Source organism: Xenopus laevis, chromosome 7S (assembly GCF_017654675.1).
Source record: "Xenopus laevis strain J_2021 chromosome 7S, Xenopus_laevis_v10.1, whole genome shotgun sequence".
In the NCBI taxonomy this organism is placed as follows: domain Eukaryota; kingdom Metazoa; phylum Chordata; class Amphibia; order Anura; family Pipidae; genus Xenopus; species Xenopus laevis.
Window position 1 is genome coordinate 91,407,497 of NC_054384.1, and position 60,948 is coordinate 91,468,444.

General features: G+C 40.1%; 1 protein-coding gene across 12 annotated transcripts; it reads left to right on the forward strand.

Moving 5' to 3' along the window:
- The first annotated feature begins 8,714 nt into the window (after nt 1-8,714).
- epn1.S (epsin 1 S homeolog) lies at nt 8,715-59,142 on the forward strand. 12 transcript variants are annotated; one of them, XM_018226859.2, is made up of 12 exons: nt 8,715-9,017; nt 15,560-15,927; nt 32,997-33,455; nt 35,396-35,645; nt 43,489-43,613; nt 47,530-47,601; nt 51,713-51,799; nt 52,212-52,518; nt 54,023-54,184; nt 55,378-55,479; nt 57,225-57,458; nt 57,895-59,142. In XM_018226859.2, exons 3-12 carry the CDS (start codon nt 33,228-33,230, stop codon nt 58,269-58,271), a joined length of 1,944 nt encoding a protein of 647 aa, XP_018082348.1. In that variant the 5' UTR covers nt 8,715-9,017; nt 15,560-15,927; nt 32,997-33,227; the 3' UTR covers nt 58,272-59,142.
- The last annotated feature ends 1,806 nt before the right edge of the window (nt 59,143-60,948 follow it).

Here is a 60,948-nt window from a genome sequence, read left to right on the forward strand (position 1 = left end):
AGACTTGGAGATACGGAGATCCAAATTGCAGTAAGAAAATCCAGAAAACCCCATGTCCCAAGCATTCTGAATAGCAGGTCCCATACCTTTAAAACATACTGTTTGCAATGTAGCTATAATCTGTTTCCTAAAACAAAATTATTTTACATCATAAAACCCTGTGTTCAGTAACTCATCATTTGTCTTCTGCTTTTCCCTGTCAACTTCTTTCTCTTAATTTTGATCAAAAATAAAACCTTTTTTAAAAAAGAGAGCTATCAGGTAACGGAAGGCTGTTCAGAATGCTACAGAATCATTTAAAAAATGATATATACAGTATATATGTATGGCATCCACTATCTGGAAACACATTATTCATAAAACTCTGAATTACAGGAAGGCCATCTCCCTTAGACCCCATTTTAATCAAAAAATTCACATTTTTAATAAAAATAATTTGTAATAAAAGAGTTACCTTGTAGTTCATCCCAACTAAAATATAATTAATCCTTATTGGAAGCAAAACAATCGTGTTGCGTTAATTAATTAATTTGTAGTCGAACTAAGGTATGGAGATCCAAATCAGTGGCGGAACTACTGGGGATGCAGGGGGTACCACTGCACCAGGGTCTGGCAGCGGTTCGCAGGTCCGGGAATCCTCCTCAATCTCCGCTTCTGGAGGGGGGTGGGGGGCCCGGATGCAGTGTCGGACTGGCCCACCGGGATACCAGGAAAAGTCCCGATGGGCCCAGTTGTCAGTGGGCCTTTGTGCTGCTAAACATTTGGCATGTTGCATGGTCATTCCCTATTTCTATGAGAAAAAGAGGCTAAATAGATGGAATAATCAATTGTAGTACGTAAAGAAAAGAGACTAGAAGCATAGAGGTTGAGTGAGGAGAGGAAGAATAATAGTACTGAGAGTGAGCCCCTGGTCTATGGTTATTTGGTTGGCCCCTGGTCTAAGGTTTTTGGGTGGGCCCCTGGTGTCCCAGTCCGACACTGCCCGGATGCATAGCCTGTACCCAGGACCTGCACTTGCTAGTTCTGTTACTGATCCAAATAGACCTCTTATCAAGATAACCCCAGGTCCTAATCATTCTGGACACACACTCACACATAATATATATAAACATATAACAATAGAATTACTATTATTAATCATTGTCATTCTTACCTTCTCATTGCTTCTGAAATAGATATGTGCCCTCTTGTGAGGTACAAGACCATTTATCTGAGTTTTATTTGCATAATCTATAGACTATTCAATATTGTTTAATCTGCAGCACCTCCAAACAAATCCCTAGGGGCAGAGACACGCTGCTATTTTGGGAGATTAGTTGCCCAGAGACAAATCTCTTCTTCTTTGACGACTAATCTCCCTGAACTGCCATCCCGCCGGCGATTTACATTCTAGCCGGCGGGAAGGCAGTTAGGGGAGACAGGTCCGGACTGAGAATTAAAATAGGCCCTGGCATTTCAGGTACACAGAGGCCCAATCAGCCCACACAGAGGCCCAAACAGCTCCCACCAGCCCACTAAATACTGACTTTCTATGGGACTTTATAGCAGCCCTTCTGGCATTTGCCAGAACCCACAGATTGCCAGTCCGGGCCTGAGGGGAGATAAATCGCCCTAAGAAGAAGAAGGGATTTGTCGATGGACAACTAATCTCCCAAAATAGCAGCGTGTGTCTCTGCCCTAATGGCTTGAAATTATATTCAAATAATTTTTTTTCTTTGTTTATTGTTGTTTTTTAAGTGCAATGAGCTGTGCCTTGCCTTCACTCATAGTAGTGCTGGAACAGAGCCTAGGGACTCATTAATAAAGCCAGTGCAGCAGAAAAAGGCATTTATGTTGACATTTTATGATCCCAGGCTGCTATTATGGCATAAGGCTAGGACCTATGTACTCATGCGTGTAAATTTTTTTTTACAATGTTACCATAATTAAGCACAATATTCCAATCCCAAGAGTGTTACCCATTGTTCGGCTCTTCAAGGTTCAAGGATAGGCAACTCCCAATAAAAATCCCTCCAGCTGACACTGGCTCTCCCAGTATATGTGCACCAGTGATTAATTGGATATGTTTAAGGGATCATAGGTATCATTCTGGAGAGCCAATTCTTGTTAAACAGTAGTCGCTTTATTCAGAAATGCATACTGTGCAATTCTGAATAAAGTGACTACTGTTGAACAAGAATTGGCTCTCCAGAATGATACCTATGATTTGTGAACCCTACACTATTTGATAACGAAGGATCACTTTATCCACAAAGTAGATATGTTTAAGGGAGGAACTCCACCGGCGATTTTGCCGTGATCCAGTGGCGTAACTAGGGAGGAAGCAGACCCCGCAGCTGCGGGGGGGCCCGGGAGGAGAGGGGGCCCGGCTGAAATTGATGTCCTCCTGACCTCCTGGCTGATGAATGCAGCCAGGCCAGCATCGCATCGATCTGTCCGTGTCCGTCAGACTCAGACGTGACTGTGACATGATGACATATTCCGTCGGATCCGTCCCCAGTCCTCCTCACTGCCACTGGCCGGGCCCTACCTCCTCCAGGCATACTCCATACTATGTTCTTCCTTCCGGCTTCCGCCCTCCCTGCTCCGTACTGCGCCGCTAAGCCGCATGTTACTTCCGCCCTCTCTCTGCTCGTCTGACGTCTGCGTCTAGCCAGGCCCTCCCTCTTCCTCTGTGTAATCGCGTGTGCCGTGTGGACGCAGTGCGCACGTTGGGAGTCGGACGGTGCAGGTGAGGCAGGGAGAGGCCCGTCTGGCTGCCTGTGTGTGTAGTGACTCACTGTCTGTCTGCAGAGTCGACCTAAAATCAATGTGTGGGAACTGGGAAAGGAATACGAATGATGCTGCAGGGACAGGGGGGTCAAACGTTTTGAGGGGATTTGAAAGTGTGAAAACTACAGATGGGGGACAGGAGGAGAGAATTGGGGAATGGAAAATTGTAAACAAAAAAAAATTTAAATAAATCATAAGGAAAGAACTAAGAAGAGACCAGATAGAACACAAAAGGGGAGCAGTATAAAAAGTGCTATAAGATATTTTAACAGAAAAGGAACTGAGATTAAACAGGTAAAGGGGTTTTATAGAAAGGGAGAGAAAATCATTATTATCATTAATAACTGGTTTCCTATTAATAAAATTGGGATCATATCACTGGCCTTCATATATATTTATCTTTATTCCCTATTAATAACAAGTCCAGGATAAGTTGGGGGGCCCATAATTTTTCTTTTGCAGGGGGGCCCTGTTACTTCTAGTTACGCCACTGGCGTGATCTGACGCCCTGCACAAAAACGCAGTCTGGTGTGCCGGAAATAAGGTAAGCTACAGGAACGTCGGATGGTGTCGCACCGTTGTTTCGATGTGACACGACTGTCAGATGCTGCACGCGGCGTCTACATCCGACAGTCGTGTCGCATCAGATGAACGCTGAGACTTCATCCGACATTTCCATCTCTTACCTAATTTCCGTCACATCCGACTTCATCCTTTCTAGTACGAGAGCCCATGATTTCAGTTCTTATGGGCATATTGATCAAAATGTATGCGTGACCATGAAAAAAAAAAAATCACAGTTGTGAAAACAAATTCTCTCTTAACTGTGACCAACACAATCACGATTTTACAGATGAGGTATTTACTATTGCAAAACCGTGTTGCGTTACTCCATCCATTATCAGGTTGGAAAATCACTGCCTTATAAATTGTGGAAAATAGAAACTTGATTGTCAACTTGCTAAATATACACTTACCAATAAATTTTATGGCATTCCAGCCAGTTTTGCAATCAGTTTTGATTCTTGATCTTCATGGATCTACTTGATAAACCTTGAGCAAATTGCAGCAAAAACAAGATTGTGATCTGACCCTCTGTCTCATACCTACTGACTTGTTTTTAAAGAAAAGGACATTACAAGAGAAAGTTTAACTGACCCAAAGAGCTACATTTATGGGATCCGTTCTCTGGAAACCCCTTATCCAGAAAGCTCTGAATTACAGAAAGCCCGTTTCCCATAGACTCAACTTTATCCAAATAATCCAGGTTTTTAAAAATGATAATAAAAAATAATGATCTTGTACTTGATCCAAAACTAAGATAAACCCAGCCTATTGGGTTTATTTAATGTTTACATGATTTTCTACTAGGCTTAGGGTGTGAAGATCCACATTACGGAAAGATGCATTATCCGGAAATCCCCAGGTCCTGAGCATTCTGGATACAGGTCCCATAAATGTATTGCAATTGCCATGCTTTTGGTGCTGGTGATTGGGTACTCATTAATTTCATAATTATCAGCTTCCCAGCATAATACTGACCTTATGATTGATCTTGTCTTGTATAAGGGGAGTATTCCACCAACTAACCTTAATAAACATATTTCTGGAGTGCATTCGCCTGGAAAGGCAAAACATTCTTGTATTTTCTTGTTTCTTCTAAACAGCCTTGGACTTTACTATTTCTCTCCAGCATCTAATTATTTACAAACATTCCCACATTCGTATAAAACAACCTTGCAATATTGGTATATTGCATCTAGGACACGGTAGGGAGTGACCCATTTGTAGGGGGTGATATACAGTATTTTGTTTGAATAACTTTAAAATGGACAAGTTAATTCCTAATCAAAATAAGATATTTACAAATAGCGGCCCATATATTACTAGTCTCATTTTAGTCGTTTTAGAAGGGGTTTTTTTTGTAAAAAAAATACAAATAAATTCTTTCTCTAAAACATTGATCCCCAACCAGTGGCTAGTGATCAATATGTTGCTCACCAACCCCTTGGATGTTGCTCCCAGTGGCTTGGAGGCAAGTTTTGCTTATATAAAACCAAATGTACTGCCAAAGAGAAACTATTGTAGGCTGCCAGTCCACATAGGGGTCAATCACAGCCCTTATTTTGGCATCCCCAGGGACTTTTTTCATGCTTGTGTTGTTCCCATGGGTAAAAATGGTTGGGGTCCCCTGCTCTAAAACCACGAATGACATGAAAATTATTAAAAGATCAGAATATAAAAAGCTCAAATGAAAAATAAAGCTGAAATACCAAAAAATGCAAATACCTTGAAAACACAAATTTTTCGGGCAATTACTAGTGGAAAAAACCCCCCAGAAAACCTTTAATAAGTCCAAATTGGTCCATAGGATCAGTACAACTCCAACTGACTTCTATGGGACCTTCCACTGCTTTTTACATGATACGGGATAAATAGGCCTCCGCGTCTTCCGTAGGGTAATATTTTATGCCCTCTAGAGAGGTAAGTAAGGTACATTTTACCTTTGTGTTTTTCACTTATGTAGATACACTGCTCCCTGCCCTTCTTGCCTTGTGTATGCACTTATAGGCACAGGGTGGATTTTGTTGTGGAAATACATTCACTAGCATTTTTTCCCCCCCAACTATCTTGATTTTTGTGAAAATGCCCAAAGGCAGACAGGATTCCGATTAGCGCACCCTTGAGCATGAAATAGATTTTGGCCCTGAAGGGCTGTAATAATTGACCCATCAAGCAGTGTTGCTTAAAAAACAAACTTTGTTTCTAATGAACCACAGCTTTCAGCCTTGACATTTCAGCATCATTGCAGCCTTTTTTGACAATGCGTTCTGTCACTCAGTATTATTCATGAAACACGAATCGTAAAATCCGTACCCATCTGGCATGCCGTGTTTGGTAGGCATAGCAACCCAAGCTTTACAATAGCCGCACAGTCTGTGGGTGCCCTAGAAAAATGTCTACACAAGCGCTAGTGCATTGTGATTTTTTGTTGCTCTTTTCTAATAAGAAGGGAGTATCGTCTGCAAAGAACAAAGATTTTGCAAGAATGTGAGCCCTGAATATGTGAGGAATCACAGCTATAGTATGCAGGTTCTGGTGCATGTTTTAAAGGAGAATTAAACCCTTAGAATGAATATGGCTAAAAATGCCATGTTTTATACTGTTTACTAAACTCATTGCACCAGCCTAAAGTTTCAGCTTGTCAATAGCAGCAATGATCCAGGACTTCAAACTTGTCACAGGGGGTCACCATCTTGGAAAGTGTCTGTGACACTCACATGCTCAGTGGGCTCTGAGCAGCTGTTGAGAAGCTAAGCTTAGGGGTCCTCACTAATTATCCAGCAGAAAATGAGGTTTGTCTGTAATATAAGATGATGCAAACAAGGGAAAGTTGTGCTCACCAATAATTTTTAAAACCATTAGGCGGTGGTGCAATGAGGCTGTGACCACAAAATACTTATAGACACATACAAGAGTCCTCTGCACTCAACCCATTATCAATATATTTAAGACAGAGACATTTTGTGCATACTGCTACTGAAAATGTCTTACCCTTTAAACAGGGATTGTTTGTCCATATATTGCAATATATTTAAGCTGGCCAACTACGTCATCCCATATCTGGCCAGTCCTACACTCAAATTGCATTGGATTCATTAAGAATTCTATTGCTTCATTATACATTTTACACAGGGACTAAGTTTTACCTGCAACTTAACTTGCTGCTTTCAAAGTAAAACTCCCAAACTTGGCTGCCCTTTTATTAGACACCAGTGGGATCACCTGACTATAGTTGGGAAGGGTGGGAGCTACAACATGGAGCTGGTCGCTGCTCCTGTATAACTATAACAAACAAGGGAAATGTGTTCACCAATAATTTTTAAAACCATTAGGCGGGGGTGCAATGTGGCTGTGACCACAAAATACATATATATATATATATATATATATATATATATATATATATATATAAGCTGATGCTACAGGGCTGATTATTAAATTCTGATGCTAATTGCACTGGTTTCTGTGCTGCCATGTAATAATTATCTGTATTAATTACTAATCAGCCTTATATTGTGACATTTCTATTCTATATGTACTGTATATTGTGAGTGGGTCCCTAAACTCAGTAAGTGACAGCAGCACAGAGTATGTGCAGTGAATCAGCAGAAAAGAAGATGGGGAGCTACTGGGGCATCTTTGACGACACAGATCTTTACTGGTAAAGGGCTGTGGTTGCCTTGGGCTGGTACAGAAGCCCAAAACATAATGTACATTTCTGCCCTACTTCTTTTTATTAGGCTTTAGTGCTCTTTTAATGTTCACCCTGACAACACATGCTGAAATTTGCTGTGCAAAAATGTTGCCACTTTTTCATGCATCTTGGGTATGTACAGGGCCGGATTTACATAGCAGGCGCCCCTAGGGCCGATGACTTTCATCTCTGAATCCCCTTCTATTTTCAGCATAGGGTCTGCAGTATTGGGGATCGGTGCACAGGGGAAAAAAACGATTGTATCTCCTGTGAATCCCCAGTACTTCCGAACCAATGCAGGTGTGGTTGGGTGGCATGCCGCCCTGGTTTAGACGATTCGGTTCGTATGATTTTCGGACCGTGTGTGGAGAGTCCCGAAATTTTTCGCCCCACAGAGATCGGTCGTTTGGTAGATCGGACAGGTTAAAAGATTTGTTGGCTGCTGATCATATCTCTGCATGTTTTGCCGATCTGACGATATCAGTGGGAGACTGTCACCAGGCAGAACATCGTCTGATCTGTTCTTAACTACTTTATTTGATCGGAATGGTTAGTGGCAGGTCGGGAGATGGGGAAGTCCAATCGTTCGAGGATTTGAATGATCAGATCTTTGCAACTATGGCCAGCTTTACCCTGACAGGGGAGGGGTCCAGTGTTAAGGCCAGTTAGGGACATATTGGGAATGACTATTTGCTCTACAAGATACTCCAGAAAGCCCAGTTTGAAGGTCAGTTTGGGTGAATAAATATTTGCTGCCCTAGATATTTCAATAATGATCTGTAGCTGTTCTATTTAACACTTCATTCTCAATGGAATAATTATGTTCACTCAGGTTTCTACAATAAAAATCCATTTGGACAGCCCTGCCAGGCCCGGATTTGTGGAAGGGCCACCTAGGCCCAGGTCTAGGGCAGCAGGATTTTAGGGGGCGGCATGCTGCCCAACCACACCCACATTGGTTCAAAAACACTGCCCCAGTCCCCCCTGGAGGGGACTGGGGCAGCGGATGGCAGTGGGCCTACGGGCACCCACTGTGTAAATCCCTGCTCTATTCTATTGCTGACAAGAGCAAGACAGTGCACATGCTGCGTCTACTCTAAACTAACGCCGAGGGTAGGACTACACGGACGTTTTTGGCGCAATCCGAGAAAACGCATGCGACAGAAATAAGGTAAGAGATAGAATTGTCGCGTTTATCTGATGCGACACAACTGTCAGATGCAGACGCTGCAGTAGTGTCGCGGCAGATCAACGCACATTTCTATCTCTTACCTTATTTCCGTCGCATGCGATTTGTCGCAGCGCGTCGGCTCGCTCAGAAAAAGTCCGCGTAGTCCTACCCTGAAACGCACATGGAGTAAAACGCAACTCAGAACGCTCATGAGCACAACCAGACAGAATGTAAGAGAATAAATTCGTGAATTCGTTTAAGCGCGCGTTAAAAAGCCAGAAAATACGTCTGTATAAGCGTTTTCCCATAAGGGCCCTATAATTCTAGGGGCTCTTGGCAGCCGCACACATTCATTCTAAACCGGCCCAACACTGAGCAAGGGAGAGCTGCAGCAGTTTTTCTTCCCCCGGTTCTGGCGAACAATGAACACTGTCAATAAAGCTTTGTTATAGGAAGAAGGCGAGGCCGCCCGTGATGTCACGCTGAGGGCGGAAGCAGCGACATCTTGTCTTCAAGCTGCCAGTAATTGCCCCCACCCCTTTCCATCACTTAGTTTTTCCGGGGTGAAAGGGCGCGGGCTCCGGGGCGGCTCCTCCTCCTCCTCCTTCTGCTTCTGCTGCTGCCGCCGCTACTGTCCCTGTCTATTAGCCGTGCGGCTGAGACATCAAGAGTGAGGCCCAGGACGGGCAGGAGCGGCTTGGCAAGGAACCCCCACAACTTCCTGCTGGAGTAGCGCCTAGCGGAGCGCTCAGGATTGGCCCGGCTCCTATTCTGTCCTAGCGGAGAGGCGAGGCAGCGTTGGATACAAGGGGAGAGGTAGGGGACAGCGCTGTGCGAGCCCATGAACAGAGACCGTTAGAATGAGCCTGTGTGCGCAAACTAGCGCCTTATTCTATTGCCATAGTCGCAGTGTGGGGGAAACACTCCGCTTTCTGACATTCCGATGATCCTTCTGTGAATGTCACGAGCTCCTGCCGCTCCATCCCCTGCCCGGCAACCAGCCTGCCTTCACTTTCATTATTCAGCTGCACAACCCAACAAATACATCCTTCCACTTCTCATTTATTTATTATTGACTCAGAATTAGTTGCACATTTATTTATTCTCCCATCAACCTCCTGATTCCTGTATGTCCCTGTTTATCAGCCTTCTGATTCCAGTATGTCCCTGTTTATCAGCATCCTGATTAGTGTATGTCCCTGTTTATCAGCCTCCTGATTCCTGTATGTCCCTGTTTATCAGCCTACTGATTCCTGTATGTCCCTGTTTATCAGCCTACTGATTCCTGTATGTCCCTGTTTATCAGCCTCCTGATTCCTGTATGTCCCTGTTTATCAGCCTCCTCATTCCTGTATGTCCCGGTTTATCAGCCTTCTGATTCCAGTATGTCCCGGTTTATCAGCCTCCTGATTCCTGTATGTCCCTGTGCATGTTTATTAGCCTCCTGACCGTTCCCCTCCCCTCAGGCTGGACAGAACATCACAGGGGCATCTGGGGGTACAAAGGATCAAGTGTAGATGGAGCAGTTGTTAGAGATGTGCATGAAATACACTGGTGCTGTCTGGTCTCCTGCTTTTGCTAAAACTCTTTCTGTAGGTTGCCATGGCTGGTGCTGGCAGTTGTAGCTTCAAGCTCAGGCTAAGGGTTGGAACCACAGATTGATGTATTGTATTTCTCCATTCATTTGGGCACCTCCACAATGCTGCATTCCCTGGGGCCACCCCTCCCTTTTTACAGAAGATGCTCCCTAGTGTGTATGATGATGGAGGATCCACGGACAGACAAAATAAATAATGCAGGTTCTGTGCTTATGGGTTATCTGTAGAGAAAAGAGTTGCTCAATAGAAAGTGATAAAGCTTTATGTAGAGTGAAATGGCTTTAGCCTTGTTCTCTTGCTCTCTTCTCACTCCACTCCCTGGACAAAACAAAGGCAACATACTGATTAGTATAAACAAATTGTATTGTAACTGTGGAATTCAGGGCCGTGGCTTAAGTTGCATTAAAAGTCCAAGTGTTATCTGACTGCAAGTAATTTAAGTTGATAGGGGCAGGTTGATCATTCATAGGGTGTAATGTACACAGGGACTGGGAAATAAGTTACATATACAGTAATACCATATGGCATGTTGGTGGTAGCCACCAGCTGGGGCAAGTTAGACTTCTCCCTTTTGCTACAGTCCTGAAATCCCTTCTGTGCTGTATCCCACCCTGCACTGCTGCGCTCCATGTGCTTATTCACCTCCCACTGGATGCCTGCAAATGAGCTCACTGCTGTACCGGCCTGCAGACTCCGCTCTCAGCATTGCATTGCTCAGCAGAAAACTGAGACAAGCACTTGGCAGCTGGAGCTGCTGGTTCGATACTTGTGGTTTTACTACAGCTCAGTCTTGCTCAGAATGGGATGACTATATTAGGAATTGTTATACAGGTATGGGATCCGTTATCTGGAAACTCATTATCCAGAAACCCCTGAATTACGGAAAGGCCATCTCCCTTTGTCTCCATTTAATCAAAATAATTCAAATTTTTAAAAATGATTTCCTTTTTCTCTGTGATAATAAAACTGTACCTTGCACTTGATCCAAACTCAGATATAATTAATCCATATTGGAAGCAAAGCCAGTCCATTGGGTTTATTGAATATTTACATTATTTTCTCGTAGACTTGAGGCATGAAGATCTAAATCACGGAAAAATCCCTTATCCAGAAAGCCCCAGGTCCCAAGCAGTCTGGATAACAGGTCCCATACCTGTTATAAAATATATACAGTATGATGGTACATAGGCTGCTTTATCCGTTCTTGCCTTGTGTATATTCATTATGCTTTCCTATAACTTCTTTCTCTCTCTCCTTAACCTTTAAACAACAGGGATTGTTTGTCCATATATTGCAAAATATTTAAGCTGGCCAACTACGTCAAAGTCATCCCATATCTGGCCAGTCCTACGCTCAAATTGCATCTGATTCATTAAGAATTCTATTGGTTCATTATACACTTTACACAGGGACTAAGTTTTACCTGCAAATTACTTGCTGCTTTCAAAGTAAAACTCCCAAACTTGGCTGCCCTTTGGGATTACCTGACTATAGCTGGGAAGGGTGGGAGTTACAACATGGAACTGGTCACTGCTCCTGTATAACTATAACAAACAAGGGAAAGTTGTGCTCACCACTAATTTTTATAACTATTAGGGGGTGGTGCAATGAGGGTGTGATCACAAAATACATATAGACAAATATAAGAGTCCTCTGCACTCAACCCATTATCAATATATTTAAGACATTGAGACATTTTGTGCATACTGCTACTGAAAAATGCCTTACCCTTTAAACAGGGATTGTTTGTCCATATATTGCACTCCAACTTCTGTTTGTGGGTGCTGGGTCAAATTCAAATGTATAATTCTTATAGATGGACCCGCACTCCAAATTCATGTGAAAAAAAGGTTTTTATTTGTTCATCAATACATCACTCGTGCATCCACAAGTGATGTATTGATGAACAAATAAAAACCTTTTTTTCACATGAATTTGGAGTGCGGGTCCATCTATAAGAAATATATATATATATATATATATATATATATATATATATATATATATATATATATATATATATATATATTTGCTTTACAAGGGGTTTTTACAGAGCTGTGAATCAGTGGTACAGGCTGATACATTAGATAGCTTTAAGAAGGGGTTGGATGGTGTTTAGCAAGTGAGGGAATACAGGGTTATGGGAGATAGTTCATAGTACAAGTTGATCCAGGGACTGGTCTGATTGACATCTTGGAGTCAGGAAGGAATTTTTTTTCCACTCTGAGGCAAATTGTAGGAGCTTCAAATTATGTTTGCCTTCCTCTGGATCAACTAGCAGTTAGGCAGGTTATATATAGACTTAAAGGGTTGAACTTGATGGATGTGTGTCTTTTTTTCAACCTAACTTACTATGTTACTATGTGGTGTTGTGACTGTATAGCTAGGAGACAACGTGTTGGCCTTATTAAACACAGCAACATCTATCTCCAGCATGGTTCTCTAAAGGCAAACTATAGCAGAAGGCAGATTTCAAACGAGCCAGGAATCAAGCAACACATACTAGTCACTAAGGGAACCCTGGGGTGCTGACATCTGTTGCCATATGGCCAGCTCTGGGCAGAACGCTATACAGTGACCTAAACAGCATTATTAGTCATTTGCTTTTGGCACACCTGCACCCCTGTCAGTTACCAGCAGTCTGACTGAACCATTTGGGCTTGACCAAAGTCTAAAGTCTTGTTGCCACTGTAATACTGTAATACACAGCAAAGTTTGATTCGCTTAGTTATGCTTGGATTTAAATATGTTAATATTCAGCATTAGATTTTGGCCAAATATTTGTGCAGAATATTTTACTGGGTTGACCCTCATTTGAAAGCTGCAAAGAGTCAGAAGAAGGAAAAGACCAATTGAAAAGATGCTTAGAATTAGCCATTCTATAACATATGAAAAGTTTACTTAAAGGAACAGTTCAGTATAAAAACTGGATAAATAGATAGGTTGTGCAAAATAAAAGATGTTTCTAATATAGTTAGTTAGCCAAAAATGTAATGTATAAAGGCTGGAGTGACTGGATGTCTAACATAATAGCCATAACACAACTTCCTGCTTTTCAGCTCTATAACTCTGAGCTAGTCAGTGACTTGAAGGGGGGCCACATGGGACATAAATGATCAGTGAGTTTGCAATTAATCCTCAGCATTCAGCTCAGATTCAGAAGCAACAGTTATAACCCATGTGCCCCCCTCAATTCACTGATTGGCTACTGCCAGGTAACCAATCAGTGGAAACCAAGCGAGCTGAAAAGCAGGAAGTAGAGTTCTGGCTATTATGTTAGAAATCCAGTCACTCCAGCCTTTATACATTACATTTTTGCCTAACTAAATATATTAGAAACATTTTTATTTTGCACCTATCAATTTACCCAGTTTTTATTTTTATACTGAACCACCCCTTTATTATGAAAAGTAGTGGGATGTGTTTGATGAAGCCTTTATTGACTTTTGGGTTTTGCTTACAAACTCTTATCAATATTTGGTCTTAAGTTTAAATTTTTGCTGAAGTCAGGGTGACTTTTCCAGCAGCAAGTAAACCGATTAGCAGAAATTGTGACTAATTGGTTTTGGTCATTGCACAGAAGTTGTCATTAATGTGATTTACATGTGAATGCAACTCGCTGGCCTTTAGTTTAAAACTGGCGAATCTTGTAAGAGGCAGCTCAATAAAGCTTCAGTCTGTGAGTGTAGAAGTGCCATGAACCCATGAAGCAATACTTTCATTAATACTGTTGCAGCACTAGTGTTTGTGGAGTCAGGCGATGTTTATTGAAAGCAAAGAGCATTACAATGGATAGGTCAGATACTCTGTTTTTTGTCAGCATTTATTACTGTTTGCAAATATGTTGCTTGCTCCATCATGCTTTGTTGTTGGTAGCGATGGTGATCTACTAGGGTGACGGCAAAATGGAGTGTAGCTAATCCGTTTGGCTTTGTCCATTAGTGTCTTGTGTTATGTCTTTGAGCAAACAAAATGATGGACTTTCTCTGCCAGGTTATTGGAAAACTCATCCTGGAACTGGGACTCTACTGGAACTAGGGATGCACCGAATCCACTATTTTGGATTCGGCCGAACCCCCGAATCCTTCGTGAAAGATTCGGCCGAATCCGAACCCTAATTTGCAATGCAGATTAGGGGTTGAAAGGGGAAAATATTTTTTACTTCCTTGTTTTGTGACAAAAAGTCACGTGGTTTCCCTCCCCGCCCCTAATTTGCATATGCAAATTAGGATTCGGTTCGGCCGGGCAGAAGGATTCGGCCGAATCCGAATCCTGCTGAAAAAGGCCGAATCCTGGCCGAACCCCGAACCGAATCCTGGATTCGGTGCATCCCTAACTGGAACTGTATTAGCTTTACTCTGCCTTCAGTGAATTAGCCAATGATTCTCTATGCTGGAATGTTGGGATCAGGCTGAGTTGTGATAAGGAACCTAGCAGATCTAGCTCACAACATAACAATGCATTTCTTAACGAAACAGAAAAAGATAGTTAGCCTTTTTGTCTTGGAATATTTTATTTGAGCACAGTGCAATATGCACATGAACTTTTTGGCATTCTTCTCTTTTAATGCAGGGATTTGTTCGGGTACCCAGATTAAGTCTAGGAATCAATACTGGACCCAAAGAAGGCAGACTACAACCTACTCAACTCCTACTGGATTAGTAGGCTTGTCATTTTTTGACTGGTTCTTGCTTTGAACCTCCTAGTTAAGGAGGTGCTGCAGTGCTAAATGTACCGGTAAACAGAAATTTTTTAGAGAATCTTTCAGGAGGGCTTCATTATACAAATGTGTTTTTTTTGGCACTCATCCACATGACTACACCTCAGGCTATCTTGTTCTCTCCTCCTAAACCTAATTTATAGGAACAGATCAAGGCCACCTGTAAGCACTTCTCATAGCAGAGACCATCTTGGAGGTAGAGGGTTTAAACAATTTATATCTCCTTATATGTGATGTTGTGAGTTATTGGCATCTGAAAGTGCTGACTCCTGCTTTGGAGTGGCCAATAAAAATATCTGGTTGTTGATTTGCCCCTTTACTGTGCCCCCCATCAGCCAAACTAGATGCATTACAGTCTTATAGGGATTATATTTTATCATTAGGGGTAGGTGCAGATCTGTGGTGGGACAATTTAGGACCCTCTTGGTGCCATTTCTCTTAAATATATTTAGTGTTGCTGAAACGTTACATTATCAAGCAGTACTTTACCATTTGAACCTGGCATGCCAAAAGCCATGTGCTTCATTTATTGTGGTTGCTATATGAATTATTGCTGCTCTGGTCTTTGGCAACCACATGCAAGTGCTGGTTACTCCCACGGTATCAAAAACTTGGACACCAGAGGGATACTGTCATCTCTTGGCCAAAATGTCTGGGTGTGCTTTATGAAGATGATATTGAAGCAGCATTTAGCTATGCTTACTGAAAGCTGATCTCAAATATGTAGCAGACAAGAAGTACAGCTGCAGGGGTCAGTTTGTGTGCTTTGCTGTATCTGCTTAGGGTTGACACAATGTCACACATGGTAGTTATGTACCACTGTTGGGGGAAACATCATGCGCATATAGCTCTAAAGCTGCCTCCTCAAAATGAATGTTATTTACTAGTTACAGGGCTTAGATGGGACTTACCTGAAGCCAGTGTTTAGTAACCCCCCCCATGATAAAAACATTCTGCTAATTTGTGGGTCGACCATTAGAAGCTATTTTAAAGGCCAAATTGGTTATGTTAAAACTAATCAATTAATTTCTTCTCTTTAGGTTTCCAGTTGGGTATAAGGCTTTCTTGGGACATCAACAGCAGACACTATCTGACCTTCACAACGGCATCATCTTAAGTTCTTCTTCTTCTTCTTCTTAATCATCTTCTGTAGACAACTTTATGGACCACTTTAAAGGCTTGAATTTTATGTACGATTGCTCAGATTGATTTCGGCTTTCGTGTTGATTGGGGACCACTGAGCTTTGTGGATTATTATTATTATAAACCTTTGCTGGTGTGAAGAGGTTCACAGACTTCCTTATATGTGATGTTAATTTGACCATTGTGGGATAAGGGTTGTCTAAGTGGAAATACAGAATGCTGACGGTCTTCTCTAGATCATGAGCCACATGCCTGCTCTGTGAAGGTAAGTGCTAACTGCTTAGTATGCCACATCCTTATATGTAAAAAGCATTAAAGAATAAATATCTCAACAATTACTCTAAATGGTACCCAAAATATCATGCCATTCTCCCTGCATTCAGTCCTATTCCCTTTTGAAATCCCCAGCAGCTGAATTGCAGCTCTTTTAGCATATCACTACTTCACAGTCAAAGAGAGCGAAGGAGCATTCAGAAAAGAGAAAGGGGTGGAGCTTCATGCTAGTAAAGGAAGCATCTGAAAGAGCTGCAGTAGAACTGCTTGTGATTAAGAAACAAATAAGGCTGACTGCAGGGTTCATGGTATGGCAGCTTTATGTTCCTGGGACAAAGTAATTTGTGTATCTATGGTATTTTGAGTGAAAATGTTTTTAACACCTGAATGTGTCATTTATCTAGGTTATGGAAATGCATATTTAATGTAAAACACATTACCGCTGCCTTATTAAAGCACGGAGCATTAAGTGCTGCATTTTTAAGTAGCCCTAATGCACCCAATAGATTAACACTGTAATTTCCTGAATAGCATATGAAGCCTGTTAGTGTTAGCTTACTATGGAGCTAGCGGGGTCAGCGTTTTGCATCCTTTAAAACCATTTTTGGGCTACTTGAAATAGTGACTGTTGAAATTGTGAAGGTATTGTCCTTTTTATTTATGATTTCACTTGCCACCATTGCCACCACCTCCATAGACTTCATGACATGCTTTATGGCCTGCTAGGCCACATACCCTTTCAGATTTTTGTACTAATCACAATAGTGGGGCTGAGGGAGTCGATGAAGGTTGTGGCCAGGCAAGCCTGCAAGTACAGCACTACTAGCTGCAAGCCTGCAAGTACAGCACTACTAGCTGCAAGCCTGCAAGTACAGCACTACTAGCTGCAAGCCTGCAAGTACAGCACTACTAGCTGCAAGCCTGCAAGTACAGCACTACTAGCTGCAAGCCTGCAAGTATAGCACTACTAGCTGCAAGCCTGCAAGTACAGCACCTACTAGCTGCAAGCCTGCAAGTACAGCACTACTAGCTGCAAGCCTGCCAAGTACAGCACTACTAGCTGCAAGCCTGCAAGTACAGCACTACTAGCTGCAAGCCTGCAAGTACAGCACTACTAGCTGCAAGCCTGCAAGTACAGCACTACTAGCTGCAAGCCTGCAAGTACAGCACTACTAGCTGCAAGCCTGCAGTACAGCACTACTAGCTGCAAGCCTGCAAGTACAGCACTACTAGCTGCAAGCCTGCAAGTACAGCACTACTAGCTGCAAGCCTGCAAGTACAGCACTACTAGCTGCAAGCCTGCAAGTACAGCATTACTAGCTGCAAGCCTGCAAGTACAGCACTACTAGAGGCAATAGTAGAAGTGTAAAACAAATGAGCAGCACCTTCAGGGAAGCTAGTTAGTAAAAGCTAGTTTATAATTCAGCCCTCTGATAAGCGATGTGAAGTAATGTTAAATAAATATAAATGATAAATATATATCATAACTTCTGTAATAAAACAAATACAGGTACGGGATCCGTTATCCGGAAAACCATCATCCAGAAAGCTCAAAGTTATGGAATGGCCGTCTCAGACTCCATTTTATCCAAATAATCCAAATGATTTTCTTTTTCTCTGTAATAATAAAACCGTACCCTGTACTTGATCCAAACTAAGATATAATTAATCCTTATTGGAAGCCTATTAGGGTTATTTAAAGTCTACATGAGATTCTAGCAGATTTAAGGAATAAAGACTTAAATTACAGAAAGATCCATTATCCGGAAAACGCAAGGTCCCGAGCAATCTGGATAGCGGGTCCTATCCCTGTTCTTAATATCTCTAAGGATATTTATTACAGCTTTTTTGTTCAACACTAAGCAATGTTTATAAGGATGTATATTACAGCTTGTACGAGTATGGGATTAGTCAGTGAATCACTCCGGTTGCTGGAGTTATAAAAGAATAAAAAAAAAATTGATGATCTGATTTAAGTTACATTTATTCATTTGCGGAAGTGCCTGCTGGAAGGTCTACTGCCTTGTTTTCTAATCAGTGAGGCATGTCCCCACCCACTTGTCCCTTGAGGTCTATGCAGCTAAGAACAGGGGTGCACAGCAGGATATGCTAAAAAGGGACCAACATTACATCAAGTTTTATAGACATTTCTCAACTGTTGCATCTGTGTGTCTCAACGCAAGGCCTATGGTTACACTCTGTATTACCTACAGCACTGAGCCATATAAGGGTTAGAGATGCACCCACTGGTTTCTCATTTGTGGTTGGTGTAGTGGATTGCACACACTTAGCCCCCCCCTATCTCCCCCCCCCATTTTGCCTTTGGTTAAATATATATTTAAGAGATATAATCTGCCATATTCTCTTTGGTGGGTTGTTTTGTCAGTTTTATTCTATTGGGTAATCTGAGCAGTGACTGCTTGGGGGACAATGGGACCCATTTATTTCTAGACCCAGTAGCCTGATTTCCTCCTCTTTTCTCTTAAATGCTTTCCATTCTTTTATGATTTTTCCCTTCTTTTGTTCTACTGTTTTGTCCCCAATTTAAAGGGGACCTGTCACTCCCAAGAAATTTTTACAAATTCTTTTCTGTCATGTTAGTTGAGCAAAATAAACTTTACTCACACTATATTTATTATTTAAATCTTGTTTCCTTCAGTCTTGGAATTCACAATCATAGTAAGCATGCAGGTGCCATTTTGTGGAAAAGGCAAGTTGTGTATCACCCCAAAATCTTGTGTATGCGCCAGAATGAGGGACCTAATGCCCATGTATGGTACCCTACACAATTATATAGTGTGAAGAGGGAAGGGGAATGTAAGGAGGGCAGTGACATCTAAGAAAAACTGATTGGAAAGTGAAATTAAGTGACTGCCCTGCCTCTATGCCTGAGGCAGAGAGGAGGGGCAGGCAATATATGATTGACAGCTGAAAATTTTAAATGAGTTTATAAAAGCTATGGATCTTTTAAAGAAAAAAAGAATTTTGGTTTCAATTTTCATTTGCAACGGACTTTCATTTTACAGCTTTTTATGACTGGGAGATAGGTCCACTTTAATTTCTCAAAAAAAAATAAATGTACATTATACTGCAAATCTCAGTTTGTTACATACATTGAGGGCATGCATCTAGTCTTCAGCTGTACATTACTGTAAATAATTTCTCCCCCTATCATCTAATTGATCACCCCCACAGCAACTGTAGCCATTATTTGTGTCTGTGTTCAGAATAACACTGGATGGGATCATTATGAAATGATTTCCTGATTAACACAAGCTTTGTAGGCCATGTAAATTTACACCAGTTACTTGTGTCTACAATGTCCCAAGATTCCTCTTGTGATTTAGGTGTGGTCACTATAAAAAACAGACTTGGAACTTTTCAGGCATAGTGTTCTTCCAACCCTACTGTATTAAGTATCTATTACGATCTGTAACTGCATCTGACTCTTACTTCTATATCCGATTCAGGAAGCTGCAATTCACTTTTTGGTAATTGGATATTGAACATTTGATTTTGAAGATCACGTTTTAGTGCTGAACATTTGTTCAACTGGTGATCCTGAAAGGGCCATAATTACGAAATGCTAGTCGCTGCTATCCTTTCTATTAATTCATATAAGTTTTAGTTTCCAAAAAGGGGAATTCCATAAAAATGTATGTATTTAATATTTTTTTAAATAATCCCGTTTTTAGATTTTTTTTGTAAACATAATAAAGGCAATATAATATATTGCACCAGGTTTGATAATCTGTAGTGACCAGTCAGCATTTAACATATGCTGGGTTTTTCATCTGGACCTGCTGCAAATTTTGTGACTGATTTCAGTACCCACAATGTATCAAGACCAGCAATATGGGTGAATCTAAGAAAGAAAAGTTGACAGGGAACTAGGAACTATAGAAAGAATGTTGGGGAAACCTACACTCTCTTTAGCAACCTTGCGAGCTAAAATAATGTACATCGCAGCAAACGAAAAACTTACGCATTTGCTTAATGAAGACATGGAAGCTTTCGATGCGATTTGGCTACCCTGGCTGGCCCACGAACATGATCCACAATTATTATTGGCTCTGCACGTCTAACTCCAACTAGGGGGGAACCCTCACTACATTGGCACGACTCAACGTATTGAAGGATGCAACTTCTAAGTCACCCTCGCCTTGGATGTATGATGGACACTTTCACTTATGGACTCTCTTTTCTGAATGCAGGACCTGCAGCCAAACTGCTTGTGTTTTTCTCCTACTGTATATCTACAGACTTTTTACTTTACTCCCCTTCCCTTCACCCTTCTTTTTCTTTTCCCCCCTTCCCATTCCTCCTATTTTCATACTATATATACCCACATATGTGATGTTGCATATATGAAAATGCTTAATAAAACTTTCAGTTTTAAAAAAAAAAAAGAATGTTGGGCAGCCGACAGCCCTCCAAATATTATTTAATATTATATTATAATTTTATTTAAAAATATTATTTAATGATGACTATCGGAAGCATGGAGGGACCCTAGACTTAACAGTTCAAGGACATCTGGAGGACTGTAGTTTTTCCCATCATGTTGTTATTAATATAGGAGCCTGCAAAGTTCCAAATGGCAGATTGCACAAGTGCCAAAAAAGAAGCAATCACCCTCTGTGCCATTGCCTTAAAGGAAAACTATACCCCAAAATGAATACTTGAGCAACAGATAGTTTATATCAAATTAAAGGGGAACTTTGATAAAATTTGATAAAGAGGCCTACATAACACAGAAACCCCTAATATTGGTTTCTTCAAAAAGTATGAATAAATGCCATTTTCTATGCTGGAATCCAGCAGTTTAACAGTTCTTCTTTTTCTGCATCATTTGAAATCCTGGCAGGGAAGGAGGGACTAAACACTGATGTTACAAATTGTAACAACTTCTCCACAGTTTACAGACAGCATGCAGGAATACATAACCCACAATGCATTGCACTGTGGTGTTCTTTTCATTATTGAAATCACGTGTGCAGGGAATTGTGGGATTTGGAGGACAGATAGCTGCTGATACAAAGTAACAGAAGTCAGCCAGCTCAGCTAAGTAGTCAGACAGATGAGCAGGGGGCTAGGCTTAGGGAACTGTTCCAAACCATAAAAATCATGAAACGTCTGCATATTTTTTAATTGATGTATATTGCAAAGTTGCCTGAAATTATGTTTAATTTTCAAAAAGCTTAAGTTATGTTTGTGGCATATTCAAGAATCTTACCAAACTGGTGTATGTGTGTATGTGTATATATATATATATATATATATATATATATATATATATATATATATATATATATATATATATATATATATATATATATATATATATATATATATATATATATATATATATATATATATATATATATATATATTGCCCTTTCACATCTCTTGCCTTGAACCCCCCTTTAGTTTCTATGCTTCCTCAGAAATCACCTGGCCAGAAATAATTAAACTCTTAACTGTAACAGAAACAGGAAGTGAGGAAGCAAAAGACAAAACTCTGTTGAGTTATGTGACCTAACAAGTATGGTTTGTTTGTGCGCACTGTGAGTCATAGGATCCAAGGGGGCGGCCCTTATTTTTTTTTAAAATTACTATTTTCTATTTCTGATTACCCAATGGCACATACTTCTAGAAAAGTATATTATTATGAAAATGGTTTATTTACATGAAGCAGGGTTTTACATATGAGCTGTTTTATGCAATATATTTTTTATAGCGACCAACATAGTTTTCCTTTAAAGAAAAATTAAAAAAAAAAAATCGAAATTTTTAATTTCGGGTGAATAGGCTGTATTCAAATCACTCGAATCGAAGTTTTACCACATTTGATCGAATTTGAATTGAAGGATTTGCCCCAAAAAACTATGATTTTCCATAGTTCACCAAATGACTCCAAATAGGTTGTAGGAGGTCCCCCATAGGCTAAAACAGCAATTCGGCAGGTTTTAGATGGTGAATGGTCGAAGTTTGGTTCCACAACTGATAATGCACCTGTCTTATTGTGAGCAGAGAAAAAGTCTCTAAAGTCAATCTATTTCTGCACAGGGTTTGTGTCCCATGTTGTGTGTGTGTGTTGTATTTATTACTTTCATTTTCTCTTCAGTTTTCTAGAAATTCCTGTTGGGTTTGCTTTTAGTTATGTGTAGAACAGACGGCTCCATCACCAAATGATATCCTTTTTATGGATGGAAAACGAATAAGGAAACCTTTGCATTTATTTGCCATTTTCTTTTCAATGCAAAACAGAAATTTTATTTTGCCCTTCTCTATTTGTGCAAACCACGTGGCCCTGTCAGATACATGTTACTAGCTGCATGCTCCGTCTCATTACACCCACTCTCTATGCTTCTAGAAAAGTAGATTAAAGATGATTAATGTATCTGTAGGAATAGAAAAACAGTATTTATGCACAGCTGTTATTTAGGTAGATCTGTTTCCTCCAGCCCCGTACGTTGTTTGTAATATCTGCTTCTATGTATCCAGCCTGTTTTATTTATGTACCGGTAATGTAAATCGATGGCCTCCTGGAGAATGAAATAACCATAAGTGCAGTTTGTGAAATAATATGGAAAAAAAAGGATCATATGTTCATGGTTCATGTTCAGGTTTTCTTATCATGCACAGCAGTACAGGCTGTTACTTCAGAGATAATCCTTTTTACACAGTGTTGTACCTATTGAATAGATTGAAAAGGTCCTTGCAAATTGAGAGCAGAAATGTGAGGAGTGGGGGTTTATATTGTGATTACATTTTCGAGAGAGAAGCATTTCAGCAATCCGGATTAAGCCATTTCCTTAGCTAACCCGGTTTCCTCCTCAGGAAGCAGAACTCTGCCGGGAAACTAATCATTTTCCTTAGCCAGTTGTTAATGGAGGAGAGGGATTTCTGAGTAGGCATCTGCCCTGATGAAGAATCTACACACAAGATAAAAAATACTGTAACCTAAACCACTGCTTGTACAAACACGGGCTATCCTGTTACTTCAAGATTTCCAGTCTCTGCCATCACTCCGACAGCTGCATCCGCTATAGACATGGTGACGTTATGTGCAGACTAGGGCCGCCTTCATGCTCTACTCACATGCCATTATAGGGGCGTTCATAGGATTCAGTTTTTTTTAACACAAATGCAGGTGTCCTTTTTTCCCTCTTGCACCACAATATACAATTGTGTGAGACTTTTTAAATTGAGAAGGATATTTGTGGATAACAAAATGTGTAACTCTAGGCAGTGTCAGTCCATGGCTACTAAAGCAAATAAAGAACTGTCTTCATACAGAAAGGCATTAAATTAAAGGAGGAAAGCCGCACCTTGCCTCTCTGTAGATCCTGGTAAGGCCTCATCTTGAGTATGCAGTGCAGTTTTGGCCCCAGACCATTAGAAGGATATTAATGAGCTGGAGAGATTGCAGAGAAGTGCAACTAAACTGGTAAAAATAAAGGAAAAGTTAAACTGTGATGGAAAACAGTCCAAGTTGGGGTTATTTTCGCTTAAGAAAAATAAAAAGGCACCTGTAAGGGTTTATTCTTTACAAGTACATTAGATGCTGTTCTAGAAATATAATTGAAAAGCTTAACGCACCAGAGGCCACCCCTGTAGGCTAGAGGCAGGGCCAGAACTAGGGGTAGGCACGTGCCTAGGGCGCAAAGCTGGGAGGGCGCCAGGCACGCCTACCCCAAGTCTGGTTCCCTTCTCTGCATATTTTCTCGCTTTTTTGCGCTTCTGCGCATGTGCGCGAACTTCAATTCGCGCATGTGCACGCGAGCGCAAATTTGCGCATGAGCCCAGCGTGGCCCGGCACTAGTTAGAGGAGCAGAACTTCATTTAAAGTAGTGTAGATGTTCTTCACGCTGAGGGCAGTGAGATTGTGACAAACCTGTTGGATGATGTTGTGATGACCGATTCTATTAATGTCTTAAGAGGGGCTTGGATGATTTTTTTGGGCAAGCTTAATAACCAGGGTTATAGTTGTGATTTCAAGATAATTACTTTCAGGTTATGTTTGTAAGTATGTATGTATATGTTTGTGTGTATAATAAATATATTATGCACAGAATCCACTATTTTGGATTCAGCTGAACCTCGGAATCCTTTGTGAAAGATTCATCGAATACTGAATTAGGGTTGGGAAGGGGAAAAAAATTTTCCGCAATTTCCCTCCCCACCCCTAATTTGCATATGGAAATTAGGAATCAGATTTGGTTTGGCTGGGAAGAAGGATTCGGCTGAATCCTGCTGAAAAAGGTTGAATCCTGAACCGAATCCTGGATTCGGTGCATCCCTAATATACATATATATATATATATACACCCATGAGTGTTGTGGGGTCTCCATACATTTCTGCCATCAGTGCTGGGCCTCTCCTGAAATCCTGCTCTCTGCTGTACTGATCTGGTTCACTCATTTTCTTGCTTTCATATTTTATGAATGCTGTAATAGAATAACATGGTCTCAGCACCACATGGGACAAAAGAGACATAATTCTTTTTGACTCTTGCGGCTAGGGCTCTGCTATTATGGTGCAGTAATGCCTGATTTTCATACCTAGCACCCGACTTAGGTAAGTGCCACTTGTATCATTCCCTGGTATGTGTTATTAATGATGTGTATCTCACTCCAGCCATAAGGAATATTGTGAGACACTTCAAGAGATTTCATCTTGTTCTTTCCTGGCACTCGCCTTTCTAACGTGTGTGTGTGTGTGTGTGTGTGTGTATTACCATTGCTTTTATACAGATTAGGGAGTCCTGTAACAAAGATGACATCACTAAGCTCAGTTTATAACTGATGACATCACTAGGGCTGCACCAAATCCAGGATTTGTTCTTTTTCAGCAGGATTCGGCTGAATCCTTATGCATGGCTGAACCGAATCCTAATTTGCATATGTAAATTAGGTATGGGAAGGGAAATCAAGTGACTTTGTCACAAAACAAGGAAGTACATTTTTTTCTCACCTTTTACTTTCTCGACCCTAATTTGCATATGCAAATTAGGATTTGATTCGTTATTCAACCAAATTCGGGTATTCAGCCGAATCCCAAAAAGTGGATTCCTAGACATCACTAAGAGCCATTTATAATGATGGAATTTACAGGCTATTAATGGCTTTTGTGTAATATCTATCTATATCTATCTATCTATATATATATATATATATATATATAATACACAAAAGCCATGAATATCTTGTAAATTATATCCTTATAAACGGTGAGTTCTGATGTCATCGGTTATAAACGGTGAGTTCTGATGTCATTTTTGTCACATGACTCACTGAAACTTGTGTATTATAATAAATAAAGTACCCCCAATTGCAAAATATGAGGATATTAGAAGTTACCTCGGAGTTCCATGACTCTGCCTTCTGCCCAGTGTTTTTATATGGTCACGTATTTACATTTTTTAAATGTAATATATATAGCTATTTGTATATACACAGTGCTATACATGTTACAATACATTAAAAGCAAGTATATTATTGAGTACCCCCTGCTCTACCCAATCGCTAGTTTTTTTTTTTTTTCTTCTTTTAAAATCTCTTATTTTGTCTTATTTGTCGTATTTTTGTCTTATTTTGTGGTTACATCTGATGAGTGCAGGTGTCACATTTGTTTGCTTGACATCATTAAGATGACTGCTGTGAATCTACTGTGCATGTACAATTTTTTTTCCTGTTACTGGAGAGTCTATACAAATGCTAATGTGTATACATCACTATAGGAGCAAGTGTGCAGACTCCCTGGTCTTGGTGCAGGAGAAGTGCATTATGTTTTACATTTACTCTTTGTTTTTCTAAACTATGTCATTTGGACAGCTAGAAGGGATTGTATACATCACAGGTATGCCTGTCCAGTGACTTAAAAGACCAGAAACACCAAAAATGAAAGTGTTTTAAATGATATGCAATATAATGTAGTGTTGCCCTGCACTGGTAAAACTGGTGTATTTGCTTCAGAAACTGTAACGATGGATACTTACCCTGGTGGTCTAGTGGCCTCCGGTGGGGACGCCCGCCTTGTGCGTCCTCTTCTGTTCAGCGCCGGTTCTCCTATGGCACGCGCGGCTGCGGTTTTATACGCTGGCGTGATGATGTCATTGCTCAATGGCGCAAAATTCAAAGTATTTACAGGGGTTTTGAGTATTGTCTGTTGTTAGGTTCAATTTAGTTTGTTGCTGGTGCTATTTCTATGTGAATCCTGTTGATCTTCTGGTCATTGACCCTTGCCTTGCCTGACTTTTCTGAATTCTGTATCCTGACCCTTGCCTGGCTGTTTATTCTGAACTCTCCAATCTAACCATTGGCTGCCTGTTTATTCTGACCTCTCCAAACTGACCCTCACCTTTCTGACAACTCTACGTTCTCCAATCCTGATTCCGGCCTGTCTGACTATTCTTAACTCTGCTTGTGCTGGCCCGGCCTGTCCGTCCACGCTACATTGTCTGGTCTGTCTTCCAAGCTGTGTTGTCTTCCATGCAGTATACTTGGTGAGACGATCGTGCCCCTTTGCTTATCCAGAATCTGTAGCTTTGCTCCTCTTTTAGCAAGACCTGGCGACATCCAGTTAGCCGAGGGCTCCTCAGAAAGGCGGCTGTTCAATGCAGAAGCAAGAGCCGAGACCTAGCATTGGTTCTGGAGTTAGGGTGGCGAACGTGACAGAAATACAACTATAGTTTATATAAATAAACTGCTGTTTAGCCATGGGGGCAGCCATTCAATCCCATTGTATACTAAAGAACTTATGTTATCTGCTGTGTATCCTGTGCCTTTTCTCCTTTTTTCGGCTTTGCCTGGCTGCCCCCATGCCTAGACAGCAGCTTTGTTATATAAACTATTGTAGAGTTTCTGAAGCCAACACACCAGTTTTATTGGTGCAGCACAACCGTACGTTATATTGTCATTACTTTAAAACGCTTTAGTTTTTTGGTGTTACTGTTCCTTTAATATATTTGATAGACTTTCCTTGTCCTTTAATGATACAGATATGGGAACCAACAGTGTAAATAAATAAAAACCACACACATCAGCAGAAGCTGGCCAGATTTGCAAGCTTTAAAACACAGGTGACTTGCATAGGATCAGCTACATACTAAGCACACGGAAGTAGCACTCTACTCTGTAAAACAAAAGGCTGCTAATGTACTTGCATTCCAGTCCCATACAGAAATCTACTACTTCCATACAAGGAGTTATCAAAGGTAGGTTAACTTAAACATAAAACAAGAATCTATGGAGGGTTTAGGCATTACCGATTAGAAAAGTTCCAATGGAAAATCTGTTACTCGTACAATAGATTTGTGCTCTAGTGAACAGCACAAAAATGCAGCTCCACTTTGGCACATACCAAACCGTCAGTTTATGCCACCTGCTACACTGGATACAGCATAATCTGCTGCCAATGCCTTCATTGACTTCTTAGTTGGCTGGAGGAGCAGCTGGTGAGGCGGGAGATGGTAAAAAGCAGAGGAGGAGAGGAAGCTGCTCTTAAGAAATGCTCTATATATGATAAGAGTCAGAATGAGAATTGAAACAATCTCACCCACAATGAAGTTCAAAATTCTGCTCCATCTCCTGGACGTTCCAGATAAACGTCACCTTTCTTCACTCTGCACTGTTTTAACCACTCCGCAATAACAGCTTCACTGTCATACGGGTACCAGCCTCCTTCCTCCTACACACTGGCGTCTTGCTTATTATTAGTGTGTGTTCCACCATAAAGCGCTTACATATTACAGCTGTATACTTATACACTTGTCCTATGTGTTTCGCTTTATTTTGAAATTCCTCAGGCACTTTTCGCTCACAAGACATCTGTAATTCTGGTTATTTGGTCAGAAGACCAAAGCAATCCCTAAATAAAGCCTTGCCTTGCGAGATACACATAGGGCAGCCATCAGGGGGGGGCAGGGGGGAGGGTTGTAGGTTGCCCCGAGGGTAAGGGGGGCCCCGGCCACGCCACACATACTTGATTAGCCGGGCCCCCCATCTTTCTGAGAGCTGCTGACTTCGGGAAGGCATGGACGTTTAAGGCGCCCTGGCCACAAATTTTCTTATAATACTAGCCACCAATTTTTTTTTCTCATGTGGGGTCCTAGCCACCAATATTTTTTAATGTGGGGGCCCTGGCCACAAATGTTTTTTTATGGGGGGCCCTGACCACCAATATCTTTTTATTTTTTATTAACATGTGGGCACCCTAGCCACCAATATTTTTTTTTTACTGTGTGGTGGGGAGCGGACCTGTAGGTGGGCACAGTCCAGGGGGGCCAGGAAATGTTGTCGTATGGGACCCTGTGATTTCTGATGGCGGTCCTGGATACACACACACACCGACATATATACATACACTGCAAATATTATATTATTCTAGAAGCATACTGTATACTTTATGGATTCAATAAAGAAGCAGTGCATATGTTTCAATTTATTAAACATTTATGGTTGTTTTAAATATTGTGTGTATAAAATCCCAGAAGCACTGGTGATTTGTGATTTAATTGCTGAAAATAAAAAGCACAGCAGTATGCAAGGCAGCAGGAAAGGAAGGAACTCTGTGCCGGTTAGTCTGACTCTTTTAACATTGCCTCGCTCTCACTTCCCGCTGCTGCTTTAAAGCTGAGTGACCCAGTCATATGTGAATTGCAGTGTAAAGTGAGTTGAGCACTATTGGGAAATAGCTGCATTGCTGAGGTAAGTCAGCTTTTTGGTAACACTCACATAGTAGTAAACTGCTTTTTGTTTGCACATTTTTTTTTGCCTTTGTTATACAAGGGCGTGAGAATGTAAAATCCACCGTACTTCTGAGATGCTTCTGGGAAGTAGTTACTCATTAATATACTGTAGCTTTCAGCAGTTGTATGGTAGAAATAAATAACCCTTTTTACCAGCCCCTGTCCGTTGGTTAAAATATCAGGGCTTATACCTTGCTTAAATGTAGGGGAAAAGTATCTTCCTAGTGAAAATATTCTACATACTACCATTATATAAGAATACTTTGCCTTTTAGTTGTGTGGTGGGGAAATATGAATTTAGCTTTTCAGTCTGTTTTCAGACCTTTAAGTGTCCAGTAAGGCCATATTGATTTTGTAAGATTCGGAGCTGGATATTCTGTCATTTAATCCGTTTTAACCCTTTATGGCCATATGTCCAGTAAAATGGTAAATGTCTAACTAAGCTGGGCCAATTCTGCTTATGTGTGAACTACAAAATAATCTCATCATTGTCCTTGATTTATATAGCACCTAGGGAATCCTCCAACGATCGGACTTCCCCATCTCCTGACCTGCCACTAACCATTCAAATTATGTAGTAAAAGAACAGATCAGCTGATGTTCTGCCCCTGACAGCAATCGTATGAAAGTTATGTCTGACAAAAGCTAGTGACAGTCTCCCACTGAAAATTGGGAGATCAGCAATACATGCAGAGATATTATCAGCAGCCGACAAATCTTTTAACCTGTCCGACCAAATTACAGATCAAGTCAAAAAATGTCGGGACTCTCCACACATGGTCTGAAAATCGTACGAATCCTCAATTTGTACGATTGGATCTTTGCGTCTATGACCAGCTTAAGAGTCAGTGTATGGTCGTCTTAACTCCCGCCTACTCCTACCTGCAAACCGTTGCTTAGACTTACAGACAAGGATTTCATGAAAATACCATCCCTAAATAATTAACTACCTTAAACTTTCCCTGCTGAACCAATGATGTGGGATCAGATGTGAAATGAAAGTGCTTTCAAATGTATTTTTTTTTTAAAGTGGACCTGTCACCCAGACACAGAAATCTGTGTAATAAAAGTCTTTTTCAAATTGAACATGAAATCCAATTTTTATTTTTTATTAAAGCATTCATAGCTGTTGTAAGCTCATTTAAAAATCTCAGCTGTCAATCAATTATTGTCTGCCCCCTCCTCTATGCCCTGGGCATAGAGACAGGGCAGACAATTACTTTTTACTTTCACTTTCCATTCAGCACTTCCCAGATGTCACTGCTCTCCCCACATTCCCCCGTTCTCTTTATCATTTAATTGTGTAGCCAGTGCATGGGGATGGACATCAGGTCCCCCATTCTGGTGCACAAACAAGATTCTGAGATGATGCAAGGCTTGTCTTAATAAGTGTGTGCACAAAATGGCTGCTTCCTGCTTGCCATAATTTTGACATTTCAGACTGAAATAATTTATATAGTGTAATTTAAGTTCATTTTGCTTGTCTAATGTGATAAAATAGGATTTTGAATAATTCTTTTGGGCGACGGGTCCCCTTTAATAAAACAATAGCCAGAATGGATTTTTAATTATGGGGTGGGGTTCCCTTCAGCACTTATATTTACTATGTCAGGGCTCACACACACCAAAACAAAAGTCAGCGGCCATCAAAAAATCATTCAAGGCTCATGAATGACATTGAGTGGCTAAATATAAATTCTGCACAGTTAAAGCCCAGGTTTTAATATCAATATTTGCCTACTGTTCTGTTGCTCCTTGACGGAGTACAAGTTTTGTGGCCAATAAACATGCATTTTTGTGGGCACAGTAAAGCCTAATGAATTTGTCCTTTCTCTTGGTTTCTGTGTCACTTTGTTCAAATGATATCCAGATCTGGTTATCAACCTATAATCCGATACACATCTCCTCACAACCTGTTGCAAAACCCATCCTAGTGTTTCTGTTCTTCTTGATAATGGAACTTCCTCTGCTATTTTGATATAACAATTTATAATTAGAATTCCTTGATCCCTGTGCACAATTGAGCTCTAAATAAAAGTGATGGTGTTCTGTTTGTAGAGAAATTAAATGGAAAGTTAAAAGGAGAAATAGCAAACTCCTCCTGGAGGTAAAAAACTAACAAAGCATTTATATTGTATAAAAAATGTGCATCTGGCGCTTGTATTGCAATCTTTTTGTATGGATCTCCACTTCTGACTTAATATGCATTTAAATGACTTATTACTGTGGCCATTCATTACTTACATTGCTTTTGTTAGTTCTTCTCAGGTGGCCATACTCATTTCAAATTTTGTTTCCTCTAGAATTTAAATTGTGTTTGCCATTTTACATACGCTATAATAGTTAGGTGCAATAGATATGCGTAACAGGGGCACATCCGTGGATTAGCTCTATGGTGCACTCTTATTTAAAGGACCAAAGCGATGCGGTTACTTTCACCCTTGGCAGCAGAATGAGATGTCTGTAGCCTGCTTCTATGTCATTCTAATGTACAGGTATGGGATCTGTTATCCGGAAACCTGTTATCCGGAAACTCTCCATTTTATTCAAATAATTCTCATTTTTAAAAATGATTTCCTTTTTCTCTAAAACAGTACCTTGTGCTTGATGCCAACTAATATATAATTAATCGATAATCAATATAATTATTGCTGTCAAAACCATCCTATTGGGTTTAAGCACTTAAAGGGATACTGTCATGGGGAAAATAATTTTTTTTCCAAAATGAATCAGTTAATAATGCTGCTCCAGCAGAATTCTGCACTGAAATCCATTTCTCAAAAGAGCAAACATTTTTTTATATTCAATTTTGAAATCTGACATGGGGCTAGACATATTGTCAATTTCCCAGCTGCCCCAAGTCATGTGACTTGTGCCTGCACTATTAACTGATTCATTTTGAAAAAATATTTTTTTCCCATGACAGTATCCCTTTAATGTTTAAAGGATTTTTACTAGGATTTTTCTATAATATGGAAAGACCCCGTATTTGGTAAACACCAGGCCCCAAGATTTCTGGATAACATGTTCCATACTTGTATTTCATTTGTCTTTGGATGCAGTGTCTGACTGGCCTGCCAAGGAGTCGTTCCCAGGGCCCTGTTCAGTTTCTTTATAGAATTATTTTGTTTAGTATCATTTAGAATGTTTTGCTAGTTTTGTTAGTGGGCCGCTGCACCAATTTATAAATAAAAAAAATAGAAAGTTAAACCACTATTTTCACAGTGAAATGATGTAACTGTCACTTGATTTCTCTGCTGCAGTTTCCAGCCCCATGCCTACATATTTGTGCCCATCCCTTGCTGATGGCAAGTTTTCTGTAGAATTCTCATGTACAACATGCTGATTAAATTAAGATTGAAAACAAACACCGTCCTCTTTTGGTGTAAATGAATGTTACGTAACAGGTGTTAGAATGGCACCCAAATGATTGTTTCCCCTGGTGCTCCCTGGCGAGAGAACTTTAGAACGGAGTCTTGTATTCCCGTGTATTGCGTTTCTAAACATGCCTTAAATAATTGAACAAATGGGATTAAATAGGAGCCTTGCCTGTATTGCTTAGAAACGTATGAAATAGTCAGAAGACTGACATCCCAGGAAGATTGCTTTCCAGGATGAATACATCTGGGGCAAATTTACTAAGCAGGGAATATTCGCCAGCAACGGCTTCGCAGCCGTCGCAACACTTCGCCAATCATAACTTTGCTAGGACAACGCAAATTTATAAAATGCGAAGTTGCGTCCAGGGCACCGCACGCTGTAGAATTTTCGGCAAGCAAAGCGAAGTTGCGCTAGCATTGGCTAATCTGCATACGGTGGGAAGTGAAAGTACGAAGCACGTGTATGTATGAAAGTACAAGCACGTATATTTTCTGTGTGTTTAACTTTTACATTTGCCATTTTGCTCTCCCTTTAGATGCTACATACTTTAGAGTTCTATATTATTTGCAGGAGTCCGCAGTATATGCTGTTGCAACACCCTCCTTAACCTGTATTGAAATCTCAATGTCTAAAATTTATTTTTGAATAGATTTAATTATAAGCAGATACTGTGATCATTATCGCTTGGTTCATTCAGCCAGTTGTGTTGGGAAAATAATCTTACTCTTTGCATCAGAAAAACTGGCCAACACGAGTTGTTGATTGACTGAGTGCACCAACTGGTTTTAGGAAATGGCATAAACATAATGTGGGATTGTGCAGCATTTGCATATTCATTATTAAAGATAAGTAGTTTGTTATAGAAATGGAAACTACATCTAAAATGTAACAGCAGTTTAATGTGCCTTTGTGTATTTTCTTACAGATGGGGCCTTAGTGTGGTCAATATGCCAGGACATCACAGAGCTGGAAAAACCATCGAAACTTCCTAAACACATGCACAGAAGTGCACTGTGTACCCTGTAGATCAATTCTCAAACTTGTCTGCAGAGACCCTTCTGTTGTTTGGTGTCTATTCTTTAAGTAGCAGCATTTTCAACCCGAGGAAAGAGGATCCATTTATCTACCGTCACCTGCTATCACAAATCTGGCAAACATGTCTACCTCCTCCTTGCGCCGACAGATGAAAAACATAGTCCACAATTACTCTGAAGCAGAAATCAAAGTGAGAGAGGCCACGTCAAATGATCCATGGGGTCCATCCAGTTCCTTAATGTCCGAGATTGCTGACCTTACCTATAATGTGGTGGCATTCTCAGAAATCATGAGCATGATATGGAAACGGCTCAATGATCATGGAAAGAACTGGCGGCATGTCTACAAAGTAAGGCTGAGTGAGATTGTCAGTTGTAAACATTTTATCTTTTGATATTGCCTTTCTTCTTTGTCCTAGTAGTTAATTCTAGGAAAGAATCTTTTGGAAAGAGGATTTTTTTTTTTATTTGTAGCATTATTGGCTATTTATTTTAAAGGACAACACAACATTACTAGAAGAGTAAGCCCAATTTTTAATGACCCATCTTCTCTCCCAAACCACACTTAGATCCTGTATCCTAGACAGAGATTGCAGGAGTTGATGTGGCTAAGATGGCGTCCCTACTAATGTATTTGCTTGCTGTAACACAGGGCCGAAGAACCTTTTCCACACAACATTACTAGAAGAGTAAGCCCATCTTTAATGATCCATCTTCTCTTCCAAACCACACTTAGATCCTGAATCCTAGACAGAGATTGGAGAAGTTAATGTGGCTAAGATGGTGTCTCTACTAGTGTATTTGCTAGCTCTCACAAAGGGCTGAAGAACCTTTTTCACACATCATTACTAGAAGAGTAAGCCCAATTTTAATGATCCATCTTCTCTCCCAAACCACACTTAAATCCTTTATCCTAGACAAAGATTGCAGATTGCTAAAATGGTGTCCGTACTAGTGTATTTGCTAGCTCTCACACAGGGTCGAATAAAACAATGCTGCTCGTGACTGAACAAAAAGTCAACTTATTAGGGAAGTACACTGGGGAAAAAAACTATTTATTAGGGTTCAGTTTGGTAAAGTACTTTCCAGCTGCACATGGAGCTTGTGCGGTGCTCTATGGCCAGCACACAATCTTGGGCATCACAATGAGCTCATTACTACCATTTCCCATAGACTTATTGAACAGGACTTATTTTAACATTGGACTCTTTTTTTGTAATATATAATATGAACATTTGGCTCAAAACATAAGTAGTTAGGAAAGAATGGAATCAGTGAAGAGAAGCAAGTTGAAATTGTTTCAAAGTTCAGGATGTCCAAACTGAACATAGCTTTGTTTTCTTGTTTGTATATTAGTGTGCAGCTTTGAAAAAACATTTTTACTTTAAGGCCATGTAGCATCAGGAAATGCCATGGATTTTTCCCTATGACTTTGTGTATTTTTGAACAATGCTTTCACTCATGGTTTTTTTTTTCAGTTAAGTGGCAGCTCAGACTTGTTGAAAACACAATAACCTATGGCCACAATTGGTGCAGATTGTGGGATGCCCAGAGTTCTAAAGATAAAAAGTCAACAATACACCATTAACACTATTTGCACCAGGAGAAAATTCTTATAATGCGAAAGATTATAGTAATACCTGAAAAACGAAAATTGGCCTACCTTTGCCCTCTAGATGATGGCTGTCCCACTGGAGACCCGTTGGCCATAGAATTCTCTGTATACCATCACCAATTTAATGTACATCAGCCCTAAAACATGCAGTCCTGACAGATAATCAAATCACTACATGTAAAGGAATCATGTAGTTTAGTATCTTGATAAAAAGTATTCAATATTTGTAGCTTAAAGGTGAGTTAATCAATTTGACTTTTAATAAGTGTGTGGTGCAGTGTAGCTGTGGCCATTGCCATGGCCCTGTAAGCAAGTGGCTCATGGAATAGAGCCCCTTGGTGCAGCCATTACTTATTCAGGCTTCAACTGGCTTATCTCTCCTGCGTCAAGAGAATTTAGAAAATAATAAAAACAAAGATAATGCGGGGCTTAAATTCCTTGAAATTAGGCCTGTTTCTTTCTTCCCTTAATACAACCATTGCACACTTCCCAGTATTCCTGGTGTAAAATTCAGAAAAGTTTAGTCCCCATTCCCTTTTTCACTTTTCTGGCATTCCGCTGCTCATTTGTTTTTGCCTTTTGTTTTGAAGACCCTTGATGAGCACCAGTGTTATTTAAACGGCAGTCTTGCCGAAGTGTCCATATTTATAACACTGGACTTTCGTTTTCCCTTAGGCCATGACGCTAATGGAGTACCTTATTAAAACTGGCTCTGAACGGGTGGCACAGCAGTGTAAAGAGAACATATATGCCATACAGACCCTTAAAGATTTCCAATATGTGGACAGAGATGGAAAAGACCAGGGTGTTAATGTCCGTGAGAAAGCTAAACAGTTGGTTTCGCTGCTGAAAGATGATGAAAGGCTAAAGGAAGAAAGAGCACATGCGCTGAAGACCAAGGAGAAGCTGGCACAAACCTCCACATGTAAGGGTATATTGTACTTGCATAGATTGTTACATGTATCATTCCATGGTTTAAGGATACCTAGACATGATAACAAAACACATACTTGATGGTTTAAAGGTGGCCATAGGCGTAATAATTGTGATCTTTTTTGCAACCATTTGTCGCGGGAAAGATTTGTTTTTTGTTATAGACACTGAATCTTAAAACATGAAGTTTGATACAATAGAATTCTGCCTGTATCTGACGATTCAGCAGTAAAACCTGGCCAATGTTCGTATGCCTTCAAAGGTGCCATTTCAACATTTTCCAATATCTTATTGACAAGCCGATAAGATATTGAAGTCTTTTTCCAATATTTGGATGGCTTGTCTCCTACCATACACACATCAAATATCGTATGAAACAAAGTAATATCTTTGTGTCTAAGGTCACCTTAATACACAACAGCCTTCATATACATGAAACACAATGAAGGTTGGGGCTCAGACTAAGATTGTTATTTGGGGACACATAATAAAAGCTGGAATTGACCCATGAAAGAGCAAAAACAGGCCCGGACTGGCAATCTGTGGGTTCTCGCAAATGCCAGAGGGGCCGCTTAAAGGTCCCATAGAAAGTCAGTATTTAGTGGGCTGTTTGGGCCTTTATGCGGGCTGATTGGGCCTCTGTGTACCTGATATTTTTTAATTCTCAGTCCGGACCTGAGCAAAAACTTCTGCATTTGAGTCGTTTGAAGATGGTCCTGTTCTTATCTCTGGTGGATTTTTCCAGCTCGTGCCTATGATATAAAGGAAGGGATGTTCTGTGTATAGCATATGCAGTGACCGCAAACGTTTGTGTATTTATAGGGATACTGTCATGGGAAAACTTGTTTTTTCAAAATGCATCAGTTAATAGTGCTGCTCCAGCAGAATTCTGCACTGAAATTTATTTTTCAAAAGAGCAAATACATTGTTTATATTTAATTTTGAAATCTGACCTGGTGCTAGACATATCGTCAGTTTCCCAGCTGCCCCCCGTCATGTGACTTGTGCTTTAAAAAAGAGCAGTTCCATCCTAAAGTGCTGACTCTTTCTGAAAGCACATGGCCAGGCAAAATGACCTGAGATGGCACCTACACACCAATATTATACCTAAAAAAAAATACACTTGCTGGTTCAGGAATGAAATTTTATATTGTAGAGTGAATTATTTGCAGTGTAAACAGTGTAATTTAGAAATTAAAACTACATCATAAAAATCATGACAAAACAAAATGATAGTGAAATCCCGCCTTTGGTTTGTTCTCTTTTTAAGGAAGATTTTCGTAATGTGTCTTCCTAGCAATCAACTGTGTGTTTGCATCCATTCCCCCAGCCTACATCTCTTATCAGTGTTAGTGACTGGTTAGAAAACCTTTGTACCCGGCAGACAAAACCTACGCTGTCCGTAAATCGCACATTCTCGATGAATCGCTAAGGTTGGCATGGGAGAGCCGCAGCCCAAGTTCCCACAGTTTCTAATGAAACAAAAAGGGCTTTGAATATTTTTTGCACTTAACTGTGCTGTGAGTCCTCTGAACTCCCCATACTTGTCAGGTCACATTAAATCCACTTTGATGATCTGGCGTCAGGCAGGGCCCTTTCACTGTTCTTTCTGAAGCATCTAATGTCTGTCAGGCCTTGTCCGAAATGCTTGGATATTTTGTGACATTGAATTACACCATCAGTCACTGGGGTGAAAGTGTGTGTGTGTGTTTTTAAACCTTACATGTTGTGAACTGATTTGTAAATAAAATGTATATTTAGATCTAGTGGTTAGCCCATGCAGGAAACTGTCTTACACATATAGTACAGCAAGGTTCACATTTTATTTACTCTTTCTAAGAATTGTAAAATTAGAAACACATCTATATAAGCACTGTTCAAAAATGTAGCCAGTAGACGAGTGGCATTCTTTTTCACTCCATGGAATGATTCCATTAGAAAGTATAAATGGCTTGTATGTATGTGACCAGAAAAATCACATCAAGCTCTTTTGCACTTGCTACAGGGATGAGATACCTTATTCAGAAACCTGTTATCCAGAAAGCTCTGAATTACAGGACAGTGATTTCCCACAGAATTAATCACATGCTCATAATTTTAATTTTTAAAACTATTTCCTTTTTTCTGTAATAGAAATCAAGTACAGGTATAGTATCTGTTATCCGGAAACCTGTTATCCAGAAAGCTCTGAATTATGGAAATGCAGTCTCCCATAGATTCCATTTTATCCAAATAATCCATATTTTTAGGAATGATTTCCTTTTTCTCTGTAATAATAAAACAGTAGCTTGTACTTGATCCAAACTAAGATATAATAAATCCTTATTGGAGGCAAAACCAGCCTATTATGTTTATTTAATGTTTAAAGTTTTTCTAGTAGACTTAAGGTATGAAGATACAAATTACAGATCCATATCCAGAATACCACAGGTACAGAGCATTCTGGATAACAGGTTCCATACCTGTACAAGTGCCATGTACTTGAAGGTAACTAAGCTGCATGTTGGTGGCAAAACAATCCTATTTGATTTATTTCAAATAATATGGAAATCCAAACAATGGAAAGATATTCTGTATATTCTATAATCTCAGGAACATTAAAGAAAACTATACCCCTAAATTGAATGCTTAAGCAACCGATAGTTTACATCATATTTAGTGGCATATTAAAGAATCTTGCCAAACTGATCTATATATTTAAGTAAATATTGTCTTTTCACATCTCTTGCTTGAACCACCATTTCCTGATGGTCTCTGTGTTGCCTCAGAGATCACCTGACCAGAAATACTGCAGCTATAACTGTAACAGGAAGAAGTGTTGAAGCAAAAGACAGAACTCTGTCTGTTAATTGGCTCATGTGACCTAACATGTATGGTTTGTTGGTATGTTTATGTGCACAGTGAATCATACGATCCCAGGGGGCGGCCCTTATTTTTTAAAATGGCAGTTTGCTACTTATGATTACCCAGTGGCACATACTACTAGAAAAGTATATTATTATGAAAATGGTTTATTTACATGAATCAGGGCTGAATCATAATGCATCATATGAGCTGCTTCATGCAATATCTTTTTATAGAGATCTACATTGTTTGTGGGGTATAGTTTTCCTTAAACCACTAGTAATAGGGGCAAGCAACCTCAATCATTTTCCATTGTCTTGGATTAAAAGCTCCCCAGGGATCTCTGCATCTGCTACCAACACTCAAAAGCTTTCCAGCACCCGAAAAAAAAAATTGACAGTAGTAGGTAATAGGAAATCCACTGTTTTTCCATTAGCTGCATTTTGATCCCTGCTCCAGGCAGCCGTAATCAGAATGCAGCATGTAGCATAGCCGTAATAAAATGTGGAGCAGTGACCCCTATGTGAAAATACTAGGGATTAGTGATGTGTGGGTCAAGATTTCCCCGACCTGCCACCTGTCCTCCATCCACCGAACCCGACTTCCGGGGTCCTTTTGTAGACCCGACGTCACGTCACAAAAGGGGCTGGCCGAGCAGGCGCAGCGTCTATAAAAGAAGGACCTGGAAGTCGGAAGCCGGTAGTTGACATGGTGGGCGGGTAGAGCAGGATAAGAGCTCAACCCGCACCCACCTGCCACCCGCGAAGAACAGTGCGAGGTCAGCCGAACCCATCTGACCAACGGGTCCCGCGGATATCAGGCCTAGGGATGCACCGAATGCAGGTTTCAGTTTGGGATTCGCCCAGGATTCAGCCTTTTTCAGCAGGTTTCTGGTTGAATCCTTGTGCCTGGCTGAACGGAATCTAAATCGGGTCGGGAAGGGATATCATATGTCACAAAACAGGGACGTAAAAATGTTTTTCCACTATTTTCCTTTTCTGCTCTGAAATTCAGTTCGGTGTTCAGCCAAATCTTTCACGAAGGATTCGGGGCTTCGTCCGAATTCAAAATAAAGTAGAATTTTACATTCCCTGATTTTAAGTTTTCCCTCATTTTACATTGTTGTTTTGTGGTCCCACCTATATATTATACATTAATACATTTCCCTGATTTACATTTTCCTGGATTTTACACCAATTTTTTCTGGTCCCCTGAAAAACGTAAAATGGGGGTTCTACTGTAGTGGATTCGGTGAATCCCTAGAAAATACTGAAGCTTTGTGAGCATTAACCAGGGCGCTTGTCATCGTATAGCAACAGGACCTGTGACAGGCGGAGAAGGGGGGCATTATGTCCTACGATGTGCTATAGCCTTAACAATTCTGCTTTATGTTCATGAAATACAACAGTGGGGACTTTATTCCGCATCACATTGAATTATCCTCCATCGTTAGAATAGTAATATTTATTCTGCTGTTTAGTTACAGCTGTGATCATCAATTGAAAAAAAATGTAATTAGGAAAGGAATTAAGAAAAAAAGGTTCACACACAGATGTTACATCTGGGATTTGATTTATAATTATTTCTAATCTTATCGGGCCTGTAACTTGCACTACAAAGTAAATATTTACACTTGTGCAAATGTACATATTGTTCCATTAGAAAGCAATGGTAGCAGAATCAGTGAAGCAGCAGAGTCACATCGATGACTCACAGACGCCGCATATGATTTATTAATGCGCTTCTCTAATGCGTGCCATTAACTGCATGGAACCTGCCCAGGAGTGCTCCATAACCAGCACATTATCTTGTAAATCTGAAAATGCCTCTGGTTCTCAAATGAAGTCATAGTTCATTGGTCATTGTCTTCACAGAATTATAACCTCTTTTTATAAAATCTTTAATCAAAGTAAAACATTTTTTCAATACATGAAGTTAATTTCTGTTTCTTTTTTTGCCGTATAAGGCTTGTGCATTCAGGTACTGTGACTTTTCTCCAATAATATGCAGAAATGTTATGATGAATAATAATGAATAATAGTACAGGTATGGGATTTGGTATTCAAGCCAACAGGCGAATAGTTGTATCACCTCTAGCCAATTTTACAAATTGTACTTTTCATAAAATGTAGTTGCCTATACTGTATGGGTAACTAATCATAGGCTAAAGTTCAGTGTTCCACATTTCCGTTTGAAGAGACTGTGATGTAAACTATTGTTGAACTGTGGCCCGGTTAGATAATCCCTATGTCACCCTATATATTATAGATATATTCACGAACTTCAAAAGCTTTAGCAAAACAAAGAAATGAAAAATAGACCGTAAAAATTAAAGTATAAAACACAGGGACACTCCAAATTCATCATTTTTGAATGCAAAATATTTTTTTACAGTTTTTTGCTTGGTTACTGCATTTTTTTAAATTTAAGAACATTTTTTAAATTGTAATTTAAAAAAATCTGTTGCATTCAGCCGTTCAGAACTCCAAATTCACATTAAGCGTTCAGATTGGGTTTGACTGAACCTATACGTTTCAACAGAAGGATGCAGGTCTGTATGAATTCTGATGTGAATTCTGGATTTTGTGCATCCGTGAGAAAATGAGTAGTTCTCAAAAATTCACACTGTTTTAAACACCATTGTTGGAGAAAATACCAGGAATTACTGCTGGTCGTTGGCATTATATGGCAGCACATGGGCAGAGATCTCAATGTGTGTGGCCAGCTGTATAGGAGGGAATTACATAATTGAAGTGGAACACTTGTTTCCCCTTCAGAAATGCAGCGTTTACTCTTTTTAATCTAATCTCAGATCTCTGAGCTCTGTTTCCACAGTTTACCTTTCCAAAGGGCAAAGGCAACAGATATTGGCCATATACCTTTTCATTACAGTGGTATCTTGAACACAATAGCATCAATTCAAGTTAAGTTTCAATTATTCTCCTACTGTATATAGCTGCAATATTTTACTGTTCTACTTTTCATAGAACAATTTACCCCTTGCCCAGAATTTTAAGGCCCCCATACACGGACCGATAAAAGCTGCCGAGTCGGCAGCTTATTGGCCCGAGTGTGGGGCCATCCGACAGTTGTCCCCGATTGATATCTGGCTGAAAATCGGGCAGATGTCGATCTAGCAAGGTAAAAAAATCCCGTCGGATCGCTACCACGTCTGTTCATTGATATGGTCCCGCAATCCGACCACCCCTATTGCCTACATTATGATCTGATCGCTGGGCCCTAGGGCCCATGATCGGATCGGCCCGATATCGCCAAATTCAATGTGGGCATATCCGGGAGAGATCCGCTCGTTTGGCGCCAAAGATACGCTCGTATGTCGCCAAACTAGCGGATCTCCTTGTGTATGGCCACCTTTAGATTTGATATACTAATTTAAGGTAAAGAACACACACTGTACATGCTTCCTTTATATATTTGTACAGACTGTAGTTATCATATCTCCCCTTAAGCATCCCTTCTCCAGTGTAAACTGAGGCTTTCCATACCCTTTGTCAGCTTAGTTGAGCATTCTTGGACTCTTTCTAATTCAGTAATATCTTCTTTGAGCACCGGAGCCCAAAACTGCATATTCTACATGAGGCATTTTAAAGTAGAACTAAACCCTAACAAATGAATATGGCTAGAAATTCCATATATTTATGTAATCAGCCTTATATTGTAACATTTCTATTCTATGTGTACAGTATATTGTGAGTGGGTCCCTAAGCTCAGTAAGTGACAGAGCATGTGCAGTGAATCAGCAGAAAAGATGGGGAGCTACTGGGGCATCTTTGGAGACACAGATCTTTACTGCTAAAGGACTGTGGTTGCCTTGGGCTGGTTCAGAAGCCCAAAACATAATGTACATTTCTGCCCTATTAGTTTAGTAAAGCTTTAGTTCTCCTTTAAAGGGGAAGAATGGCCCTCTCCTCCCACTGATATACAACCCTTTTAAGACACCTCAAAACCTTGTTTGCCTTAAATGCTGACTGGCATTGCTTGCTACATCCAAGATTAGTATGTACAAGGTCTTTTTCCATTACAGATTTGCCTATTGCAGTCTTATTTACAGTCTTATTCAAGGTAGTGGCTTGCATAATTTTACATTCTGTTTGTAGAACCTTACATATATCAACACTGAATTGTATCTGCAACTTAGCCACACAAATCTTTGGCTATGCCACCAGTCTTGCCTGCAAAAAAATTCACTGGCACTCAGGTCAAATCCAAGCAGGGGGGTTACCCTGAAACGTTGAAACCTTTGCAAATAAACATAGAAAGGGCTTTTTACTGCTTGGATTTGACCTGAGTGGCAGTGAAATTATTTGTACTTACGAATTTGGAGGTTAACGAAGCCTTCTTCACGGGGAACCAGGCTTTTATTTCAAGGAAAGCCAGGGTGTGCAAGCACGGCAATACTTTATTATTCCAGTCATTCCTGCCACATTCTGTAAAATTGTCCCTTTTCTAAAAGCGCACACCATTATTTGGCTCAAGGCATTTAAGTAGTACCATTGAGTCGCACGTTTAATATCTGGTGTATTGCACATTATGTAACACACTTTTTATATTGCTTTTTGATATAAGAAACCTGGAATTCTATTGCAAATAATACCTCATTCATGCACTAAATGGAATCATGTACTCTGGGATACATTGCAAAATGCTAAAGCAGATTGGTCTAGCTTAGAGTCCTTCAGATTTCTGTCAACTGCTACTTCCAGCATTCTCTGGAAGAAGGAGTGAAAGATCCGCTATATGCTCAGTCTGCGAAGTTGTTATGATTGTCTAGCTTCCCACTCTCCTTTACCTTAAAAAAGCTTCTGCTCCATTGAAAGAGTGTAGCCACACCCTCCTTTAGTAAAACGAGTAAGGATGTTGGTTGACCTGTATGTGGTATGGACTTGTATATGGTTTTGCAAGACCATTGTTTTTCAGTTATGCTTTAGTTGGTGGTGTGTAAAGTATTGGCTCTTTGTGAATTTATACAGCTTCTTCTGCGTCCTCCACCTTAAACCCGGCCCCAGAAGGAGAGCAAGCTTGGCCTCAAAGCAGCGGAGAGGAAGAACTCCAGCTCCAGCTTGCCTTGGCCATGAGCAAGGAAGAAGCGGAGCAGGTAAGAGCAAAGGTAAATTCCGAAGGGCTGGGACTTGTGGGTTAACCTTTTCCTTGTTTATTTTACCATGCACTTGTATGTAATATTTGTCTTTGTGTGTCATTCTCTAATCTATGCTCTCTGGTAAAGTAAAGGTACGATTTGATAATTAATATGACACCATAAAACCCACATTTATGTTAAACTGATTCCAGAATTACAGGCCTGAAGATAAGCGTCAGTAGCTTTCAAGATGTGTCCTCATTGCTTTTGCATTCTGTATCTCAGTAGGATGGAATTGTCATGGATCAAGAAGATTGTTCATTTATTTTCTCATTTAGATCTGTTCTTTTCTTCAGCATATGTTGAACAGCCCACATGTTCTATAAAGTGATAAGTATTCACATGCAATTTCCTCTTTAGTTGTAATTAAATATATCGGTTTAAAGGGGCGGGTGTATACCTCTGTTCAGCATGAGCAAAAAAAAATAACTTTAAATATTTTAAAGTGTATTTCATTTTGTTTTTACCTTTATCTGGCCCGGTAAGCGATATTAAAAAGAGAGAATAATCTCTTTATAACAGAATTCCATTTGGTCCCCTAACCTGTGTCTCAGGTTTGTCCATAAGGGTGAACATAACAGGGAAATATAAATTACCTGCTCCTCTTCCTCCTCCTACAATTACTTTAAAACAAACTAGAAAGCCGCAAAGTGAAAGTACTTTCAGTTTCACCGTTTGTGTTGTTTAGTACAAGTAAAGCTGGCCATAGATGCAAAGATCCGATCGTTCGAATCTTCGAACGATCATACTTCCCCCCATCTCCCGACTTGTCACTAACCATTCCGATCAAATAAAGTAGTAGAAGAACAGATCAGCCGATGTTCTGCCCCTGACAGCAATCGTGCGAAAGTTATGTCCGACAAAGCTAGTGACAGTCTCCCACTGAAAATCGTACGATCGGCAATACACGCAGAGATATTATCGGCAGCTGACAGAAATCTTTTAACCTGTCCGATCGACCAAACGACCGATGTTCGTGGGACGAAAAATGTCAGGACTCTCCACACACGGTCCGAAAATCGTACGAATAGAGGATCGGATCTTTGCGTCTATGGCCAGCTTAACAGAAACTGATAGAGATTTCTTAATCTTTTCATTTGCAGAGTCCTTCAATTGCTGCATGGTGTGTTGCCAGTAAACATGCAGTGTTGCAGAAATTAATGAGAATGCTGAACTGCAGAAGCTCTTGACATGAGATAGTACTTTTTTATTCTTCAGCAGGTGGCACTTAAATGAAAACTATACCCCCAAAATGAATACTTAAGCAAAGATAGTTTATATCAAAGTGAATGACATATTAAAGAATCTTACCAAACTGGAATATATATTTACATAAATATTGCCCTTTTACATCTCTTGCCTTGAACCACCATTTCGTGACTCTATCTGTACTGCCTCAGAGATCACCTGACCAGAAATACTCCAACACTAACTGTAACAGGAAGAAGTGAGGAAGCAAAAGGCAGAACTCTGTCTGTTAATTGGCTCATGTGACCTTACATGTGGTTTGTATGTGAGCACAGTGAATCTTACGATCTCAGGGGGCGGCCCTTATTTTTTAAAATGGCAATTTTCTATTTATGATTACCCAATGGCACATACTACTAAACAAGTATATTATTATGATAATGGTTCATTTACATGAAGCAGGGTTTTACACATGAGCTGTTTTACTCAGTATCTTTTAATAGAGACCTACATTGTTTGGGGGGTATAGTTTTCCTTTAGGGGCAGAGACACACGCTGCTATTTCGGGAGATTAGTCGCCCATCAACAAATCAATTCTTCTTCGGGCGACTAATCTCCCGGAAAAGCCTTCCCGCCGGCTAGAATCTAAAACGCCAGCGGGTTGGCACTCGGAGTGCTTCGTTTTTCAAAATGTAGTAGTCTGAAAGCATGCCTGTCCTTTTTACTCTCTGTTAGTGATGTTTGGGTTGGTATTTTCCAGATCTATGACCTGGTGGACACATAGGGTAGAAGCTTGCTTAGTCTGCGTCCTCTCCTCTGGCAAAAAAAAAAGAAACAACAAAAACATTGTGTATGATGGTTTTGTCTGTCTGGTGGTTTTGTCACCGGAATGAGAGATGTTATGGGGATGTCAAATTGGGGAGGCTCCTTATTAGATTTTTGTCCCGCCACCTGCCCGTGTGAGCAATGTGTTGGTTTCAATCCACCCAATTGGCATATATTGCTTTTTTGGGCCTACCCATGCATGGCTATAAGAATGAGATTTATCCCCACAATGACTTGCATATTATATTCTGTTAACAGATCATATGTTAATAATAAGCTACACTTTACACTTCTGTTTTTTAAACCTATTTGGGTAGAGTCCTTTAACCATTTTTATATAATTGCAGAATGTATCTATAAACAATAGAACATAAAATATCTACTATGTTTATCTTAAGTCTGATGATCATCCTTTCCGCTGCTAACTAAGCGATTCACCCTTGCAGATTAAGCTTTGCATTAGCTGCCATTCCTCTCGTGTTGGCTGGCTCTGGCTGCCACCTTCCTTATCACATCTCAATGCTCCTAACAAGAAGGCAGAAGGGCTGATTAGTCTCCAGAATTGGGGGGTGTCGAGGGAAATATAGAATTTACCATCAAGGTGGCAACGACGAACAATGTATTGTAACAAATTAATGCTCACAGATTATACCGTTTTGTATTTTGTTCAGCTATGAATATGCTATGGGTTTGAATTCAGGTAAGGTAAATATTTAGCCATACTATTTATGGAAGAATTGATGTTCAGCTAGATTAAAACAAAAATAACAACTTTGGTGCATCCCTATAAAAGTATTCAATTCTAAAAATCCATCGAAAGTATTGTTTGCCGAAGGATCTTTGCCAGTTTGCTAGAAACATCTATTAAAACAGTTTTTTTATGCACAAAGGTTTTCACTGAGGGTCAGAGTATCAAAAGAGGTGTCCAAACAAAGGCTCAAACTGAGTTTGTACTGGGATCTGTTGGGGCTCCTCGGCTTTGTCAACATGGGGACAATCTGTATAGGTTGTTCCAGAACAAGAGAGCATTCTCTCCAATTCCTGTTTTGGACCAGTTACAAAATCTTCCCCTAACCTCAATTCCTGAACATTTTTTTGTTCCTTCCCTTACCCACATTACCAGCACATTCCATTTGTTGAGAAACATATTTCTGTTTCAGTTTCACTGGTTTATTCATTTGGTACATTGTTGGTGAATGAGGCCAATGTTTACCCAGCTTCAGCTCTTTCAGTTATATAAGTATGTTAATGCATACATACATACATATATATATATTTATTGCACAGGTACACCCCCATATTTTGATTGCTGTAGGAATGCCACAGTTTTAGTCCTCTAACCTATCTTAATTTACCCTCTGTGCAGGTTGCTCTATAGTAGCTTATAAAGCTTGGAGACCTTAAAGGTTGACATCTCTGCACCATGAGGTCCATCTAATTGTATTTGCTTGAACATGAGAACAGCACAGTCTAGTACGACCAACTCCATTTGCCAAGAGCAACAGCTTCTGTTCATGGTTGAGGATCCTAGGAACTAAAGCTCCCAATAGATGGAGTCACAAAGACATGTCTAGGGATTGTTCAGTGGATTCATTACATCTCAGCCTTCAGCAGAAGAAACATTAGGTTCTTGTCAATTACTGCTTGTACTGAGATCTGGTGGCCTGGGTTTATGGTTCTTATTTTATGCCATTGCTATCAACCTCAGCCAGAGTTGAAGCTGTTGTATACTTGGCTGAATATATTTTTATATCTCTCCATCTGCTTTCCTTAATGCCTCCATCCCATTTCTTTCTGCCCTGTACTTCGTTTCCCACCATGCTGGTGTGTCTTGTGCTTTTATTTTGTTTCTCTTTACCAGCCCCCTCCTGTGTCCGAAGAGGAATTGCAGCTACAGCTTGCCCTTAGCTTGAGCAAAGAGGAACATGACAAGGTAGAGCTGATGAGTTTGGTTTCCAAAAATTAGCAACAATAACAATCAGACCCCCCTGCCAGCGCTTTGCTCTCTTTTTTTTTTCTCTTCTTCTTCTTTCTTTAATTTCCACTTGGTGTAAAGATGATGAGGGTGAAGATGCTATCTAACATGCACTAACCCCTTTCTGCTTCTTTCTGCTGATCAAATGCTCTGAGCTGGAGAAGAATGGCTGCCCCCATTGTTACACAGCAACTAGTTTATATGAACTATAATAGTGTTTCTGAAACAAACACATCAGTTTTACGGTGCAGGGCAACAGTACATGATATTTTTATTACTTTAAAACACTTGCATTTTTTGATGTTACTTTTCCTTTAACTTTTAGTATGTTATAGAATGTCCTGTTCTTGGGAACAGTGCAATTGGTCTTCAGTATTTTTTATAGTTTTTTTTTTTTATTTGCCCTCCTCTTCTGCCTCTTTTCAACTTTCAAATAAGCAGCAACCAAAAACTATTGTTCTTTGAAGCAACATTTTTATTGTTTTTACTTTTTATATCTTATCTTTCCATTGAGTCCCCTAAATATTCACATTTGGTTCTAATTGAAACCTTTGCCTGATATAATAAATAAGACCCTAGCAATTAGCTGCTATAATACCAAACTGAAGAGCTGCTAAATAACTGAAAATCCCCCAAAAATTAAAACTGAAAATCCCCCCCCCAAAAAACCCAGACCAATTAGAAATAGTCTCGGCTTGTCAGCAGCTACATCATTCTTAGTCAATGAGAAGGTGGACTACCCTTTTAAATCCAAGGCCATCTAAGAATCATAGTGATCATTTCTAAATGCCCAGTGAAAGTACCATTTAGACAGCCCCATGTGCCAAATGAACTATAACATGCCACTGGTGAGACAAGAAAACACCATTTATGATCCTGAAAAGACTGTTAGCATGATGGATAGTTTACTTATCCTGACGGTAACTACGTGACTATGCATTTTGGATCACACTTGTTACGCATTGATTGTGCTCATGGCCCAGTACATGATTTCTATATGGTCATATGCAGTATAGGCCATTATTTTTGGTTCTTTTCTCCAGCGCCCCAATTTGTCCAAGCAAGAGCTTACTAAATTTAGGGTTTGTATGCTAAAACAGTAATTTCTCAAGTTTAATTTCCGCTTCCTTTTGTATTCAGTGCTGAACCTCTAGAGGCTGTGTTCACACGGGCAGTTGGCAGCTGCTTGTAGCCGTGTTCTTTTATCTGGCTTTTAGGTGCATTTTACTCTTTACCCATCCATCGCCTGTACTGTAAATAAACTCCAGTGCCTGGCTTGTGCCTTGAGAACAAATAAATAAATAAATAAATAAATTAGCCTCAGAGATTGGGCTGAAGCGAAACACCCATGTGTACATAGCCTTTCTATTGATCATACTAATCATTTTGTGTCTGTATAAATGTCCAGAACTACAGCTGGTGTTTGTGGATATACTTACTAAATCTTGAACTAGATTTAGGGGGTTATTTACTAAACTCTGAATGCAAAAATCATGAAAAATGTATAAAATCGGACTGAAAAAATCAAGAATTTTTCTGAATTTATTAAACCCATAGGATGGAAAAGTCTGACATCTCAGACCTGTCGAGGTTGCCTATAAGTTGATGGGAGAAGTCCCAATGATTTTTTGATGAGCGCTGGGTTTTATGCAATACCATGAAGTTTTCAAGAGTTTTCGGGCAAAAAATCTTGAAAATTGTATGAAAATTTTTTTTTTTTCCCCACAAAGCAAATTCGGGAAAAAGGAAAAAAAAAACAAGCGTAAAAAACCCAAGCGGATTTGATTGGAGTTTGTAGCAGAAAATATTGAGCTAAATTCAGACTTTGATAAATAACCCCCTTAGTCTTAGGCAATTACTAGGATTTCTTATTTAAAAAAAAAAAAAAAAAATCAGTAATTGTTATTTTGGGATGCATATTATGTTCCACTGACTTGTGTACTTGTTCCTTCATGTATGTCGGCACATGATTTTAGAAGGTGTCTTAGAATTGTCATTGTAATGACGTTTTCTCTCCCTCCCATAACACAATTGTCAGAGGCAAAGCCTTATTTGTTGATTGCTTGATTTATCACATTTACTAATAATGCTGAAATTATGCTTTCAAATTTAATTTCTTAATACTAAATATGGCTAAAGGTAAGTATAGAAAGTATTTTCTCCCCCTCCTATAAGTCTGTTTCTAGCAAACGTGCAGGTAAGCAAGCTTTGTTAGAAAGGATAGTACATCTAATATTACAGCCCCTTCCCCCCAACAAAAACTCCTGAGATCATGGTGTTAAAGGGATACTGTCATGGGAAAACATGTTTTTTTCAAAACACACCAGTTAATAGTGCTGCTTCAGCAGAATTCTGCACTGAAATCCATTTCTCAAAAGTAGGAATGTGCGAATTTGACCCGTTTCGTTTCGCCAAAAATTTGCTGCCAGTGAAATGTTGCAAATGCCCATTAAAGTCTATGGGCGTCAAAAATGTTTTTGTTCTTTTGTTAGGCTGCTGGGGGGGGAGGGGAGGGTGATATCACCCCAATTTGCAGTACAGCAGTAAAGAGTGACTGAAGTTTATCAGAGCACAAGTCACATGACTGGGGGCAGCTGGGAAACTGACAATATGTCTAGACCCATGTCAGGTTTCAAAATTGAATATAACAAAAATCTGTTTGGTCTTTTGAAAAATGGATTTCAGTGCAGAATTCTGCTGGAACAGCACTATTAACTGATGCGTTTTGAAAAAAACATATTTTCCCATGACAGTATCCCTTTAATCTATTGTGAGCCTTAAGGAATCTACATGTTTTCTGCATGGAGGTTTTCTTTATACCGATCACAGGTCACTGAACCTTAAGGGAACCATTCTGTATTCTGTCTCTTGCTATTCCTGGAACAGCTTTCAGATGTGACTTTTATTAATCCAACCTTGATGTCGTAGTTTGCAGCTTCATTATGAGTGTCTTGAATTCTTCTGCCTTGCATGCATCACAGATTGATCCTGTCATCTGAACCCCTAACACAAAGCAGTTGGCACTGAGCTTTTTAAAATGACAAGACCGATATCACATAAATATACAGCATAATAGAAAACGACATACAAATAGACAAGCTCTGCCCAACCGGCACCCGCTGTTGTACCCGCTATTCAGTATGTACTTTAAATGGGATTTTTCCGAGGATGTAAAATTGCTTTGTGTTAATTTGGGGTTAACAATTGCCTTCGTTTCCAAAAATCCTCATTCGCATTTACGTGCACTTAACATTTATTGTATTAACCATCTTTCTCCTGTTGTCTCCATGAATGCTCACCATCATTTGCACTGTACAACTGCACATCTGTCCTGAAAGGGTTAGAGTATCTCCCAACCTTTGGTCCCCCTATCCTAAATCTGAGCAGCAATTTTAGAATACATATGTGTGCACCTGTCCATGTCTGCATGTGTGTTTGGTATAAGTATATTCCTCCCAACATACACACTATGCAAATACGTATACAGGAATGGGATCCGTTATCCAATAAGCTCCGAATTACGGAAATGCTGTCTCCCATAGACTAAATTTTATCCAAATTTTTAAAAATGATTTCCTTTCTCGCTCTAATAATAATCAGTATCTTGTACTTGATCAAAACTTAGATATAATTAATCCTTATTGGAAGCTAAACCAGTCTATTGGATTTATTTAATGTTTTCATGATTTTCTAGTAGACTTAACATATGAAGATCCAAATTATGGAGAGAGCCGTTATCTGGAAAACCCCATGTCCCGAGCATTGTGGATAACAGGTCCCATACCTGTATCTTGTATCCTGCAAGGACTTCGCTTTAATCACTGTAATGGATTTAAGAGCAGGGCAATACTAGAAGGAACCCTCACTTTCCCTGGGTTATGTAGGAAAAGTTTTCTCTGCTATGATTGCTGCTTGAAGGAAACATCTAGACCATGGAACGTGTCTCATTTTCCCACTCCACAAGTCGTACATTATTTGTACTGCTGGTTCACTTGAGTCAAAGAGTAAATGAAATCTTCCCTCTGCCACGAATAAAGAAACATTATTTATTCATTTCTGTTTAAATCAGGAGGAGCGAATCAAACGAGGAGACGACCTCCGGCTTCAGATGGCTTTAGAGGAAAGCAGAAAAGGGGCACCTTCCAAACAGGAAGAGGTGATCTTTAACTTTGCCATAATTCTTACTGTAACTAAGTGGCAGTGATTCAATATCATTTCAGCCTTGGAGTGAGTACATTAGTTGTGACTAAAAAAGAGCCAAATTTTGGGAGGGGTCAGAGGGTTCGGGGAGAAATCGAGGGGGGGGGGTCGGCGTCCAATTTGGGTATGCTGGCATCCAATTTGGCGTGCCGCGTTAATTGTACGGTGGCCCAGTTCAGGACTGTCCGCGGGCCGGTTGGGGACCCCTGTCTTAAATCCTGAATATACAATAACAAATTGTATCTGCGACATATACATCATTAAATATAATTTGCACTGCATTATGAATCTGTAAACTTCATTTAAATAGTTTTGGTTCCTATAAGATTTCATGAAAACCTTATTACTTCTACTTATTCTTCCAGCAGTCATCCCTAATGGATCTAGCTGATGTGTTCAGCCCCCCTGCACCAGTTGCTCCTACTGCAGACCCATGGGGTGCCTCGGCTGCTCCCCCTGCAGATCCATGGGCAGGTGGAGCTACACCAGCTTCAGTACCAGCAGCAGCAGCAGCGCCTGACCCTTGGGGGGGCCCTCCAGTGGCTACAGGTTCAAGCTCTGATCCATGGGGAACCGGGGTACAAACAAACTCCACTCCTGGCGACCCCTGGGGTGGAACACAAGCTGTCACTTCAGCTGATGTCAAGTCAGTGTCTGATCCATGGAATCCAGGAGGTTGGTGGATTAAAGTTGTTACCTATGTATACTGGCCATATATGGATGTATTGTTTCTGTTCCAGCCTATTATAGGGGTCCGTTTACTGAAGCACGGTAAAAATATTCGCACAAAATATAGACAAATTTGTTGCAGAATATGTTTTCGCCAGTTTACTAACCTGTGGTAAATATACATTTGCGAATTTTCTTGCGCAATAATATATTTTCGCCAGTTATCACATTCGCTGAAAATAACGCTACGTACACATTAACGCCTGGTTTACTAAACAGCAAAATGTGCAAAAGACAAAATTTACGCAAGAATATTCACAAAATTTTACCGCCACCTATGTAGTGGCGTAAAAGTATTTTTTTTTTACCCATCATTCTTTGCTGACAGGAGAGATATCTTTAGCTATTGCTGATAGGATGTTTTGGTTTCTGCTTCTATCCGCTGCAATTTCAGCTCAGAGGCGTATTATTGGCAGCGGCATCACAGTCGAAGGATTTGGACTTTTTTGGTTTCATTGTGATTGGCTACATTAAACTGTGCCTTTATATGAAGCAAAGAGATTGACTGGTATTATTTCTTGTTCATATGATACAGACATGTTTGATTGGTGTCACTCTGGTAATGTTGTTGGATGGTATAATCATCAGTCAATAAAGTTTATGAGTTTTGAAGAAGCATTTCTGGCCATAAATGTCACAGTAAAAACTGCCATAACAACCTCCATAAAACAAGACTATTTTATAGCATAAATATTCGCAAAAACCTAATTTGTCGCAAGAAAATTCGCAACTCGTAAAATTACCGCTAACGTAAGCTGGTTTGTTAACGTAGTAACGGACTTCTGAGTGCATCGCTGTTAAGTAAACTTAGTCGCTGCGAATATTATGGCGGAAAAATATTCTCAGCGATAACATGCGGAAACTTAAAGTCAAATTTACCGCAATTTAGTAAATGGACCCCATTTGCAAGCCCTAATATCAAAGAACATAGTCGCCACTGTCTTCATAGTAGGGATGCGCTATTTTGGATTCGGCCGAACCCCCGAATCCTTCGCAAAAGATTTGTCCAAATTCCCGATCCGAATCCTAATTTGCATATGCAAATTAAGGGTGGGAAGGGGACCACTTTTTTACTTCTTTGTTTTGTGACAAAAAGTCATGCGTTTTCCACGTACCGAACCAAATCCTAATTTGCATATGCAAATTATTGGTGGGAAGTCAAATATGTGACTTTTTGTCACAAAACAAGGAAGTAAAAAAAATGGTTGTACTTTTTCCTTTCCAGCCCCTAATTTGCATATGCAAATTAGGATTTGGTTCGGTACGCGGCCAAATCTTTTACAAAGGATTTGGGGATTTGGCCGAATCCCATAAAGCGGATTCGCTGCATCTCTAGCTTTAGGTGTCATCTACAGCTTTACATACTTTTAATATGTTGGTGGAAGTAATATAAGCGTATGATTTCCATAAGTGTATGAGTCTCATTATCTTTGCAAATTAACATTTTTAGGTTCTGGCGCAACTACTGCCATCCCAAGTGATCCCTGGTCCTCTAGTCCACCAGTGGCTCAATCTGTGAAGAAAGCTGCAGATCCGTGGGCCCCACCTGCAGCTTCATTTTCTGATCCTTGGGGTGGATCACCTTCGAAACCAAACACGAACGGGACAATGGGTGAGTAGCAGCCATCAGTACTTGGATCTGGAGTAGCTGGTTACATCTTGGTAAAAAATTGATATGTGATTTGTCTCCAAATTTGTCCCAGCTCCCCATATCTTAGATTTGATTGGTCCTTTCCCTGGTGTCCGTAGCAGTGCATGCAGTGCTGCTCAGTGTGTCTTCTTCAAGGGATTCTGTTGTAATTTTTATGGTGTAGTTTTTATTTCTAAATTACACTGTTTACACTGCATATAATTCATTCTACCATATAAAATTTAATTCCGGTGTATTTTATTTAGTTGTAATACTGGTGTGTAGGCGCCATCTCAGGTCATTTTGCTTGGTCATGTGCTTTCAGAAAGAGCTAGCACTTTAGGTTGGAACTGCTTTTTGGCAGGCTGTTGTTTCTCCTACTCAATGCAACAATGTGTCTCAGTGGGACCTGGATTTTACTACTACTGAGTGCTGTTCTTAGATCTACCAGGCAGCTGTTATCTTGTGATAGGGATCTTACAGGGAGTTGGTTATTTTTCCATTGTTCTGCTGATGGACTTTTTGGGGGGGAGGGAGGGGGTGATACCACTCCAATTTGCAGTGCAGCAGTAAAGAGTGACTGAAGTTTATCAGAGCACAAGTCACCTATTTGGGGGCACCTGAGAAACTGACCATATATCTAGCCCCGAGTCAGATTTCAAAATTAAATATTTAAAAAAATCTGTTTGCTCTTTTGAAAAACTGATTTCAGTTCAGAATGGGGGGGACAAAGAAAATGCCAGTTGGTTTGTACCTTACAAACCCCCTGTTGTTACAGTTCCACCGTAACTCATTATGTGATTGTTTTAATCAAGCCAGTGCAGTGGTTCTGTTAACAACTATAGTTTATCCTTTTTCTGGAACATCCTGGGGTCAAATGTGCAGCCTAGTGAGTTGTCATTGGTGAATGGATCTGTGCTGGCGTCTGTCTCTATGTGATTGCATCAGCATCACTTTTATTAGGGATATTAGGGAACTGGGATCAACTAAGCATGTGTGACCATCACTGTGTCTGCTCTAGCAGCTCAGCCTGTCTCTAGTGCCATTAAGGAGAGAATGCAGAACAAATTTACAGTCTTTGTTTGTTTTAAGGCCTTGTCTGTGTGTTTTCTTTACGTCTCAATGTCTGTCTTTATGTACGTGTGCCTATCTGTCTGTTCCTCCTCCCTTATTAGCCAGTTCCACCTTTGACCAGTTCGTCAATCCTGCAGATAAAGACGAGTTTTCGGATTTTGACACCTTGAGGAATGCTCTCCCCCAGTCAGGAAGCAGCACAGGTTGGGGAATGCTCTTTCTTTCCTACCTGCTCGCTCGCTGTGATTCCATCCTCATTCTGCAGTCTGGTTTGTTCTCCTCCATACCCTCCTGTCGTTTGTATCCTGTGGTTGCAGCTTTGTCACAAGCACAAAAAATAATTATATCTCTATATACTAACGAATTTAATGATGAGCAACTTCAGTCCAAATAACATGGATTTTTCATATATAAACCACGGGATATAAGCAAATCATGGGCTTCCCTTTTAACATTCAAATCATGGCCTGAGATCATTTTTGTGTTCATGCTTTACCCTTTGGGCGCCAGAGAAGCCATATGTTCAAATTCTCTTGCATCCCGTGGGTTAATCTTGTGAACATCACAATATCTGTAAGGGTCAGTGCTGGCTTTGGGATTCATTGCTTGGTGAAATATTGTCTACTTTGGGTAAGCCGATTCTTGTCTCAAGATCAGATTGTTTCCTTCCCTACAGGTTTGGTTTTATTTTCATGGATTTGTTTTTCTTCACAGGTCAGCTGTTCACGTGTATAACTTACTACTGGGGAACTTAGATCAGTGGCAAAACGTTGTATAGGGTTATGTAGAAAGTAGAACAGCAGAAGATGCTGCTACAGAACAAAAAAATGTTGGCGGTGTTATATATTTGGTATAATTAAGTTTACCATAGATTTCTCTTAAAATCCATGAACCTGAACTGAATTAAGTTGTTTGTGAAATTGCTGTGATTTTTGTTGGGTCAAAACTACTTATTACTATATGTGATGTGAGCAGGGTTGCCAGCTCTAATTTTCAAAACCAACCAAAGTCAGCTACAAAACCAGCCCAAAACTAGCCAAAGGCACTTCAAAAGTAGCCCAAAAATAGCACAATATGTGCAGTGAAAAAAAGTTTAAAAAATAAATGGATATATGTGTAAATACGCCTTCTTTAAATTCTCACTGTTTGGCAAATTTTTCCATGAAGCAAAATGGGACGGAGTCACCTGTCACCAGGGGCGTTATTACAGAGGGGTGCCCATGTGCTATAGGGTCCCCATAAGGTCCTAATACATATACAATTTCAATAAATATTTGTAAAGCAGGTCAACCTCTGGACATTTTGCCCCAAAATTGTCCGAAATTAAGAAAAGTCACCAGAAAACATGAGAAACATGAGAAACGGGAGACTGGAGTACAGAGCCCAAAATCTGGTAACTCCCAACTTCTACACAAATCAGTCCCATTGCATGCTGGGTATTGTAGTCTTACATTAAACTTGAACAAGAACAAAAACTGCATTACCCAACATGCATTGGGAGATGCAGGCTCTGCCCATTAGGGCAAGAAAAAACTTTGGCTGATTTTCAAACAACAAACCAGCCAAAGGCTCAAAAAGTAGCCCAAATTCGTACCTTAGCTAGTTTATACTTTGAAAACCCGCCTGGACTTTAAATTAGTAGCCCAATTTGGCTGGAAAACCCCCAACCTGGCAACCCTGGATGTGAGCTAGCTACTGCTCTTTGAAGTAGAAAGGAGGCAATATGAACATGTATTCCTGAGGACCACCCAGATATTTCATATGTATCTCTTCCAACTGCCAAAGCTTATTTCTGAGTCTGAAATCCTCTTCTGGTTATAGAGCAAATTGTTTTATGGACAGCCATTAGAAAGGTTGATGACTTTTTACTTAGTTGGGGAATTGGACATTAGAATCTCCTGTGCCTGCAAATATATGACGTTCCCGTAAAACTCCCCTTTCATTCTAGGTGAGCTTGATCTGTTGGCAGGAGAAGTCCCTATGTCCCGTTCTTTGGGATCAAAGAGCCCCGACGCCTTTGACATGAGCACTATGAGTGGCTCACTGTGTGACTTCTCCAATCCAACCCGAAAAACACCCGAGTCCTTCCTGGGACCGAACGCTGCCCTTGTTGATTTGGATTCTCTAATTTCTAAATCCACATTACAGAATACAAAGACCTCCAACCCTTTCCTTGTTACAGGTAGGCATCATTTTCCCATTTTAAAATAAATAGTTGGGAGAATTGTATAATCTATTTTGTTCATCTTTAGGACTGTTTCAAAGCTTTGTTCATTCTTTCCCCCATCTCAAAGTCTGTAGAATATTAGAAGGGCAATCAACAACCAGAAAACCTGCTGCTGTATATTTTAAGTGAAAAGTTGTATTTCTCCTGTTGGTTGTTGAAGGCCATGCAATGGCAGTGCCTCCGCCCCCCTCAAGTGGGGGAAATAGATCTCAGTCATGAAGGAAATGTTGAGAAGCTGATCAGGGTTGGAAGAGAACTTTTCTGCTACATTGATAGATGTGAACCTTTCCTTCAGAAGAACAGAGAGCAACTACTGGTGTTTTGATTGTTCTAGATCTATATAAATGTGCACGGAGGCTTTAACGCTTCTTTTTCATTTTCTCTTTGCCAGGAACACCCAATCCAACCGCAACAAATCCATTCCAGCCCAACCAGCAGTCATCTCTTACTCTGAACCAGCTGCGATCGAGCCCAGTGATGACCTTGGGACAGCCAGTTACCCCAGCTGGTCAAACGCCTGCAACCATTCCTTTCGCTTCCCCCATGATGTCCGTTTCTCCTATGGCCCCTGGAATTCCTCTAGCAAATATGGCACCAATGGTTGGAATGCAGCCTATGGCTGGAGTACCAGTTGGTACTTTGGCTCCTGGTGTACCTGGTATGGTTTTGCCACCTATGATGCCACCGCAGCAGTTGGTTGCACAGCCACTTCTCCCAAATTTATCAACACAAGCTGTGACGAGTACTACTAATCCTTTTCTGTTATGAGGTGCGGTGAGTTTGTAGAGGTGATGACCAGGTGTGATGGGTCTAGAATGTTGATCTTTTACAACTACTACAGAAACTCCCCGTATCCTCACAGCCTTGTGTGAGCAGCAAAATGTTTTCTGGTGTCTGCTTCTCTTTGACTGTGCCTCCAAACACCAAGAATTAGTATTGATCCCTGAGCAGTACAGCAACTGGAGTTTGGGTAGAAGATCATTATTCAATTTTGCATTCTGCAGATCGATTATCATGAGAACTATGCCCGAGCCCTGCATTGATCCCCTTTTACCCCATTAATTAACTGTTATCTATGATTGTAACCTGTCTTGTTTGATTTTCCCCTGGAATTTTCTAAGGGCCTCCCAGGTTTGGTGCAAGTGTCCCTTGCATCTTTTAATCCACAGCTCCCCTGGCACTAAGGCTTCTATTTACTTCTTCCCATCGTTCTTGCAGTGGAGCCCGTAACATCTCTTTTCAAGTATTAAAGAGCAACTGCAGACACATGCTTCCTTTCCAGTATGTCAGAGGCAGTTTGTTTGATATGAACTCAGTAGCCGACATTATAGGCTATCGGTTTTTTTTAATACCACTCTTTGGTGCATAGCACTTTCATCACAGTTATGCCTGAGTTTGGGATATGTACTGAATAAAACACTAAAAAGTGAACTTTCTGAAACCCAAAAAACGATTGAAGTTATCTTTTTTTTTTTTTTCCCAACGGATCTGAATATTGTGCTTGCTGGCCAGTTCTTGTTCATGGAAACCGTTGGCTATGGCCTGACTGCGGAGCTGCTCCGGCTTTAGATCCATATAAATATGAATGACACAGCTGCAACATTATAAGTCAAAAAGTGTTAAAATAGATTGATAACCACTTGATAACTTGTATCCTGAACACACATTACTAAGGGGCAGATGCATCAAGGGCCGAATAGTAAATTCGAATATTCGAGTGTCAAAATTCACACATGCGACCTTTAATCCCCCTATTCGAATGTAAATTTGAACCATGAAAACGGTCCTAATTCGAATATTCGCCACCAGAAAACCTGCCAAGTTCAAGTCAGTAGCAGAGGTCCATTGAGCCATTTGGAGATGTTAATAGCCTTCCTGACATTCACGGTTTTTTTTTTCAGGAGAAAAACTCAATGAATATGACTCAAATTTTCAGGTTGGAACCATTCGATCAGATATTAGACATTCAATTTTTTTCTTAAATAACCTCCCAGCCGAATTGTGAGTATATTCGAAATAAAATAAATTCACATCAATTCGTAATTCAACCTTTGATATATGGGACTCCTTGTTTATATTTCTATATTAGCGTTGTGGGAAAAGACCATTCAGAGTAGTGGATTTCATCTGCCTTCTTTATTTTAATAGGTAGAGAGGTAGAGAGTCTCTTGGCATGGAGTTCTATAGTAGCATGGATACTGCCATTATCATTACAGTGCGGTATCCTGTTAAGAGCTGCCTGCTGGACATCACGCAGAATTAAAGGGCAAGAAAAGCTCCCATTGATGCGTCATTTATCAACAGAAAATACACTTTGATTAAGAAAACAATTCCTAATCTGTAATTAGTTTTAGTTTTTCTTAGCTAAGGATAATCAGCGTGGAAAAGAATCCTGCCAACTTATATGGGATATGAAAGTAGTCCAATGCCATACGGAGCTGCTGTAACGGAATAATTCTTGGAATTCTGTGTGTTTACTACATCTTCTAATGAGAAAGCTTAGGTATTACAGGATTTTAGAGTTGAGAGCTTTTCTTAAAATTGGACTTTTTATTGAGAATTTTGTTTGGAAGGATGACGTATATCGATCACATTCATTTGTCTCATGGAACATTTAGTACAATTCTCTGCCATGACAACCGCTTTATGCCAATTTAGTCTTGTGTCGTCTCTCCGGTGATTCTAATAGAAGTGACTGTAAGTCGGTGTTTCATAACCTTTTGTCTCCAGAGTCTCATGAAGTTGTAGCCCAAAATTGTCCCTATTTTTTTTTTTTAAAGACTCTCTCTTGCTGTAGGAGGAGAGAGATCATGGTGACCCACCCTCAACAGCATGGATACCCATTTTGGGTCCTGAGCTGTAGATGAAGAGCTTTTGCTTTGAGGGTAGTGATAATATTGCCGCTCTCAAAGTGAATTCAGCTGTGCAGTCATATGATTTATAAATCTATAGTCTTTTCATTTCTGCCTAGTATCCCAATGCTTATGTAAAGTCTTGTGATTACACAAAACTAATCATTTCTTGAAGGCACAGAATAAAAATCTATTTGTAACCCAAAAAAAAAGTCTACAAAAACTCTATTGCAGCACCAAATATTTTTGATCCATCTTGGAATTGTAACTTGTTTTGTCTAAAGATGCTCATGCTGTTGTGCTGGTTTCTCATGCATTGTGTTTCAGCACTGTGGTCCCCTGCTTTTCTTGTAGTCTCCCCACAACCTGTGTACATGTATTTATACATTATTGCCTTTCTCTGTGGATATTTATGTTTAGCAACACTTCTATTGACACCAGTTTATCTGTTCTATTTTAAACTCTTGGCAGCAAGATGCGATTTTTTTTTAGTGCCATTATGGCTTGACTTTCTGACACACAAAATGGACTTTCCTACAAAACTGTTGATTCAACCCAAAGGGTGGCTTGTTGTGAATTATTTTACTCCTTAT

Excerpts from the sequence above, each read along its gene's own strand:
- epn1.S (XM_018226857.2), top strand. The coding sequence starts at position 33,228 with ATGTCTACCTCCTCCTTGCGCCGACAGATGAAAAACATAGTCCACAAT. Across the intron at positions 54,185-55,377 it reads AAACACGAACGGGACAATGG|CCAGTTCCACCTTTGACCAG; the intron begins GTGAGTAGCAGC and ends CTCCCTTATTAG. Across the intron at positions 57,459-57,894 it reads CAACCCTTTCCTTGTTACAG|GAACACCCAATCCAACCGCA; the intron begins GTAGGCATCATT and ends TCTCTTTGCCAG.